Source organism: Lactuca sativa, chromosome 7 (assembly GCF_002870075.4).
Source record: "Lactuca sativa cultivar Salinas chromosome 7, Lsat_Salinas_v11, whole genome shotgun sequence".
NCBI lineage: Eukaryota > Viridiplantae > Streptophyta > Magnoliopsida > Asterales > Asteraceae > Lactuca > Lactuca sativa.
The window spans coordinates 172,781,785-172,853,873 of NC_056629.2; the positions used below are offsets into that span (position 1 = coordinate 172,781,785).

Below are 72,089 nucleotides of genomic sequence, written 5' to 3' on the forward strand. Positions count from 1 at the left end.
CGAGTATGTGTATGCTCGATCGAGTCTCTGATAATTTTTGTTGTATTTCAGAAGCATCATGGTTGGGACTCGACACACACCTGAGAGCAGCGGTGTCAGCGACGAGGAGATCCTTCGATTGATTCATGAGGAGGTTGTTGCTGCCATTCGGGCTGAGATTTCCGAGATGTTTCAGGACATCAAGACCACGTTGATTGAGACTTTTGATGAGCGGTACGCAGCATTGACTGAGGCTGCTGCAGTTGCAGCTACTGCTGCTGTTGTTGCTGCCAGACCTCAGAGAGGTGACTCGTTGTTGTTCCGGGAGTTCAGAAACACGAAGCTACCAGAGTTCGACGGGACGCAGGACCTGATTGCCGCTATGAGGTGGATCTCTGACATCGAGGGATGTTTCTATACGTGCTCTTGTCCAGAGCACTTGAGGGTTCGGTTTGCTTTGAACCAACTCCGCCTGGGAACGAAGGATTGGTGGAAGTTCGTGACGACAAACTTCACTTTGGCTGAGATTTCTGAGGTGACCTGGGAGAGGTTCACCGCTATGTTTAGAGAGGAGTATGTTCCCCAGGTGGAGAGGGAACGATTGATTCAGGAGTTCTTGACCCTCAAGCAGGGTACTGATTCTATGGCAGCCATCACCAGGAAGTTTCATGAGAGGGCGATGTTTTGCCCTGAGCAGGTGTCGTCTGAGCAGGCTCGTATGAGCCGTTATCTGAGTGTGCTGAGGAGAGATATTCAGGAGTTCGTGGCGAACTAGACTTATGGACATTTGTTGAGCTCCAGGCAAATGCCCGGAAGAGGGAGATCGAGTTGGAGACTCAGGCCAGGGAGGAGGCCAAGTCTCAGAGGATGGATCGGCGGCCGACTCAATCTTAGCCGGCAGCCAAGCGGGCTAAACCCGTTGATTCGAGGTCTCGAGGTGCGAAGGGCTGCACTTGTGGGAAGTGCGGTAAGAGTCACGAAGGGTCGTGTAGGGCTGGGGTATGCTACAAGTGTGGGAAGGAGGGGCATATCATGAGGGATTGCCCCAAGGGATTATCGGTTTGCTTTCATTGCAACCAGACCGGCCATCGGAAGGCCGAATGTCCGCAGCTTCTTCAGGGATCTGTGTCTACTGCTAGGACTACTGAGGTTCGGCCGGTCAAGGTCGAGGCCACGAAGGCTCGTGGGAGGGCATTTCAGTTGACTGCAGAGGAGGTCCGTGCGGCGCCCGACGTTGTGGCTGGTATGTATTCTCTTTTCATCTTTTATTTGAGTTGAGTTTTTATGCTTATATGATGATATGCGTAGGTACTTTTCTTGTGAGTTATGTGCCTGCGTTGGTATTATTTGACTCGGGTGCGAGTCGGTCATTTGTTTCCATAGCATTTAGTCAGCATATTAGTGTCCGTCGAGAGGCGTTGGATTAGCCTCTGCGAGTTTCCATAGCGGATGAGCGAGCGGTGTATGCTTCGGATGTGATTCGAGGATGTGTCCTTGAGATCTTTGGTGTGGAGTTCCCGATAGATCTTGTCCCGATCGCGATGGGGGACATGTGTGTTACAGTGGGTATGGATTGGTTGAGCTGATACGGAGCTGTGATAGACTGCGAGCGTCAGTTAGTGACGATTCGAGACCCTAGTGGGGGAGTTCTTACAGTGCACGGTGAGGGTACACGTGCGGGGTCAACTTTTTGTTCGGCCGCCAGAGCGAGGCAGAATCTACAGCAGGGCTGTAGAGGATTTGTGGCATATGTGATGGATGCGAGGGTTGTTTCAGAGAGACCAAAGTCAGTGGATGAGGTTCTGATAGTGCGTGGGTTTCCGGATGTGTTTCCAGAGGAATTGTCGGGTGTGCCTCCGGAGAGGCAGGTAGAGTTCGGTATTGAGTTGGTACCAGGAGCTGCGCTTATTGCTAAGGCGCCGTATCGCCTTGCGCCTTCGGAGATGCAGGAGTTATCCTCACAGCTTCAGGAGCTGCTGGGGAAGGGGTTTATCAGGACGAGCAGTTCTCCATGGGGAGCGCCTATCCTTTTTGTCAAGAAGAAGGATGGCTCGCTCCGGATTTGCATTGATTATCGTGAGCTGAATAAGCTAACGGTCAAGAACCATTACCCATTGCCGAGTATCGATGATTTGTTTGATCAGTTGCAGGGAGCATCTTGGTTCTCCAAGATCAATTTGAGGTCTGGGTATCATCAAGTGAGGGTGCGGGAGGAGGACGTCCAAAAGAAAGCATTACGGACTCGTTATGGGCATTACGAGTTCGTGGTGATGCCTTTCGGACTCACCAACGCACCGGCGGTGTTCATGGATCTCATGAACAGGGTGTGCAGAACGATGTTGGATCGCTCAGTGATTGTGTTCATCGACGACATTTTGATGTATTCGAGATCCAGAGAGCAGCATGAGGAGCATTTGAGGGAGATCCACAGAGTCCTGAGATCGGAGAGGCTTTATGCCAAGTTCTCCAAACATTAGTTTTGGCTACGAGAGGTTCAGTTTCTGGGACACCTCGTTAACTAGAATGGGATATTGGTCGATTCGGCCAAGATTGAGGCGGTCATGAGATGGGAGGTGCCGAGGTCACCCACCGAGATCAGGAGTTATCTGGGTTTGGCCGGCTATTATCGGAGATTTATTAAGGATTTCTCCAAGATCGCCGTGCCACTCACCAATGTAACAACCCGGATTCCCAGGTATTATTTATTCTTCTTAATTTTGGTGTTTTGTGAGGAGACTTGGCGAGTTGGAGCTCAAACTCGCCGAGTATGATCGCGGTTTGGGAAAGGGTTCGCGTCCGGACTCGGCGAGTCCAAAAGGTGGACTCGGCGAGTCCACGCTGTTTAATGAAAGCCTAAATTTCAGGGTATGAGACCTATTTAAAGGGGCCGATGGCCATCATTTGCGGCCACCAACCCCAGAGAGAACCCTAAAAGAGTCCTTGAGCGTTTTGTGAGAGAAAAGAGGAAGATCCTTGATTATTTGTGGGTGATTTTGCATATAAAAGAGGATTAAGGCAAGAGGAGACCAAAGGAGGTGCTAATCCAGTGATTCATGAGTCCAGAGACTTCATTTGAGGTAACCATTCGTTCCTTTCTCAGCCCTTGGTGTAAATCTTAGAGTTAGGGCTTCTTTGTGGAATGATTCATGGAGTAATTAGCCTCTTTTTTTTGTGTTGATGCTTTAGATCTGGACCCAAAGAGGTCCAGAGACTCTTTTCCCTCAAGCTTTATGAGTTTTAATGGAGGCCATGAGCTTAGAATAGCATTCTAGAGACCATATCATCAAATAAGGCCTTTGGACCTTTGCATGAGCACCAAGATTGTAACTTTACGTGATAAATGTGCTTGGAAGGATTGGATCTATGAGTTACTGGAACGGATCTGACCTCAGGAGTGAGTTTGAGTTCATGCATGGCTTAGACTCGCCGAGTCCGAAGAACAGACTCGGCGAGTAGCATAAAGATTGTCCATAACCACTCAGCGAGTGGTCTTACCGAGTTAAGGGTTGACTCAGTGATTCAGGGAGAGTCAGAGAGGGTTGACAGGTGGACTGAGTCAAGCTGGAACTCGCCGAGTTGCTCTTGAGACTCGGCGAGTTGAGTCGTGGTGGCCCCGCGATTCATGCCAGGTGGAACTCGTCGAGTCAGGGAAGTACTCGACGTGTCAAGAGAGGATTCTAGGGAGTCAGTGAACACGTATAGACTCGCCGAGTCGCTCTAGTGCACTCGTCGAGTCCGGTCAAAGTTGACCGTTGACCAGTGTTGACTTGATAGGGGTAGTCAACCTTAGTTGTGAAAGTGTTAATTAGAGATATATTGTGTTATAGGAGGATTATAGCTCGGAGGATCGAGCGCGAGTGATTTCCGGGATTTGCGAGTTATCGAGATACGCAAGGTGAGTCTTCTCACTATACTTTACCTTGAGTAGGTAACCAGAGTTATGTGACAGAGTATTTGTATGCTATGTGTTGTACTGCATTATTTATATGTGATTTATGCTATGTATGTTTACAGAGTTAGAACCGGAAGGTTCACAGAGCTAGAACCAGAGGGTTCATAGAGTAGGGTCCACGGACCCACAGAGTTATAGCCTCGAGTGGCTAATATATGTTATGTGTGGTATTTTGGGGAACTCACTAAGCTTCGTGCTTACAGTGTTTTGTGTTATGTGTTTCAGGTTTCTCTCAGGATCACGGGTCGACACCGCCTCGATTGTACACACCAGAGAAAGAGTCATGTTTTGAGGATCCTGGTTTATTATGCAAGTGAAAATGGAGTTATGTTTTGTAATTCGATTGTGAATGAGATTTTAAGCAAAGTGTTTTTAAGAATTAAACGATTATTTTTAAATGAAAAATTGTTTTGAAATTTTCGGTGTTATAACCAAGTTGACCCGGAAGGGTGTTGCGTTTTCTTGGGGTCCAGAGCAGCAAACCTCGTTCGAGACAATTCGCCAGAAATTATGCGAAGCACTAGTGTTAGCTCTTCCGGAAGGGATGGAAGATTTTGTGGTTTATTTTGATGCATCGATATCCGGATTGGGAGCGGTGCTTATGCAGAGGGGGCATGTGATTGCTTATGTATCGAGGCAGCTTAAGCCTCATGAGTCGAGATATCCCACTCATGATTTGGAGTTGGGAGCGGTAGTGTTCGCTCTCAAGATCTGGCGACATTATCTGTATGGGGTTCGGTGTATGATATACATGGACCACAAGAGCTTGAAGTATTTGATGGATCAGCCCAACCTGAATATGCGCCAGCGGAGGTGGTTGGACGTGGTCAAAGACTATGATTGTGAGATCCTGTACCACCCGGGAAAGGCTAATGTAGTAGCCGCGATGCATTGAGCCGTAGGGCGGAGGGCGCCCCAATTCGAGATGTTTGTTTGAGATTTTCAGTGATGACCCCGGTGCTAGATGCTATTCGTGGGTCCCAGGCTGAGACTGTGAAGCTAGAGAGCCAGAAGAGGGAGCGAGTTGTCAGGCTGGTATCGGAATTTGTTACCGATAGCAGGGGACTTATGACATTTCAAGGCCGGATTTAGGTACCGTCTGTGGGCGGAACGCGTACCATTTTGATGGAAGAGGCTCATCGATCGAAATTCTCGATCCATCCCGGGGCCACTAAGATGTTTTTGGACCTGAAGAAGGATTATTGGTGGCCTTGTTTGAAGAGGGATGTCGCATGGTTTGTAGAGAGGTGCTTGACCTGTCTCAGGGTGAAGGCCGAGCACCAGCGTCCACATGGTAAGCTGCAGCCATTGGAGATTCCCGAATGGAAATGGGAACAGATTACCATGGATTTCATTACCAAGTTGCCAAGAACCGCGAGGGGTGTCGATGCAATTTGGGTGATTGTGGACAGATTGACGAAGAGTGCTCACTTCCTGGCCATCAATGAGAGCTCTTCCGCGGAGAAGTTGGCAGAGATGTACGTGAGAGAGGCGGTATCGCGGCATGGAGTGCCGATCTCGATTGTCTCAGATCGAGATATACGTTTGACTTCCAGATTCTGGAAGAAGTTTCACGAGGAGTTGGATACGAGACTGCATTTCAGTACCGCATACCACCCACAGACGGACGGGCAGAGTGAGCGGATGATTCAGACGCTCGAGGATATGCTTTGGGCATGTGTATTGGATTTCGGAGGCGGTTGGGACATGTATTTTCCCTTGGCGGAGTTTTCTTACAACAATAACCATCATTCGAGCATTGTCATACCGCCCTTTGAGCTGTTGTATAGGAGGAGGTGTCGAACCCCCATTTGCTAGGGAGAAGTAGGGCAGCGTGTGATGGGAAGCATCGAGATTGTGCTTCAGATGACAGAGCAGATCCAGCAGGTCAGACAGAGGTTGCTGACCGCTCAGAGTCGGCAGAAGAGTTATGTGGACAGACGCCGGTCCGAGCTCGAGTTTCAGGTCGGCGACTTTGTGCATCAGGAATAGGGACAAGTTGGGGCCCCGATATATTGGACCTTTCAGGGTGATCGCGAGAGTAGGCAGAGTAGCCTATCGTTTGGAGTTGCCAGCAGAGTTGGGTCAGATTCATGACACTTTCCACGTGTCACAATTGCGAAAGTGTATAGCCGATGAGTCGGCAGTGGTGCCATTAGAAGATATTCAGGTGGATGCGAGCCTGAATTATGCCAAGAGACCGGTGGCGATCAGGGATCGGAAGATCAAGGTATTGAGAAACAAGGAAGTGTCGCTGGTGCAGGTCCAGTGGCAGCATCGGAAAGGGTCAGAGTTGACTTGGGAACCGGAGCGTGAGATGCGGGAGCAACATCCAGAGTTGTTTGCAGAGTGAGACTTCGAGGGCGAAGTCTGATTCTAGTGGGGGAGAATTGTAACACCCGGATTCCCAGGTATGACATTTTGTTCCTTTATTTTTGGGTTTTGTGGGGGAACTCGGCGAGTTGGCGTCTAGACTCGCCGAGTATGGTCGCAGATTTGTACGCGAGTTCACAGCTGGACTCGGCGAGTTCATGAGTGAACTCGACGAGTCCATGCTGTTTAATGAAACCCTAATTTCCAGGGTTTAAGACCTGTTTAAAGGCCCTTATGGCCGTCCATTGCAGATACCACACCCCAGAGAGAGTCCTAGATCGCTTGTGAGGAGAAGAGAGGCCATTGTTGATCTTTTGTTGGAGAAATTCGAAGGAGAAGGTGTCCAAGGCAAAAGAAGGCTGAAGGAAGTGCAAATCTATTGTCTTCAGAGATCAAAGGCTTCATATTAAGGTATTCCTTCAGACCTTCTCCAGTTTTGGGTATTGATTCATAGAGTTAGGGTTTTAAACCCTTTAGAAGAAGAACATGTAGAGCATTTAGTCCCCTCTCGAGTTTGTGCTTTGGATCTAGACTCAAAGAGGTCCAGAGACTTTAACCCATGGAGCTTTATGAGTCATTTTGGGGTTATTGGACTTAGGATGCCATTTTTGGGACTAAATCACCATTTGATGCCATTATGTTAATATATAAGCATCAAGTTTTGAGCTTTACGTAACTTTCGTGCTTGGGAAGGCCAGATCTGTGGATTAGGGGCACAGATCTGACCTTAGGAGGTCAATAGAGTTGGTGCATGGCTTGAACTCATCGAGTTGTTCTTGAGACTCGGCGAGTAGGGTGAGGATTTCACGCGAATAGCTCTGTGAGTAGATTTGCCGAGTTGGGGGATAACTCAGTGAGTCAAAAAGGGATTAGAGAACTGAGGTTCGAGGCGGTACTCGCCGAGTTGTTCTTGAGACTCGGCGAGTTAAGTCGGGGTGGCCCTGTGATTCATGCCAGGTGGAACTCGTCGAGTCCAGGGTAGTGCTCGACGTGCCAAGAGAGGGTCTAAGAGAACCAGTGGACACGTGTAGACTCGTCGAGTCGCCCTTGTGCACTCGCCGAGTCGGGTCAAGATGACCGTTGACCTTGTTGACTTTAGGGTTGAGTACATTTGTATTTATGAGAGTATTACTTTGAGTGATTAGGCGGAGGCTAGATCATACTTCTTTCGAGTCAGATATTTCCGAGACATCGAGGTGAGTCTTCTCACTATACGTTACCTAGAGTGGTACTATGTGATGACCAGAGGGTTTTATGTGTTATGTATGAGATTATGTGCTATGTGATATTTTTATGTTGTATGATGATGTAGACCGGACCGGAGGGTCCAACGGGCTATGACCGGACCTAAGGGTCTAACGAGCTATGGGACTGGAGGGTCCCGTTGAGACACATTGACCAGAGGGTCGTATTATAGCCTTGGGTGGCGTATGTGCTTTATGTGGTATTTTGGGGAACTCACTAAGCATTTATGCTTACAGTTGTTGTGTTATGTGTTTCAGGTACTAGTGATGAGCGCGGGAAGGCGCCGGCGTGATTCGTACACACACGCATTGGAGTTTTTGTAAAGATTATGGGGAAAAGTTTTGTGATAATAACTTTTGATACACTATGTTTGACATTATTTATGAATGAATGAATGTTTTAAAATGAAAAATTATTTTGAAAATTTTACGTTGTTACAAGTTGGTATCAGAGTCTTGGTTTGAGGGATTCGGATGCATCTTCGGGCGTATCTGAACTCAAACTGAGGAATTGAGGAAAAATTTTGTTAATGAAGTAAAAATTTCTAAAGGAATAAAAAGAGTTTTGAGACAAACAGAGCAGAGCCGTGTGTACGATCAGCCAGCGCCCGAACGGTGAATCCCCAAAAGTACCCTTACATTATGTGTTATGCGATATGTTATGTTATGCATGCTAGAGTAGGCTAGGTAAATATATTAAGACTAGAGTGGCCTGATCTGTGATGCCTTAGCCTAGGAGATTTCTGCTGCTGAGATGCTTTGAGAGTAGAGTACTTGTAATCCAAGATCCAAGGAGGGAGACTTGGAGTGAATATTGATGCGGTGTGGTCAGTAGTATTGGGCCCGTACTACTGAAGACACCGGATCAATGGGCATTCCAAGTAAGAATCTTTTGGACAACGGAGGACAAGTAGGGTTGCGTCATCGAGTATGTGTATGCTCGATCGAGTCTCTGATAATTTTTGTTGTATTTCAGAAGCATCATGGTTAGGACTCGACACACACCTGAGAGCAGCGGTGTCAGCGACAAGGAGATCCTTCGATTGATTCATGAGGAGGTTGCTGCTGCTATGTTGATGTGATTATGGAATTAGGGTTATGGAACCCTTTTTGTGAATAGATTGAATGTTACCCTAGTCCCCTAATCGATTGTAACCCTGTATTGGGACCTTTGGAGGTCCAGAATGTCCCATGTCTGTGCATTTCGGGAAGTGATGAAGGTTTTGGATTGGAATCCTTATGCCTTAGGTCAAAATGTAAATTATGAATCATATGGTGTATCATGAGCACTGAAATGAGGACTTTACGTGATGGATCAGCCTAGGAAGGCCAGACCTAGGAATGGTCGAAGCAGTTCTGACCTTAGGATGCAGTTTGAGCGGTTGCATGGCATGGACTCGCCGAGTTCGATGAATAGACTCGGCGAGTAGCTTGAAGATTTACTGGGACTCGTCGAGCTGTTCTTCAGACTCGGCGAGTTGAGTCGGGGTGGCCCCGCGATTCTTCCAGGAGTAACTCGTCGGGTCAAGGAGGATACTCGACGAGTAGATAGGGAATCTCAGAGAGTTGGAGGACGTCTAGACTCGCCGAGTCGCCATGGCACTCGCCGAGTCCGGACGAGTTGACCGTTGACCGTTGACCGTTGACCAGAGTTGACCTAAGTCTGACTTCTTAGGGATGGTCACACTTAGAAGATATAAGTGTTAATGAGAGATTTGTGATGTTATAGGGAGGTTGTAGCTCGTCGGATTGTGCACGAGTGATTTCAGGATTTGCTAGCTTTCAGCATTCACGAGGTGAGTCTTCTCACTATACTGTACCCGGAAGGGTTTGACTGTGTGACCGGAAGGTCAGATATGATATGTGATATGTATGCTATATGTGGTAAGCTGTTTGTTATATGTGCTATGTATGTTATGGGCCGGAAGGCGATTATATTATGGGCCGGAAGGCAATATGTTATGGGCCGGAAGGCAATATGTTGTGTGATGGACCGGAAGGTCGGCGTGGGTAGGACCGGAAGGTTTACCCAGCAGGGACGGAAGTCCCCCGAGACACATGGACCGGAAGTTCAGGGCCTGGAAAGGCGTATGTGCGTAAGTAGTATGTTGGGGAACTCACTAAGCATTTATGCTTACAGTTGTTATGTATGTGTTTCAGGTACTGGCGAGGACCGTGGGAAGGCGCCGACGTGATCAATACACACTGGGGGATGTTTTTATGATCTTGGGATTTAGACAATTTGTATTTGACATGACACTTAAATTATTTATGCCTTGTTTTGAATGGAAATACTTTATTTTTAAAATGAAAAATTTGTTTGAAAAATTTGCGTTGTTACAATTGGTATCAGAGCCTTGGTTTGAGGGATTCGGGTGCACCTTCGGGAGTAACTGAACTAAAACCGAGGATTTGAGGAAATTTTTTTAAAATAAAGGCAAAAACTTTTGTAAATGGTTTTGTGGTAAGCATGAAAGAAGCAGTGTGTACGATCAGTCAGCGCCCGAATGGTAAAGATCCCCAAAACACCTTACAATATTATATGATATGAATTGTTATGCATGCTAGAAGACTAGGTACTCATGATAGGACTAGAGTGGCCTGATTTGTGATGCCTTAGTCTAGGGAAGTTTGCCGATATGAGATGCTTTGCTAGGGTGCGGGTAGATAGTGCATAACAGGAGTAGAGTACTCACTATCCGGGGTTTGGGGAGGAAGATTTGGGATGAATGTTGATGCGGTGTGGTCGGTAGTATTGGGCCCGTACTACCGAAGACACCGGGTCAGTGGGAGACCCAAGTAAGAATTCCCTGGATATCGGAGATTGAGTAGGGTTGCGTTATCGAGTGAGATTACATTCGATGGAGTCTCTGATAGTTTTATGTTGTATTTCAGAGACATCATGGTTAGACCACGCCACGGAGCGAGTTCGAGCGGTGTGAGTGACGAGGAGATTCGTCAGATGATTCACGAGGAGGTAGCGGCGGCGATCCGGGCTGAGATCCCGGAGATGTTTGGGTCTATTAAGACCACCCTGATGGAGACGTTTGAGGAGCGGTACGCCGCATTGACTGAAGCTGCAGCCGCTGCAGCTACCGCAGCCGTGGCCGCTGCCAGGCCACAGGGGGGTGACTCGTTGCTGTTCCGAGAGTTCAGCAACACGAAGCCACCTGAGTTCGATGGGACGCAGGATCCGATTGCTGCGATGAGGTGGATCGCGGATATAGAGGGGTGCTTCTACACTTGTTCATGCCCGGAGCACCTGAGGGTACGGTTCGCTTTGAACTAGCTCCGTCTGGGAGCGAAGGATTGGTGGAAGTTCGTGACGGCGAACTTCACTCTGGCAGAGATTACAGCAGTGACATGGGAGGGGTTTACTGCTATGTTCAGGGACGAGTACGTTCCCCCGGTGGAGAGGGAACGATTGGTTCAGGAGTTCTTAACCCTCAAGCAGGGTACTGATTCGGTTGCGGCGATCACGCGGAAGTTTCATGAGAGGGCGATGTTCTGCCCCGAGCTGGTGTCCACTGATCAGGCTCGGATGAGCCGGTACTTGGGAGTGTTGAGGAGGGATATCCGGGAGTTTGTGTCAAACTCCACCTACCATACTTTTGTTGAGCTTCAGGCGAACGCCAGGAAGCGCGAGATCGAGTTGGAGACCCAGGCCAGGGAGGAGGCCGAGTCTCAGCGGGTGGACCGGCGACCGGCTCAGTCCTAGCCGGCAGCCAAGCGGATAAAGTCCGCCGATTCGAGGACAGGAGGTTCGAAGGGCCACACTTGCGGAAAGTGCGGCAAGGGTCATGATGGGGCATGTCGATCTGGTTCTTGCTACAAGTGTGGCAAGGAGGGGCATATTGCTAGGGAGTGCCCCAAGGGGTTTACGGTTTGCTTTCATTGCAACCAGACAGGCCATAGGAAGGCCGAGTGCCCTCAGCTTCTTCAGGGATCTGCACCTGCTGCCAGAGCTACTGCGACTCGACCGGTGAAGGCCGAGGCCCCGAAGGCTCGGGGGAGAGCCTTTCAGCTGACTGCGGAGGAGGTCCGCGCTGCGCCCGATGTTGTGGCAGGTATGCTGTAATTCATGTATTTATTTTTAATGTCGAGACGTTATGCTTATGTTATTATATGCGTAGGTACTTTCCTTGTGAACTCTATGCCTGCCTTAGTGTTATTTGACTCGGGTGCGAGTAAATCCTTTGTATCTTTAGCCTTTAGTCAGCATATCAGCGTTAGTCGTGAGTTGTTGAGTCAGCCTCTGAGAGTTTCTATAGCTGACGAGAGAGTGATTTGTGCCACGGAGGTTCTCCGGGGATGCGTGTTAGAGATTTTCGGGGTCGAATTCCCGATTGACCTGATTCCTATTGCGATGGGTGATGTCTGTGTCATCGTGGGCATGGACTGGTTGAGCCGATTCGGTGCTGTCATCGACTGTGAGCGTCAGCTGGCGACTATACGAGACCATAGTTGGGGAGTTCTTTCGGTGTACGGCGAGGGTACCCGTTCGGGATCAGCTTTTTGTTCGGCCGCTAGGGCGAGGCAGTGTCTACAGCAGGGCTGTAAGGGTTTTGTGGCGTATGTGATGGATACGCGGGAGGTTTCCGAGAGACCGAAGTCAGTTGAGGAGGTCCCTGTGGTGCGTGAGTTTCCAGATGTTTTCCCCGAGGAGCTGCCGGGAGTACCTCCTGTGAGGCAAGTAGAGTTTGGTATCGATCTGGTTCCGGGGGCCGCGCCTATTGCTAAGGTGCCTTATCGTCTTGCACCTCCAGAGATGCAAGAGTTGTCCTCGAAGCTCCAGGAGTTGCTGGGGAAGGGATTCATTCGGCCGAGCAGCTCGCCGTGGGGAGCACCTATTCTGTTCGTCAAGAAGAAGGATGGTTCACACCGGATGTGCATTGATTACCGGGAGTTGAACAAGTTGACGGTCAAGAACCGTTACCCGTTACCGAGGATCGATGATTTATTCGATCAGTTGCAGGGAGCATATTGGTTTTCCAAGATCGATCTGAGGTCAGGGTACCATCAGGTGAGAGTGCGGGATGAGGATGTCCAGAAGACAGCGTTTAGGACGCGATATGGGCATTATGAGTTTGTGGTGATGCCTTTCGGGCTCACCAATGCCCCGGCTGTGTTCATGGATCTCATGAACAGGGTATGCAGGCCGATGTTGGATCGGTCAGTGATTGTATTTATCGACGACATACTGGTGTATTCGAGATCTAGAGAGCAGCATGAGGAGCATTTGAGGGAGGTCCTTGAGGTATTGAGGTCGGAGAAGCTTTATGCAAAGTTCTCCAAATGTGACTTCTGGTTGCGGGAGGTCCAATTTCTAGGACATGTTGTTAATCAGAAAGGGATATTGGTCGATCCGGCCAAGGTTGAGGCGGTGATGAGTTGGGAGGTGCCGAAGTCACCCTCTGAGATCAGGAGCTTCCTTGGGTTGGCAGGGTATTATCGGAGATTCATTAAGGATTTCTCCAAGATCGCAGTGCCGCTCACCAGATTGACCCGCAAGGGTGTTGCATTCTCACGGGGGCCCGAGCAGCAGACCTCCTTTGAGACACTTCGCCAGAGGTTGTGCGAAGCCCCGGTATTAGCTCTCCCGGAAGGGATGGAAGATTTTCTAGTATATTGCGACGCATCGATTTCGGGACTGGGTGCAGTGTTGATGTAGAGGGGTCATGTGATAGCGTATGCGTTGAGGCAGCTGAAGCCTCATGAGGCGAGATATCCCACGCATGATTTAGAGTTGGGGGCAGTGGTGTTCACTCTCAAGATTTGGCGTCACTACCTGTATGGGGTTCGATGTACGATATACACGGACCATAAGAGCTTGAAGTATTTGATGGATCAGCCCAACCTAAATATGCGTCAGAGGAGGTGGTTGGATGTGGTCAAGGATTATGACTGTGAGATCCTGTACCACCCAGGCAAGGCTAATGTGGTAGCCGATGCATTGAGCCGCAGGGCGGAGAGCACTCCATTGCGAGAGGTATGCTTGAGACTGACTGTGATGACTCCAGTATTGGATGCTATTCGTGGGGCACAGGCCGAGGCTGTGCGACCAGAGATGCAGAAGAAAGAGCGGGTTGTGGGGTTAATTTCAGATTTCATTAAGGATGGACGAGGGCTTATGACGTTTCAGGGTCGGATTTGGGTACCGTTCGTGGGCGGTACGCGTATTACTTTGAGGGAAGAGGCGCATAGATCGAAATTCTCGATCCATCCTGGTGCTACGAAGATGTATTTGGACTTGAGGAAAGAATATTGGTGGCCCTGTATGAAGAGGGACGTCACATGGTTCGTTGAGAGGTGCTTGACCTGCCGTAGGGTTAAGGCCGAGCACCAGAGACCGCATGGAAAATTACAGCCATTGGAGATCCCCGAGTGGAAATGGGAACAAATCACTATGGATTTCATCACCAAATTGCCAAAGACTGCCAAGGGAGTCGATGCAATTTGGGTGATTGTGGATAGGTTGACGAAAAGTGCACACTTCCTTGCCATCAGCGAGAGTTCTTCAGTGGAGAAGTTGGCGGAGATATATGTGAGAGAAGTGGTATCTCGGCATGGAGTGCCGATCTCGATTGTTTCAGACCGTGATGTACGTTTCACTTCCAGGTTTTGGAAGAAATTCCATGAGGAGCTGAGTACTAAATTGCATTTTAGTACCGCATATCATCCCCAGACAGACGGCCAGAGCGAGCGGACGATTCAGACGCTGGAGGACATGCTTCGAGCGTGTGTGTTGGACTTCGGGGGTAGCTGGGATGCATATTTACCCTTAGCAGAGTTTTCCTACAACAACAGCCATCATTCGAGCATTGGTATGCCACCTTTTAAGCTGTTGTATGGTAGGAGGTGTCGGACCCCCATTTGCTGGGGAGAGGTGGGACAGAGAGTGATGGGCAGCACAGAGATCGTGCTTCAGATGACAGAGCAGATTCAGCAAGTTAGACAGAGGTTGTTGACCGCCCAGAGCCGACAAAAGAGTTATGCAGACAGGCGCCGATCCAAGCTTGAGTTTCAAGTCGGCGACTTCGTTCTCCTGAAGGTCTCTCCTTGGAAAGGAGTGATTCGATTAAGGAAGAAGGGCAAGTTGGGGCCCCGATATATTGGGCCAATTCGTGTGATTGCAAGGATAGGCCGGGTAGCCTATCGGTTGGAGTTGCCAGCGGAGTTGGGACAGATCCACGACACCTTCCATGTGTCGCAATTGAGGAAGTGCATAGCCGATGAGTCGGCAGTGGTTCCATTAGAGGACATTCAGGTGGATGCGAGCCTGAATTATGCCGAGAGACCAGTGGCCATCAGGGATCGGAAGATCAAGGTTCTGAGGAACAAGGAGGTACCTCTGGTGTTGGTTCAGTGGCAACACCGTAAGAGATCGGAAATGACTTGGGAGCCGGAACGTGAGATGCGGGAGCAGCATCCGGAACTATTTTCAGAGTGAGACTTCGAGGGCAAAGTCTAATCCTAGTGGGGGAGAGTTGTAACAGCCCGAAATCTCAGGTATTGTTAAATTATGTTTTTGGGGTGATTTAAGAGGGGACTCGGCGAGTTGGAGCCTAGACTCGCCGAGTAGGATCGCAGACTTGGTCGCGGGATCGCGACTGGACTCGACGAGTCCAGATATGGACTCGGCGAGTCTACGCTGTTTAGCGAAAACCCTAACCGTTCAGGTTTGGGACGTATAAAAAGGACTCATTGGCCGTCATTGTTCATTTTAGCCTTCTGAGAAGAACCCTAAATTGATTGTGTGCATCTGGAGCAAGGATTATAGGCCATTGTTGATTATAGAAGAGTTGTTGTGCAAGGAAGAGAAGGGGTTGGCTAAAGGAACAGCAAGGGAGTCACATTCTGAGGATTGGGGACACAGAGAATACATCATCCAGGTAAGAATTCGAGTAAACTCTACTATGTTGACGTGATTATGGAATTAGGGTTATGGAACCCTTTTTGTGAATAGATTGAATGTTACCCTAGTCCCCTAATCGATTGTAACCCTGTATTGGGACCTTTGGAGGTCCAGAATGTCCCATGTCTGTGCATTTCGGGAAGTGATGAAGGTTTTGGATTGGAATCCTTATGCCTTAGGTCAAAATGTAAATTATGAATCATATGGTGTATCATGAGCACTGAAATGAGGACTTTACGTGATGGATCAGTCTAGGAAGGCCAGACCTAGGAATGGTCGAAGCAGTTCTGACCTTAGGATGCAGTTTGAGCGGTTGCATGGCATGGACTCGCCGAGTTCGATGAATAGACTCGGCGAGTAGCTTGAAGATTTACTGGGACTCGTCGAGCTGTTCTTCAGACTCGGCGAGTTGAGTCGGGGTGGCCCCGCGATTCTTCCAGGAGTAACTCGTCGGGTCAAGGAGGATACTCGACGAGTAGATAGGGAATCTCAGAGAGTTGGAGGACGTCTAGACTCGCCGAGTCGCCATGGCACTCGCCGAGTCCGGACGAGTTGACCGTTGACCGTTGGCCGTTGACCAGAGTTGACCTAAGTCTGACTTCTTAGGGATAGACACACTTAGAAGATATAAGTGTTAATGAGAGATTTGTGATGTTATAGGGAGGTTGTAGCTCGTCGGATTGTGCACGAGTGATTTCAGGATTTGCTAGCTTTCAGCATTCACGAGGTGAGTCTTCTCACTATACTGTACCCGGAAGGGTTTGACTGTGTGACCGGAAGGTCAGATATGATATGTGATATGTATGCTATATGTGGTAAGCTGTTTGTTATATGTGCTATGTATGTTATGGGCCGGAAGGCGATTATATTATGGGCCGGAAGGCAATATGTTATGGGCCGGAAGGCAATATGTTGTGTGATGGACCGGAAGGTCGGCGTGGGTAGGACCGGAAGGTTTACCCAGCAGGGACGGAAGTCCCCCGAGACACATGGACCGGAAGTTCAGGGCCTGGAAAGGCGTATGTGTGTAAGTAGTATGTTGGGGAACTCACTAAGCATTTATGCTTACAGTTGTTATGTATGTGTTTCAGGTACTGGCGAGGACCGTGGGAAGGCGCCGACGTGATCGATACACACTGGGGGATGTTTTTATGATCTTGGGATTTAGACAATTTGTATTTGACATGACACTTAAATTATTTATGCCTTGTTTTGAATGGAAATACTTTATTTTTAAAATGAAAAATTTGTTTGAAAAATTTGCGTTGTTACACTAGATCATACTTCTTTCGAGTCAGATATTTCCGAGACATCGAGGTGAGTCTTCTCACTATACGTTACCTAGAGTGGTACTATGTGATGACCAGAGGGTTTTATGTGTTATGTATGAGATTATGTGCTATGTGATATTTTTATGTTGTATGATGATGTAGACCGGACCGGAGGGTCCAACGGGCTATGACCGGACCTAAGGGTCTAACGAGCTATGAGACTGGAGGGTCCCGTTGAGACACATTGACCAAAGGGTCGTATTATAGCCTTGGGTGGCATATGTGCTGTATGTGGTATTTTGGGTAACTCACTAAGCATTTATGCTTACAGTTGTTATGTTATGTGTTTCAGGTACTAGTGATGAGCGCGGGAAGGCGCTGGCGTGATTCGTACACACACGCATTGAAGTTTTTGTAAATATTCTGGGAAAAAGTTTTGTGATAATAACTTTTGATACACTGTGTTTGACATTATTTATGAATGAATGAATGTTTTAAAATGAAAAATTATTTTGAAAATTTTACGTTGTTACAGAAAATTCACGCCGTGAATATTTTGGGGTGTATTAGCTGTGCCAAGATGTCGTTGTTAATAGATATTCATGAACAAATATCAACTCTCACTTAGTTGATTACCTTATCAAACGGCTAGGGTTATTACCACACAAAGCACATGGATTAGGGGAGGAAGGCAATAGCGGCAATGTAAAATACAACCAACATCGGCTAGGGTTATTATCACACACAACACATGTATTAGGGGAGGGATGCAATAGCGGCCATTTAAAACACATCCAACCTCATGTCGTTATATGTAGAAAGATTGTTTACTTTTTGTATTAAAAAAATAATAAATGTGTAATATAAAAGCAAAATTGTTTTCTTTATAATGACCTTAACTGAAAAATAAATAAACATGATGAAAGAGCCATTTCATAATAAATGAAAACCACGAAAAAACATATAATTAAAAAAAGGAAATTAAGTAATCCAATCATTTTCTAGTGCGTATTTGAAGAACATAATAAAAATTAGCAAAAATAGTTATTTAGTCCGGAATAGGCATTCCGGACTAAGAAAAAACACTTTTTTTGATTGATTGTGGACCTAAATTTCGTATACCGAAATGAAAAAAAAAATATATGTATTTTTGAAAAAAAATAGACTTTTTTAAAATTTTTAAAACACCGGAATATGAATAGTACTCTGAAATGAAGGCATTTCAAAAAATGTAACTATTTTTTAAAAACTAAAAAGAAAATTATTATTTTCTTTAAAAACCTCATTATAATAATTCCGCTAAAACAACTTGGAGTAAAAGTGAAACAAACATACAACCACATGGGTCATTTATGTAATTAAAACTCGATATATTAATTTGCAAATTGCAGCCACTCTTTTAAATAGTACACTTTCCACCTTTCCTCTTTTAAAATCCACTTTGGATAATGACAATTTTTATACTTGTACTTTTTAAAATTTCATTCTGACCCCTTATTTTTAAAATACTTTTTTAAAATATCATTTTCCACCCATCTACTTTGTAAAATTTGAGTTTTACCCATTCGATTTTGAACTTTGGGAAATATCACTCTCATGAATCCATTTTGTAAACTTTCCTATTTATCCTCCTACTATACATAGTCTATTTTTTCTTAATAAATTCCGTTCGTTAACTTAAAAAAACTAAATTTTTACGTTTTTATTTTTATGTATGAGTCGATATAAATTCAAGTTGGTCAAATTTTCAACGAAAATTTAGAACTTTCGTTAGTTAATTTAAAAATAATAATTGCTTTTTATTTTTTAGTACCTACGAGTATGAATTTGAGTTTGTCTATGTTTTGATATATTTTTTTTATGTTTTCATGCTTATTTTTATATAAGTTTCCTATGTATGATCCGGGTCACATATAATACATTTTTGATCATTTGATTAAAAAATTTATTTATTTATTTTTATGTACGTATCGGTAGAAATTTCAGTTTCTTTATGTTTTAGTGTTTATTTTTATGTACTCTTTTTTCCTTATGAATTTGATCATATATAATCGTTCGAATGTATATATTAGAGTTAGTGGGTAGTACTATAGTACCGATTTTATATATTATCTACCAATAAATACAATAATATTTAATTTTATAGATACAATTATCAAAATTCAATTTAAAAATCAGAATGAAAAAATAGACTCTATATTAAGATTCACATACCATACCATACCATCATGAGGTGTATGTCGGGCAAAGAGACAATTAACAAAGGTATGGATGATACTTTTATAACTAAAACCATGCCTGATGTTAAATGCAACCACATGGCCAGTTCCAGAGGATAAGTTTGAGCAATAATTAAATTTGGTTCAAAATTCAATGTACATTTCACATTCCAAAGAAAATCATAAAGAATGAAAATATATGACATCAACTGAAAAATACCAATCAAGTCTTAACGACGAAACGAAAAATTAGAAACTGATTTAGGTAGAAATAAATAGGTACAATAATAAAAAGAATAGAATGATTGATTGATTGTGGATTATATCGTAGAGAATGTTTAGGATAAGATCATAAGAATGGCCCCGAAATTGTATGTCAGGGCCAAAGAAAGATTGGTCCCATGCGGCCATGCCCAAGCTCCTCACCAACCAACAACATTGGTTCTTCATCATGCATCTACATAAATCGTTTATAAATACACAAATTTACCACACCGATTCTTCATCCTTCTACTATCTTTTTTAGTATTTTTCTCAAAGGAACCATTCGAAATGGCTTCAAAGACATTCCTTCTTCTTACCCTTGCTTTGGCCACTGTTCTTCTCATTACCTCGGAAATGGCTGCAGCTAGGGACTTGGCGTCCAACCATGACAGTGAGTAAAATTTCATCGTCTTGGATAGTTTTCTCTTTACATTATGTTTTCGTATTAAAAAAATCCCAGAATGCTTCTTCACGTATTAGAATAAAATGTACGTTGCATGAAATGATGTTACAGGCGAGTTAGAAGATGGAAAGTATGGTCGTGATGACCGTGGATACTACAATGGTGGACATGGAGGTTACAACAACGGTGGCGGCCATGGACGTGGACGTTGCAGGTATGGCTGCTGTGGTGGTGGACGTTATTACAATGGAGGTTGCAGGTGTTGCAGCACTTCTACAGAGGCAACCGTATATAAACAAGCTCATGAGGTCCAAACCCACAATTGATCTACGCAACGTGATCGAGCCATATATGTACTTGCAAACTGTTTCAGTGTATTTGTAATAAAGGCCTTAGGGCTTTAATTATTAGTTTAAAAGTTTGGTAGCATGGCTTTTTAAATGATGCACTTTTATCGTTCTATAATAAAAAGTTACACCTCCCATGTATATGTGAGTGTGCTCGGTTATTTTAATAAAAACATTGCAAAAACATATGTTCTCGATCGATTTTAATGTGTGTTTTATGTTACAATACAAAGGAGAACCTTTTATAAGCGAGTGATAATGTTCACATAATAAAATTAGGATAGGAAAACTAAAATGAAAGGATTGTTGGAATAATCGAGAGGTTTAGAAGAATTTATCTAGTTTATTTTTTGAATTTTCTGTCATTATCCTTTCTTCCTGCATTTTAGAGATAAACCCATCTAGTTAGTTTGATTTGTTTCTTTCAAGTATAAGTAGGAACGTTATTTATGATGTTCCTGTGAGTTTTTTGGTTAATAAAATCCCAGCAGAAAGTTGGACGAAAATACCCTTCAATTGCTTCTTCTTGTTCTCTGTTCCCCTGTTCTTACTTCTTGCTGTTAGGGTTAAGCAGACTCTGTTTTGTTACAAGCAGGTCCTGACTTCATTTGGTATCAGCTAACAATGGCTCGTTTTTCACTCCATTACCCACTGTTGACCATAAGCAATTATGCTGACCGGGTATCAAGATGAAGCTATTCATGTAAGCTCAATGGGAAGCTATTGAGCCTAAGAACCCTCAGAATCCTGTTAGTGGCAAGAAAGATAAGATGACAATGGCTGTCATCTACCAAGCCATTCCTGAAGATATTTTGTTGTCTATGGCGGAGAAGCAGACAACAAAGGAAGCTTGGGAAACGCTGGGTGCCGATCGTGTACGGACGGAAAAGGTAAAAACTCTAAAAGCGGAGTTCGAGGTTTTGAATATGAAGGAGTCGAAGAATGTGGATGAATTTGCAGCAAAGGTGAGAAATATTGTAAGCAATATTCGAGCTTTAGGGGACAAGATTGAGGAAGCGTATGTGGTTAAGAAACTACCACAAGCAGTGCCATCAAAATTCTTGCAAATTGCATCAACCATCCAGCAGTTTGTAGACCTCGACCAAATGACTGTGGAGGAGGTGGTTTGAAGGTTAAAAGCTCATGAAGAAAAGAATTAAAGGCCATAGTGAAATAGATGAGAAAAAGGTCCCATTGACTCGATAAGAATGGCTGGAAAAATCCAAGAAGCAAGGAGAAGATGAGTCAAGATCTTCGAAATGTTCAAACCGGTCCAAATCAAGAAATAATCAAGGTCAAGGAAGAGGACTTTGCAGAAGTTCTAATAACCACAGAGGAGGTCGTCGAGGAGGCAACTCCTTCCAGCATCGTGAGAGTGGTCGTGGGTCATCTGGTGTCCGGGATAAAAGTAAGGTAAGGTGTTACAATTGTCAAGACCTTGGTCAATATGCCTCTAATTGTAAGAATCCACGACGAGAAAGGAACCTAGAAGCAAATTTAACCCAAGGAAATCTTGATGATGGACCGGCCTTATTATTGACTGCCTGTAAAGAAGCCTATGATGTTCAAGAAGTTTTCTTGAATGTGGAAAAAGCGAAGCCAACGTTAAGATCAGTAGGAGATGAACCCACTAACACAAACATTTGGTACTTGGATAATGGTGCCAGTAACCATACGACGGGTCAAAAGGACAAGTTCCGTGAATTAAACCAATCCATTCAAGTCTTTGTGAAATTTGATGATGGCTCAAAAGTACATATAGAAGGAAATGCTCAATTATGTTGAAGTGCAAGAATGGGAATATCGTGTACTGAAGGAGGTTTATTACATCCCAAGTTTATGTAGTAATATAATTAACATAGGTCAATTGGCTGAAAGTGGTGACCGGATTCTGATGCTTGGCTCGTTTCTGTAGATACATGATGTACAAGGAAGACTCCTTATGAAGGTAAAAAGATCGCCCAATCGTTTATATAAAATTGTTTTGGACGATGTCGGATCAAAATGTTTACTTGGGGAGATTAGTGAACCAACTAAATTGTGGCATGCCTGGATGGGACACTAGTTTAAAATGACACTACACGGCTTAGAAATAGCGAGATGCACACTTAAAAGCATGCAAGTACCTAAAACGCTATGGGGTGAAGCAGTATGCAATGCGATATATATATTCTAAATAGAGTGACGACAACGACACTCGATGAGGTAACTCCTTATCAGATGTTGACCAGTAGAAAACCCAACATTGAGCATCTACGGGTGTTTGGTTGTGTAGCGCATATGCGAGTGATTGCCGGTCATCTTAAGAAACTTGACAACCGGAGCAAGGCAATGGTTCACCTAGGAACCGAAACAGGGACGAAAGCCTATAGATTGCTTGATCCGGAGACAGGGGACATTCGGGTGAGTAGAGTTGTTGGTTTTGAAGAAGAGAAAATGTGGTCATGGGGTAAATTGGAAAAATTCAAAGTTACTCTAGGGATGACTTTTACAATTGAAGATTTTATGCCACTGAATGAAGGAAATGAAGTAGAAACGGAACTTTACATGCCTAAACTTTATGATAGTGGGTATGCACATGAAAATGAAAACACTATAGAGGACATTCCATCAGAAACACCTGTACCATCCAGTCCACAACCTGCCATTCCAACACCCCTAACTCCGGTGAGCTCAATCGGATCCGCTAGCACCACCTCAAGTTCCACAGGTGGAGGAGCTCCTAAAAGATTTCGCACTCTGAGCTCAATTGAATTTTCTGTCATCATCCTTTCTTCCTGCATTTTAGAGATAAACCCATCTAGTTAGTTTAATTTGTTTCTTTCAAGTATAAGTAGGAGCGTTATTTATAATGTTACTGTGAGTTTTTCAGTTCAATAAAATCCCAGCAGAAAGTTGGACAAAAATACCCTTCAATTGCTTTTTCTTGTTCTCTGTTCCCCTGTTGTTACTTCTTGCTGTTAGAGTTAAGCAGACTCTGTTTTGTTACAAGCTGACTTCAAGGATATAATAGAATCCTATGTATACGTCCAGCATCCCCTCAAACTTAAGATAATAAATGGGAAATCAACTTGAGTTGGGAATGAAGACAGAAGGTGGAGAGTTAAATGTAGGGTAGTTTGTACTTTGTAAGAATAATTAGTTTATTTGCAAATAGTCGAACTGTCGAAGATCGTTGATGACATGCTTCAATGTCAAGATTGAGTGGGAATGTTAAAAGGTGGAAGTTCTCTCGTTATTTAAATCTTGATATTGGTTTATTATATATTTAATGTTGAGTACTAGTGTTCATAATTGTTTTGTCGGTAAATTTAAAACTACAATTTAAATTTAATGGACAGGAGCATTAACTAGTACATATTCTAGAGTTATGTATAAATATTATTGAAAAATATAGGGACTAGGTATGTAATATATGTATATGTATATGAAATCCAAGGTTAGAACCACACTTTGTCGGCAACTTCAAGCCTGCAACTTTTATGAGTCTTGGTGAGCCATGTCATTTGTAAAACGTGACTTAAGGCGATTATTTTGTATATAATTAATACTTTTTATTTATTTTCATATATATATATATATATATATATATATATATATATATATATATATATATATATATATATATATATATATATATATATATATATATATATAAGTTAAGCGACGTTACGATAAAATTTGACGGCAATACAAACCTTGAAGTTATGATGTGTGATTGCAAAGCTACGACCAACTTCTTAGAATCTATGATAGTTCTCTTGTTAATAAAAATGATCCTCCTGTTTTCATCTTCTCTCTTATTCTTCCATATTCACATATTTCATTTGTATTTCAAATTTGTTTGTGTTGTTTTTTATGTGTTGATTGTATATAATAGATTCAGGTCTGGTAAGAATTTTTATCATTTCATTTTCTTGTATTTTTTATTTTAGTTTATATTTTATCTTATAAATCCTTGTTTTATTCTCCTGTCTTGTAAACTAAAAACTCATATTCATATATAGAACATAGTCTCTGCTATGTTTTAATAGAAACAAAGGAGTACACTCCAACATACATGGGTGTTTAAATATTTCCATTATAGAACAATTAAGTTCATACTTCAACAGAAAACCATACAACCACATTTATTAAACATAAGGACTAAGGCCTGTATATACTACACAAAGTGAAATAGAGCGTAAATGCTTAATTATATCAGTTGTGAGTTTGGGCCTCATGAGCTTGTTTGTATGCAGTTGCCTCTGCATAAGTGCTGCAACACCTGCACCCTCCGTTGTAGTAACGTCCACCACCACAGCAACCATATCTACAATAGCCTCCTCCACGGCCGCCGCCACCGTTGTATCGTCCACCACCGTTATTGTATCTTCCACCACCGTTGTTGTATCTTCCACCACCATTGTTGTAACCTCCACCACCGTTGTTGTATCCTCCACCACCATTGTTGTATCCTCCACCACCGTTGTTGTATCCACGGTCATTACCACCATACTTTGCATCTTCTACCTCACCTGCATATATCAATCATTTTTTCAGTAATGTACATTTAATTGCATGAATCCTGTATAGAATTCTGGGAATTTTAAAGGAAACATCCTGTACAAAAAGCCAATTTCATCTAAGAACATTAAATTTACTCACTGTGATTGTTGGACTCCAGGTTCTTAGCTGCAGCCATTTCGGAGCTAATGAAAAGAATAGTTGCTAGAGCAAGTGCAAGAAGAAGGAAAGTCTTCGAAGACATTTTGACGTGTTTCAGAAAGAAACTATATGGAAGAAGGATGAAGAAGCATTGTGGTAATATTCCTCTATTTATGGAAGGATTTATGCAGATGAAGATTTATTGCAGATTGGTTGGGTGGTTAGGAGCTGGGACCAAGCTTTCATTGGCTTTGACATTTTGAAACCTATTCTTATCCTCAACATCTTGTGCCGCATTCATTTGTTTTGTTTTATATTCTAAGATGTCATATAAGATGTCTCGTTCAGTGAACATCTGGTTTCTTATTCATTCTTTAATCAGGTTCAACCAGGTGGTTCAAGAGAAAATCAAGTTCAACATGATTGGTTCCTTATTCACGTATAAAAACTGCATAAAAACTGACAGTGAGAAGACGGAACACAAATTGGTCATTTCTTAATTTATGGAGACCATGGAGGGGTAAAATGGTGTTTTACCCATTCCAAGAGTTAGAGCAAGAGGTTGACTAAATTTATTTAGAGTTCAGGTTATAAGTGTTAATTATAGATGATTATCACATGTAGGCGGAGATTATAGACCGTTTGAGGGGTACGAGGTTTACTTCCTTGCTTACGAGGTGGGTCTTCACCCTATTACTTACCATGAGTGGTAACTTGTGTGATCGGAGGGCTTGTATGCTATTATTGAGTATTGTGATATCTTGCATTATGTCTTTGTGATTTATATTGTGCATTATTCCGAGCTTTATTGAGTTAGGACCGGAGGGTCCAACTCGAGTTGTGGGACCGGAGGGTCTCCACTGAGACATATCGATCGGAAGGTCTTTATTGAGAGATAGCCATGAGTGGCTAATGAGATGTGTGCGGTATTTTGGGGAACTCACCAAGCTTTGTGCTTACCGTGTTATGTGATGTGTTTTAGGTATTTCTCAGGATCGCGGGAAGGTGCCGACTTAATTGTACACACGAGATGGTGTTATGTTTTGAGGATCCCGGGTTTTTATTCAAATAATTATGGATTTGTGTTTTTGAAAATTTAACTCTTTGAGGTTTTTGAGAAATGTGTTAATGAGAATTATGTGATTTAAAAATAAAAATTTTGTTTGAAAATTTACGGTGTTACACTCAACATGCCGGTCACTGAGCTGCCAGTGGCAACACTATAGTGCATAATGCACGTCTATGACACACGATTAACAAACCCACATTTGGGTCTCTACTAAAATACTATCTCACCCTCTAAAAAGTGAAATCCACAATGGCTCACAACACTTCGTGACACCATTCAACCATTGGGATGAGAAGCTCACTGATTCTCACTGTTCTTTCCATCATCCAACCAGAAGCATGATGACTGCCAACCAACATCTAAGAGCCTAAAACATACTGCTATCGCACCACTAACTGCTAGGAACCCAATCAACATCCCACTACGCACTTGTCATAAAATACATGAGCCATACCATTCTAAAGCACACACTCTGCCACAATTCACTGCCACCAACACATCGTCAAATGAAACATGACCACGCATAACCAGTGTTAGATAGACAACTAAACTCTTGTTCTAACTTATAATCACAACTTTTTACACCTTCCAGGAAGATAAACAATGCCCCCCCCCCCCCCCCCCCCCAAGTCAACTGTGTTCCTTCTGAACCGTAACGTAACCCAAAAAGTTGACGTAACAACGAGTCAGACAATGTGACAAACCTTGTTTATTAACACACGAAAGTGTATATCATAAAAAACATGTCATATATTCTAAAATTTAAAGGCTTTACAATATGCAGTTCTAACATGTCAAAAGCCTGATTGTGACAACCCAAATTTTCTATCTAGTACAATTATTCAAATCAATCAAGTTCAGACTCGTTTTACCACCTTCTAGCACTGTTTTAAGGAAATTAGAGAGTTCTAAGCTTAATACCTTGAAGTTAGAGTGTTGAAATGGGTTACACAAGTTCAAACACATCATAAAATGGCCATACACTCCATCATGAGGATTGTACGGTCGTACACTCTAGTCTATAAATGGGGGACTTAGCCTCCATTCAACTCTTTTCTCCTCCCTTAGCCAAGAACTCGTGTATGCTCTCAACTATCATCCAATTCAGCACCTATATCTCCAAAATTGTAAGTATTTCTTCCCTTGATTGGTTGATTCTTCCTCTTTCTTGTACGAATCACTAATTTCATCCATGAAATCACTTCATTTTGGTAGATCTTCAAGTGTTCTTCAGTTTCACCAAGAACACCAAGAACACCTACTAAGTTCTTGGACCTCAAACACCCCTAAAGGCTTCTATATCGTAAGTACTCCTTCCAATACTTGAAACTTACTAGTTATGACATTAAAAATCATCCAAAATCATGAACATCAAGGAGTATACGGCCGTACACCCTCATGTGGCCGTGCACCCCTTTGTTTGGTGCATATTAGCCTCAAAACTCACATTCTATGAAAAAGCATTTTCAAGAACACTTAGGGGATGCAAGTTAGGGCCTTAAAGAACACTTTTGACCATCTTTACAAGATCATTAAGGGTGTACGGCCATACACCCCCTTTGTGTGGCCGTACACACCCTTTTGGGGCTCAAAATGATAAGAAACACCCCCTTTAAGTTAAGCTACGACTAAGGCACACTTCCTAGATGATTCCCAAGGCCTTAAGACACACTTTAGCATGTTCCATAGGGAGTGTGTAGCCACACACCCACTTGGGCCGCACACCCTGGCCGCACACATACAAAACTGATGCATTCTGGACTTACACTCCAATTGTGAGGCTATATCCCCCTTATATGCAATCATATGTGATTGTAACACTTCAAAACAAGTGTTTCCTAGTCCTTAAAGTGATTCCCATCATGATTAGTTGTATAAACACTAATTATATACATATATGTACTATTATATGATTATTAGGGTCTGCTCGTGCCCGAGATTTCACTTAGCAGTCAACATCCTTCACGATCTTGCAGTCGAACAACTCACTATAGGTGAGTTCGTACCCCTGAAATCAACCTTTTAAACTGTTTTAAATGCTTTTAAGGGGGTGGTGGGGAATACAAGTAAATACAATTGAAATCGTGCTGGTATAAACATTTATATACTTGCTAAACATCTTGTTTCAAACCATTTTCCAACTGCTTTTCAAACATTGTTAGATTCCTTTATAAAACCCTTTCTAAACTATTTTAAACTCTTGTCAAATCCTTTTACTTTCAAAAACCATATTCATTTATGTATTAGTGCATAAGTATGCTTTAATGGATTTAGGACTATTGTGGATAACCTTATTTCCTGATCCTTGTTTGGTTGTGGGCTTAGGGTAGGATACACTAGTCCGACTGTCGATTAACTCATAGTTATACATGTTAAATACGTAATAGAATATAATATTTTGTCTTTAAAAGCTTTACTTAACTCAACTGTTCAAGCTGAGTAATTGAGCCTCGCCTACAAATCAAGATCACACAAACGTGTAGTAAGCTATAATAGGTATAGTTTAGCAAACATATATGAACAACAGAAGCGAACATATCCACATACATTTACATATACAAAGAATGGAAAAGGACATATACTTATACAAGAACAGGAACGGACATATACATATACATATACATAAGTACAGTAAGAATACAATAACTAGAATGTGAAATACAACTACATGATACAACAATACATTGTTGTATCACCTTTGTAACCAGAGTCTCCTAGAGGGAGAGCGGGCATCATGTGTATAGATCTATACGCGACGGACACTCCCACACCCCGACTGTTAGCTATAGTCCCAACCGGTAAGGCTAAGGGGTGACAAAATGTCACCTCACTATTTTATGACGCAAGAGGGTCGTCATGTATTCAGCCGTCAATCAGTATGGTTACAACTAATTCACATCTAGTCCTTTAAATTAACCGAACCGGAATTAAAGGCAATAAGACTCTCTAAGGAGTATTGTACATTTAATACATCTATGAGTCTTCAGTTTTATCATTTCATATTCGGTAGTGTCATTACTAAGATAAAGCATTTCTTTTCTTCAAGCAAATGATAGTAATAAATGGAAGAAAACATACTGTTATACATATATAAAGTTCTACTACATTTTTATATATACTATTTCAAGTATATATTCAACCAGTACATTTTTATACGAGAACAAACACGTAAAACAGTCGGGCCTCGAGTAGAAGGCTACATTCATTTTAAGCAGGAAATATAGGATTTTCTGAGAAAAAACTTTACAAACTTTTCAAGGTTTTAATACAAATATTTCGAGGTTTAAATTACTAAATGACACTAAGACACTTATGAACTCACCAACATTTATGTTGATACTCTCTTTCAAGATAACTTGTATTCTCAGAGAACCAATAAGACATGTACATCCATGCAACTTTTGAAGGACATAGTGGATCCACGACTCGTCTTTATGTTGATTGTACATTTTTGGTGTCATCTAAACCTTACAAAGGAACACACACACACACACACACACACACATATATATATATATATATATATATATATATATATATATATATATATAGAATTATTCTATTAATGAAATAGATGTTGTTGCCTGTTTTTACTATTATGCATTGTTATGATATTGTACATGACGTCCTCCGCCCCCGAATGTTTCCGCCAATTCGGTTTGGGGGTGCGACACTGATGTCACAATTAAAGAAAAATGGAGTATACCCGCGTAAAATTGTGCGTGTCATCTACAAAGGCAGTGATCCTATAATTTTGTAAGCCCAATGACCCTTTTACAAACTAGGGCTTTTTATCGGAGACCTCACAATATCACGCTTGCTCCTGGCATAAGTAACTATGACTCTGACTCCTCACGTCACTGTGTTCGCGACTTCATGTCCTCACGCTCACCGCACTGACAATTGCGGTTCTCCAATACACTTCACTTACTACAATTGGGGTTCAATTAAACTGGTATGTTTTGCTTCTTGTATCAAAGAATTATGTACTTTCTTTTTCTCTTTCTTCTTCATGAATCATCTTCCTTTCCTTTTTTGACATTTCTTCACATAAACTATGGTGTGAATCAATGTAATTTTCTTTTACGGTTTCGTAATTAATTTTATATATTTTCCTATGTATGAGTATGCCATACATGATACATTTTTGATTAGTTGCACTCTCGTTTTTATCTCCCGTAGTAATCTGATTTTTCATAATAACTTTCATTTGTTAACTTAAAATAAAATTATATTTTACGAGCTTATTTTTATGTATGTGTTGGTATAACTTTAGAGCGGTCGATGTTTCAACGAAAATTTAGAAATTTTGGTTTTTACTTTTTAAAAAAAATATATTTGGTTTTCTTATGTACATATTGGTATAATTTCGAGTTTTTCTACATGTTGACGTAATTTGTTTACATATTCTTGCTTAATTTTATGTATATTTACTACATATGAGTTTGGGTTACATATAATACACTTTTTGATTATTTGAACTTTCATGTTTATCTCTCATAGTATCTATATAATTTGATTTTCCTTAATAACTTTCGTTCATTAACTTAAAAAAACAAGTTTTTTAGTGCAAATTTTTATGTATGTGTGAGTATAAATTCAAATTGGTTAACGTTTCCATGTAAATTTAAAACTTTCATTCTTTAATTAAAAGATCTTAGTTACTTTTTTATGCACGTAACGATATAAGTTCTAGTTTGTCTATGTTTCGACATAAATTTTGTTTCTTCATTTTCATGTACATGCTTGTTTTTTTTTTTTGGTTCGTGCTTATTTTGTTACGTTTTGATGTATTATCTATCAATATAATCGTCAAAATTCAACTTAAAAAATTCAGTACTTTTAATCACACTTTTGTTTGTTTTCACCCGTGCTTATTTTGTTACGTTTTGATGTACCATCTATCAATATAATCATCCAAATTTAACTAAAAAAATTCAATACTTTTAATCACACTTTTACCGATTGTAGTGATAAAAGTTGAATTTAGACGATTGTATTGACAAAAGTTAGATATCATTGCATTTGTTGCTAAGAAAATATATAGAGTTGATACCACTAACTAACTCCAATTCATAACGTCGAATAAAAATGTATTATATGTGATCAAACTTATTCGGGAAAATGTCATATTAGCCTATCAAACTTATCGTGTTTTTTTTTCTAAAAGGTCACCCAACTTTTTTTTTGTACATTAAGGGAATGAACTCTCATTTTCCTGTTTTAAAACATCCTTATGTGACGTGATACCGAATAAGCCTGTAAAATCTATTCCCCTGACCATTGTTTGACCATAACCTGCGCCTCCATTGAAATATCCTAATTGTACTTCACTAACAACAACTTTGAAACCGAGCAACTCATATGAAGTTCATTTTACAAATTCGTTTCACATAAATGTCTCTTTTAAGCATTTCGTCAAACACCTTTCGTGCAACTCAAGTAGACTCCGTTTTTCCAGTACCAATAATGAAATTATGTCTAGAATACCATGTATATATAGTTAATACAACTTCACAAATTGTGTACAACAGTACAGTCAATACATATAGAAGAGACCTGAGAAAAAGGAGAGAATCAAGAGTAGAAAGATATCTGAGAACAAAGATATCCGAGAAGAGGGGTAGATTCAAAATGCAATGTTGTAATGTGAATAAAAAACCAAACAAAACCTATAAAGGTTCTGGTGTGTATTCTCATGGTCGAAAGAAGAATGTTTGTTGGGGGTACATGAAGAATTAGAGAAGGATTCGATTATCATTGACGATTTTGAAGCTTTAAGGGCATTTCAGGTTAGAGTTTAGAAGTTTGTTTTTGTATGTGTATGTGCTCTTTAATCAATTTGTAGGATGTCGATTATGGCAGTGTGGTGTTGGATTTTTTCCAAAGATGGTTCGATCGAGTAGTATCACCACCGTTTCAAGAGGTTGGAGGACTGTAGGTGCGTTACAGGGATGCGAAGTAGATACTGGTGGTGGTTGGTTGTCGATGGACGTTTCCGACAAGAGAAGACGGAGGTGGAATAGATGAGGGTGTCTCCGACGGGCTTTGAGGCGATGCTGTGTGGATTCGTTGTTTAGAGTAAAGACGAAGACGAAGGGATGAAGATGGGTTAATGCCTTATGATCACGTTTATGTTTTCTTTTTTCTTTTTTTAATTTGTTTTAATTTATAAAAAAATTAGTGAAACTTACATAAAAAAAAATCAAAAACGTATTATATGTTCCTTGACTCATACGTAATAAATACATAAAATTAAACATAATAAATTATGTAGAAACATACACAAATTCGAATTTATACTGAAATGTACATAAAAAAAACAAGTGAACTTAAAAACAAAAAAATTAACGAACGGAAATGTTAAATTTACTTAGAAAAGTTGACGAACATTAATTTATACAGACACATAAATAATAATGGGCACACAAAAAATTAACTTTTATTAAGTTAGCGAATGAAAGTTATCAAGAAAAGTCAAATTATATGTACCACGGAAGATAAAAACAAAATTTTAGAAAATAAAGTGATGAAAATAACATTTTATAAAGTTCAAAGTGGATGGTCAAAATAACTAAGTAAAACCATGGAAAAATTTGAAACTCATAAAAATAAACTGTAGACAAAATTACATACATCTCCATATGGTTTACTCATGGTCACAAAATTAGTTCATGCTAAACATGAAAAATACCAAACTACCATCTCATTAACAGACGAAAAGTAACGGTGTGAGCAAAATGGACCGTTAGTTCAAGTTTTGGAAACCGTAGCGACCTTCTTCATCAAAACAAATTAGTAACGATTGAGTTTGTGACCTTATGTCAAACCACACAAACCATTTATGTAATTTTGTAAGTAAAAATTTTTAAAAGAAATCATAGAAACTGTGAAATTGAATCAACTAATCAAGTTTACCAAAATCCTGCCTGTTTGACAATATTAATTTATTTGGAAGGAGTCGAAGATCGTTGATATCATGTTTCAATGTCAAGATTGAGTGGGAATGTTAAAAAGTGGAAGTTCTCTCGTTATTTAAATCTTGGGAATGTTAAAAAGTGGAAGTTCTCTCGTTATTTAAATCTTGGGAATGTTCAAAAGTGGAAGTTCTTGGTTTAATATTTAATGTTGAGTACTTATGCTCATAATTGTTTTGCCGGTAAATTTAATACAAATTAAATTTAATGGAAAGGAGCATTGTTAACTTTTTTTTTTTTTTTTTTTGAAACAGCCGAAATTTTATAGAGCACCCCAAATAACGAGAAGCTAAATGGGGGCAGGATAAAAGAAACAGTACAATAACAAAGTACAATAACAAAATACAGATTAAAGAGATGGAGAAATATCCCAGTCTTCCCACCTCTCATAATTGCCACTCCCTCTACATTTCACCCATAAGAATACAAGGGATTTAATGTTCTCCACTACTCGATTAGGCGCAATAAACATTCCTTTAAAAATTCGTTCATTTCTGGCTCTCCATAGGCACCATATGAGACAATAGCATATAGCTGTGAGCCTTACCTTACTCTTCCCATTACCTCTCCCGTTCGCTGCAAATTGTATCAAGTCTCCGACTGTTTCCATCTGAGGGCTGATGATGTTGCACCATTGAAAAATCAAATTCCTCACCATAGTTGCGTAAGGACACTTAACTAGCAGGTGGTCACAACACTCGTCTCCGCTAATACACGAGCTACAATAAGTAGAGCCTAACTTCAAGCCCCTGCGATTGAGTTCTATGGCCGAAGGAATCCTCCCCATGTTGGCTCTCCAAATAAAAGCAGATACCTTTATCGGAACAGTTTTCCCCCAACTAATTCTCAGTTCACTTGCATTTGTGATTGATTTGTTTTCAATTCTGCTTCTCATTAAACCAACACAATAGTCCCCATCAGGTGCAAGGGTACACCGAAACTGGTCCTCTCCATTACTAGGGGTCGTATTAGCGATATCCCTCAGTAGAAGGTTGTATTGTACTGACAAGCCAGCCGAACTAGGGCATACATACCACCTACCTGTAAACCCGTTTTCCCCAATTGGCTCAGCCACCGAACACGATTTTTTCCTCTCCAGCTCGTATAGACCCGGGTATTTTTCTTTGAGAGTGGTGTTTCCCACCCAATAATCTCTCCAAAATTGTGTTTCCGTCCCAGACTTGACAGATTTTTTAAAAATATTGTTGTACCCGATCCCCAATTATTCAATATCATTTTTAATGTTTGCAATGTTTCCCCATACTCCAACAATTTTCTTTTTATGTAAATATGCCATTGGTTTGTTTATGAGATTATGAATCCCACTAATGACCCTAGCCCAAAGTGATTTCGGCTCTTTATTCAGACGCCACCACCACTTAATCAACAAAGCGATATTTAGAGATCTGATGGACCCAATCCCCAGTCCCCCATGCTCCTTTAAACGGCATAGTTCCCTCCTCATAGCCCAAGATATTCGCCCATTGAGATGTTTCAGTCGCCGAAGCACCAGTACCAAATACTTTTGATTTAATGAAGTTGACTCGTAAACCCGACGACACATGGAAGCACTTGAGGATCCGTGCAAGGTTCTTGATGTTGACTTTTGACCACTCTCCCATAAATAATGCATCATCTGCATAGAATAGATGGGACAATACTGGACCATTCCTATGTATTTGGATGCCCTGAAAAATTCCTTTTTCAACCGCCGGTTTAAGTGCTACATTCAATCCCTCCATAGCTATGATGAATAGCACTGGTGAGAGTGGGTCTCCTTGCCTAACCCCTTTCGTTATTCGGAATTCTGCAGTAGGTGATCCGTTAACCAGTACCGATGCCCGAGCCGAAGAGAGACAACCTCGTATCCACGATCTCCATTTATTCCCGAATCCCATTTGAGACATTACCGAATCCAAGTACTCCCAATTAATAGAGTCGAACGCCTTGTCAAAATCTAACTAGTACATATTATAAAGTTATGTAATGTATTGCAAAATATAGGTACTAGATATGTAATATATGTATATGTACATGAACTCTGTATATGACATATAGTTCTCTTGGTAATAAATATGTTTGTATTTCAAATATGTTTGTATTGTTTTTTAAGTATTGCTTGGATATAAGAAATCTATGTCTGTTTCTTGTATTTTTTATTTTAGTTTATATTTTATCTTATAAATCCTTGCTTTATTCTCCTTTGTCTTGTAACCTAAAACTCATATTCATGTAACAGTAACCTAAAACTCACATTTATATATAGAACATAGTCTCTGCTACGTTTTAATAGAAACAAAGGAGTAAACTCCCACATACAAAGGTGTTTAAATATTTCCATTATAGAACTATTAAGTTCATACTTCAACAGAAAACCATACAACCACAGTTATTAAACATAAGCACTAAGGCCGGTATATATATATATATATATATATATATATATATATATATATATATATATATATATATATATATATATATATATATATATATATATATATATATATATATATATATATACTACACATAGTGAAATAGAGCTTAAATGCTTATATCAGTTGTGAGTTTGGGCCTCATGAGCTTGTTTGTATGCAGTTGCCTCTGCATAAGTGCTGCAACACCTGCACCCTCCGTTGTAGTAACGTCCACCACCACAGCAACCATATCTACAATAGCCTCCTCCACGGCCGCCGCCACCGTTGTATCGTCCACCACCGTTATTGTATCTTCCACCACCGTTGTTGTATCTTCCACCACCATTGTTGTAACCTCCACCACCGTTGTTGTAACCTCCACCACCATTGTTGTATCCACGGTCATTACCACCATACTTTGCATCTTCTACCTCACCTGCATATATCAATCATTTTTTCAGTAATGTACATTTAATTGCATGAATCCTGTATAGAATTCTGGGAATTTTAAAGGAAACATCCTGTAAAAAAAGCCAATTTCATGATTTCATCTAAGAACATTAAATTTACTCACTGTGATTGTTGGACTCCAGGTTCTTAGCTGCAGCCATTTCGGAGCTAATGAAAAGAATAGTTGCTAGAGCAAGTGCAAGAAGAAGGAAAGTCTTCGAAGACATTTTGACGTGTTTCAGAAAGAAAATATATTCAGAAAGAAAATATATGGAAGAAGGATGAAGAACCATTGTGGTAATATTCCTCTATTTATGAGGAAGGATTTATGCAGGTGAAGATTTATTGCAGATTGGTTTGGTGGCTAGGAGCTGGTGGGACCAAGCTTTGATTGGCTTTGACATTTTGAAACCTATTCTTATCCTCAACATCTTGTGCCGCAATTCATTTGTTTTGTTTTATATTCTAAGATGTCATATAAGATGTCTCGTTCAGTATAAAAACCAAGTTCAACCTTAATTATTATTATTTTTTAACTAAAACCAACTCAACAAACTTTGTGGTATAGAAGTGTGAACGGGTCAACATTTATTTATGAACCATCCACCATTATCGTCTTGGAGCCCGATGTGAGACTAATAATGTAATATGTTTTCCTTTGTCTACAGTTATATACCTCTCATTTTTTTAAGTCCTTCAAATTTTTTAGTTAGGGTACGTCTTCAGCTTTTGGTATATATAATTTCTAAAATTTTTTAATTTTTTAGCTAAAAGTTTTAAATAAAGATCTTAATAAAAGTTTTATGTAGACATAGCAGGTAAACGGGTTAAAAGTTGCACTGCAATCCTTTTTTGAATAGTAAAACAAATCTTTTTGAAAATCACATCCTAGATCTAGGGTCAGAACATTACTATGCATGACCTATTGGACTCCAATCAGGAGCTCCACAGCATCTGGCGCAAAGAAACCAAAATTTTCAAACATGAAATGTATAAACATGTGTTGAATTGTCATGCATGTTTTCTCTTGTTTTGACACTTTGTATGAGGCATCTTCTAAAGCGGTATGCCCTACAGTGAAAACGTCATTCCCCATGCCTATAAGAGGGGAAACCTTTGTTAGATCAACACATGCGTGTTTCCATCCTATCCATCCAAGAATCAAAACATCAGTTGGTTTAAGCATTGATCTACCATCCAAAGGGTCAGTCATAAAGTTCACAGGTGCCCCTTTCTTGGCTGAAACATTGACATGCCAAAAAATTCAACGTCCCTAACCAAATTCTGTCTGTACTTGAAACCCGAGAGCTCTCTACAATATATTACGTGCTCTCCAAAAGAGTCCAATCATGCCTTGCGATAGATAAGATGTAACTTGTTAACCAGAAATAACATGATCATAAGGTGATACTTAAGGATAACATTATACTCCAAAGGTAACATATGTTAGCCAAGGCCATCAATAAGACTGTCATAAGAAATATGAAGCATGTGGTGTTTGGAGATACTTAAAAATTGTTTCTTTCTAACTTTCAGGTTGAAATGTACTTCCATGTCTTTGGCAATTTTATTAAAAAAGGCACTCGCCAACGCATGTTGGGATTTAGGAGTGGTAATGTCATTATTAGTAAAACTACTAAAGCCAATGCTGAAATCGTATTCCGAAGAAAAGTCGAAGCACAAACATAATAAAAAATCATAGTACATATGTTATTATCCCATAAGATGTGCTCTTACAACACGGGTGATTAAGCCCATGAGGTCACAAAAGCATATGAGGAAGCCTCTACCAATGAGTATAACCCTAGAGCATCAAACCTAATATTAATGAAGCAAGTTGCTATTGGATGTCGCCAAAGAAAAGAACTCCACAAACAACCATATCCACAATCGACACATGACATCTTTTATCAAAGAACATTGTTGCTTCCTACATGTGAACGAGTTGGTACACACTCAAGCCAATGAATAGTTTGGCAATGCCCATGCGAGATCAAAGCAAAAGGAAATCACCCCATAACACCAAACCTATTTGGAGAACGGGCATATAAACAACAATGTTGGCAAGTTTATTCATAGCTAAGCCACTAATAAACCACACGTCCTTACTAATAGCTCCCCCAAAAACTTCACCCCTAATAATGGCCTCCTAATGTTGACATGCAATACCCCTCACGAAACTTCCTACCATCACATAAATGCCAAAATAGTTTAGTTTTCTTGATATTCAGTTTAAATATAACGTCACATTTTTCGCAACCAAAAATTTTCATTTTTAATTAAGGTAAGGCTGCTCCTTCTCATAATACAAGTTAAGAAAAGCAATAGTTCCAAAGTAAATTTTTGCAAATCTAAGTATTATAGTAAACACAGAATCTTCATTGTTACTCCTGAATGCAGTCACGCCTTCGTCTTTCCATGATCACTGATGATACCCGATAACAATAACACTTGGGTGAGCATGAAGCTTAGTGAGTTCCCCCAAAATACCTTACACAACAAATACATATATACAACCTGCATACTAGGTTTGTTGGCTTGCTGCCTCAACCTAACCATTCTTTCGGTTTGTTGGCATGCTGCCTCAACCCAACTGCTTTTTGGGTTTGTTGGCCTGCTACCTCAACCTAACTGCTACAATATGTCGACATATAAACAATTAACAGATCGAGTAGGCACATAAATATAGGAAACTACCAATAATACAACTCACTATCGTGTACTAGACCACTAACATCACACTACTCTACAAACAACAAATCTCCATGGAATGCACAACCATAAGTAACCAGAGGTGGGATAGCCACCCGAATAGATGATCATACTCTAGAGCCACATCTAGACGTTAACCAGCCAACTGATACTCTAACCAACATACCACTACTACTGCATCATACCACATAAGGATATAAATTTATCAAACAGCTCACTACAACGTAGTAATATCCTATACAAAATGATACGTAACCAAATCTAGTGGGTCGACATTGGTACCTTTGACCCACGGGTATAGTGAGGAAAACTCACCTGAATCGAAAAACCGAGAAACACTACGATACTCTCCCTTTTCTACATTGCTTGCTCCCACAAACCTTCTAACACAAAAAACATGGAAGAACATTAATAAAATAGGCCAACTACCTCTCACGGCGTGAAAATCTATTGGTCACGTCGTAAGCCGCTAAAAGACCAAATAGTAACAATCCTTCGATCCTCACAACATGACAGGCATAGCATCACGTCGTGAGAACTGTCTAAATGACATTTAGATGAGTAAAACCCCTTAATCCATTATGCCACAAATCCACATCCTCTAGAAGGCTTCCTAACACCCCAAAAGTCATAAAAATCGATGCTTTAAGGTCTTGTATGTCCAATGCAAGAATTGAGTTCAGATTAGGTAATTTATGAAGAAAAGGAGGTCAAAACCTCTTGTATGAGCTCAAACGTCACATAAATTTCAGATCCACCACATATAAGCAGCAAGGGACTCCAAGGACCTATAAAGTTGCTAACTTTATGGTGTCCCAACACTCTAACTCATCTAACCATGGATAATCATGAATAAAACCCTAGATCTAGCAACAAGAAATCATAAAGATTGAATCTTGGTTACTCACAAAGGTCCATAAATGTTGATAGAAGATGAAAATGATGCTTGCAAGTTGGATCTATCCTCCAAAGATGATCCGTTCTTCTTCAAGTCACCAAAACACCACCAAATGCTCAAGAACTCAATTATGGGGCTAGCGTCTTGTTTGGAATGAAAGGATGCTGAAGAAGATACCCTAGGTTATGAGATAAGTTCCTTACATATGGAAAAAACCCTAAAATTCATGGGCTTGGCTGCAACCAGCCTCACAATGTTAGGACCATAATGTCACACCATGACTCTCATTTCCACGTGTCATGTCACAACCTCCTCATGGTCAAGCGTGACACCTATTTTTCCTAAAAGTCATGCCTTGACTCCTTGATGCTCCAAGCCAATTTGTTTTCCTAAAAGCGTAACCTAGAAACCCTGAACTCGAAACTCTAAACACTAAACCCTAAATCTACATCTTATATATACAAGAACCATTAGTATAATATCTGAATACACATTGATGGCTTCTTACCATGCGACTTGGGCTGAATGAAATTGGAAGTCTCATGTTGTATCCATTCAATTTAAAGTCTTGCATTATTGATCCGACAAATAAAAAAGGTGAGAATCAGCATCAAGTATGATTCCTGCTGATAGAGCATATATTTCACTGGGCACTTGAAAACCCAACCCCACCCTACCCTCTAGAATATCTACACTGTTACATGTATATATTATTGATGTAACTCTAACTTTAAGACCACAACTTTATGCAAAGCGTTAGCTCACTAGTTGGAAAAAGGGCTTAATACACCAGTAATATGGAAAGGGTAGTGTATAATTCTCCCCCGATTAAATTAGATTTCCCCCTCGAAATATGACGTGGTTAGAATTTTAACTGCGATAACACAATTCATATTCTACCTCCAACCACTTCACATAATCAATACATCCATATCGAACTCGAGAGGCCATCTATAACCCAACGGATGCCAATAAACCACCCAAACATTTGGAACACTCAATTTCAATAACTACTTCTTTCTCCCAAAGCTAAGAACCAACTCATACCGAAGCCACTTAACTGGGATCGAACTTCCATAACTGTATCTTCTAACCATGTCCATCAATGTAGTTTACAAAATTAGGAGTCCAACAGTCCAACTCTAGAGACATACATAATGGATGACAATCATCCACTCGTTATTCTTACCCCAAGCCCCTGATCAGGAACACCACTAAACTGTATATCAACACTCAAAACATTTCGATCAAGAATTCCAACCCAACCTAAATTTGGAAACCTCATAAATGTTCTCAAATATACACTTGACTTCCTGGCAAGTCGTGAGTAACCAACGTTTACCACAAGCATAACCATGGTTAGTACAAAACCCTATGCGACACTCAAACTCCCACAACAGCTCAGGTGCACAACCATCTACCAAAACATCCCAGAGACTTATCACCACCTGCATCACTGATCTCTTGGCATTCCAACCAGCATACCCATACCCCTATGTGATTTCAAAAAACTATGGGTCATCAGCGACCCATGGGTTATCATTGGTCCTGAAAATACTCATGACATCTATCAGCTACTAAGACTCAGCTAGTCTAGTATGCACACCACTATGACATAGGAAATATAGGGGAGAGATCACATGAAACCTCATCATAAAACAAACATAGGTCCGCTAATAAGAAACCCAATAATGAGTTTTTAATATACCACCATGACTTCTGTGAACACCCTATAACTGTCAAACACAACATGCCGGTTACTGAGCTGTCAGCGACAACATTATACTGCACATTGTATGCCTATGCCACACAATTAATAAACCCACACTTGGGTCTCCACTACAAAACTGTCGGCCGCCACTAAAAAATGAAATCCACGATGGCTCACAGCACTTCGTAACACCATTCAACCATTAGGATGAGAAGCTCACTAATTGTTACTGTTGTTTTCATCATCCGACCACAAGCATGATAAGTCCCAACCAACATCCAACATGAAACATCCCAAAAATACGGTCCATATATTCCATTTTTAATTATTTATAAAACCATAAATACCATCCATCATCCCATAAGAACATAAGTAATGTATCTCGAATCATCATCATAATATATTGTATCAAAATCATGTGCCAAAATATCAGAGTCTAAAACATCCTAGGATGAACAAATGGTGTGTGCACTGCAATCATCCCGAGCTCTTGCCTTTGCTACCGGAAGTACTTGAAACCAAAACTGAAAACTGTAAGCACGAAGCTTTTTGAGTCTTCCCAAACTACCCTTTCCATACACATAACATATAACATGAAACTAGGAGATACGGGCCTCGCCCGAACTCGATGAGATACGGGCCCCTGCCCACACTTGGCTAACTATGAGATACAAGCCTCGCCCACACTCAGTTAACTATGAGATACAGGCCTCGCCCACACTATGCTAACTAGGAGATACGGGCCTCACCCACACTCAGCTAGCTAGGAGGTACGAGCCTCGTCCACTCTTCGCTAGCCGGGAGATACGGGTCCCCGCCCACACTCCGCTAACTAAACATACATACAACTATCACGCAGACAACATGTATAACATAATCTACCAGTTCATAAACATACTTAGGTAATACTAAGATACGGGCTCTACCCACACTTAGCTATTAATCATAAACAAGTCTAAGATACGGGCCCAACCCACACTTATCTATTAAACATAAACAATTCTAAGATACGGGCCCAGCCAAAACTTAGCTACTAAACATAAACAATTCTAAGAGATGGGCCCAGCCTACACTTAGCTACTCCATACGGGCCAACATTGGTGTCTTCGACCCATTCATACTGACGGAAACTCACCTCTTAACTTGGCTGATGAAATCTCGTGTAAGGAATCTCCGACTACTGCTCCAACGACTCCCTGACTATCATTCACATTAATAACTTAGTCAAAAACGGAGAATCCTTCTAAGGGTGAAATGACCTTTTTACCCCTGGTCAAACTCAACATTCTAAGTTGACCTAACTCACCGGGTTGACCTATCAACTCGCCAAGTTCTATAACTTAAAAATCCTGAAATCGCGATCCATCTCGCCAAGTCACCCCTTGACTCGCCGATTTCCCTGTCTGCTTATAGTCGCGATTTGGCGAATCAACTAGTCGAGTCCCTTCACAAACTCGTCGAGTTCTACCTTAAGCTGAAACGAGACAACACGACCCGACTTGTCGAGTTCCTCTATGGACTTGATGAGTTCCTCTGTTTGTTTCAGTCATCTTAACAAATTAAGCCTCTGCTCTCCAGATCCAAAGTCCATACTTCATCTACATATTGGGAATGGCCTCTTAAGGGTAAAGTTTCGAACTTTACCCGTCAATAGTCCTTCTTAATGGGTTTAGCTAAAATCCTATCTCTTTAGGGCATAGATCTTTGTCCAAAAACCATACGACTCCAAACCAAAGCATGAAAATGTAGATATAGGTCCTAGACAACAAATGGACACGTAAAGTCTCAGACTTTCCTTCCTTGTATGGCATTTTGGGCTTAAAAGGCCAAACCAACACCTTAGGGCTTGCTTGGGGGCTTTAATTGCATAAAGTTTGCACCTTTATGCCTTAACAACCCTTAATGATCCCAAATCTGAAGGGATCCTTGCTTGGGACGTCCATATCCCAAGGGTCAAGCTTCTTGGACCCAAAACCCAATAAAATGGACTTAAGGAGGTATAATAAACTAATAAACAAGGTAGAAGCTTGATTACCAGAAAATGAAGGGAATAAGATGTTCTTCCGGATCTACTATCTTCTCCTTGAATCTTCTAGCTCCTTCTTCTTCCACAAGCTTCAACAACACACAAAATTCACTCAAAATGGCTCAGTAACTCTCATAAAGCTCTAGGGTTTCGTGGATTACGGTTTGGGACTTGGAGGATGGAAATGAGGCCATAAGGTGGGGATTAAGATGGTTAAATAAGGTGTAAAACCCCGAAATTAGGGTTTCATTCTGGCATACCTACTCGCCGAGTTGAGGGCTCTCAAGTCGTCGAGTAGATTGCTTAAAACCCCACGGCTAATCTCATTCTACTCAACGAGACTGGAGCTTCTAACTCGTCGAGTAGCTCTATAAAAATGAATCAGTTATAATTAAATCTGTACCAGGAATCAGGCGTTACACAACGACCTATAACACACTGCCATCATTCCACTAACTGGTAGGAACCCAATCAACATCCCACTCCGCACTTGTCATAAAATCTAGGAGCCATACCATTCTAAAGCACACACTCTGCTACAATCTAGTGCCATCGACACATCGCCAAATGAAACATGACCACGCATAACCAGGGTTAGATAGATAACCGAACTCTTGTTCTAACTTAGAATCACAACTTTTCACACCTTCCAGGAAGAAACACAACCCCCCCCCCCCCTAGAAAATTGTGTTCCTTCTGAATTGTAACCTAACCCAAAAAAATTGACATACCAGCGAGTCGGACGATCCGACAAACTTTGTTTATGAACACATGAAAGTGTATATCATAAAAAACATGTCATATATCCTAAAATTTAAAGTCTTTACAATATGTAATTCTGCATGTCAAAAGATTGATGTCACAATTAATGAAACATGGAGTATACCCCCGTCAAAATGTGTGTGTCAACTACAAAGGCTGTGATCTTATAATTTTGCAAACCCAACGATCCTTTTACAAAATCGATTACAAAGTAGAGAGACCTAACAAAATCATGCTCGCTCCTAGCATAAGCAACTATGACTCTAACTCCTCACGTCACTATGTCAGCGACTTCAACTCCTCACGCTCACCGCACCAACAATTGCGTTTCACCACTACACCTCATTCATGACGATTGGGGTTCAATTAAACTGGTATGTTTTCCTTCATGTATCAAAGAAGTATGTACTTTCTTTTTCTCTTTCTTCTTCATGAATCATCTTCCCTTCCTTTTTTGACATTTCTTCACATAAACTATGGTGTGAATCACTGTAATTTTTTTTTTACGTTTTCATGTTTAATATTATATATTTTTCCTATGTATGAGTATGCCATATATGATACATTTTTGATTAGTTGCACTTTCGTTTTTATCTCCTGTAGTAATATATTTCCTTAATAACTTTCATTCGTTAAGTTAAATATAAACTATTTTTTACGAGTTTATTTTTATGTATGTGTTGGTATAACTTTAAAGCGGTCGATGTTTCGACGAAAATATAGAAATTTTGGTTTTAACTTTTTTTTTTAAAAAAATTATTTGGTTTTTGTGTGTACGCATCGGTATATATTTGTGTTTTCTACGTGTCGACGTAATTTGTTTACATATTCTTACTAAATTTTATGTACATGTACTACATATGAGTCGAGTCATATATAATACGCTTTTGATTATTTGAAATTTCATGTTTATCTCTCATAGTATCTATATAATTTGATTTTCCTTTATAAATTCCGTTCATTAACTTAAAAGAACATGTTTTCTGGTGCTAATTTTTATGTATGTGTGAGTATAAATTTAAAGTGGTCAACGTTTCGATGTAAATTTAAAACTTTCATTCTTTAATTAGTAAATCTTACTTGCTTTTTTATATACGTAACGATATAAATTGTAGTTTGTCTATGTTTCCACATTTTTTTTCTTGATTTTATGCTTATTTTTATGTACACGCTTGTTTTTTCTATTCGTGCTTATTTTGTAACGTTTTGATGTATTATCTATCAATATAATCATCAAAATTCAACTTAAAATATTCAGTACTTTTAATCACACTTTTGTTTTTTTTCGTTCGTGCATATTTTGTTATGTTTTGATGTATCATCTATCAATATAATCATCAAAATTCAACTTAAAAAATTCAGTACTTTTAATCACACTTTTACCGATTGTAGTGATAAAAGTTGAATTTATACGATTGTATTGATAAAAGTTAGATATCATTGTATATGTTGGTAAAAAACATATAAAGTTGATACCACTGACTAACTCCGTTTTATACCGTCAAATAAAAACATATTATATGTGATCAAACTTATTCGTAGGAAACATACATAAACGTACATGAAAACAAACGTAAAGAAAACTCGAATTTATACCGACATCTATATAAAAATAAGCAAGTAAGATTATATTTTTTAAAAGTTAACGAACAAAAGTTCAAATAATCAAAAACGTATTATATGTGACTTCGCTCATACATAATAACATACATAAAATTAAACATAATAAATTACGTAGAAACATACACAAATTCAAATTTATACTGAAACGTACATAAAAAAGCAAGTGAACTTTAAAAAAAAATTAACGAACGAAAATTCTAAATTTACTTAGAAAAGATGACGAACATGAATTTATACCGACACATAAATAATAATAGGCACTCAAAAAATTAACTTTTATTAAGTTAACGAATGAAAGTTATCAAGAATAGTCAGATTATATGTACCATGGAGGATAAAAACCAAATTTTAGAAAAATAAGATGATGAAAGTAACATTTTATAAAGTTGAAAGTGGATAGTCAAAATGACTAAGTAAAGTGATGGAAAAGTTTCAAACTCATAAACAGAAAATATAGACAAAATTATATACATTTTCCATATGGTTTACTATGGTCACAAAATTAGTCCATGCTAAACGTGAAAAGACCAAACTGTCATCTTATTAACGGACGAAGAGTAACGGTGTGAGCAAAATGGACAGTTCGTTAAAGTTTAGGAAATCATAGGAACCATCTTCGTCAAAATAAATTAGTAACGACTGAGTTTGAGTTTGTAACCTTATGATAAACAACAGAAACCATTTATGTAATTTTTTAAGAAAAAATTCTCAAAAGAAATCATAGAAACTGTGAAATTGAATCAACTAATCAAGTTGTAGATATATTTACCAAAATCCTGCCTGTTTGACAATATTAGTTTATTTGCAAGGAGTCGTAGATCGTTGATATCATGATTCAATGTCATGATTGAGTGGGAATGTTAAAAAGTGGAAGTTCTCTCGTTATTTAAATCTTGGGAATGTTAAAAAGTGGAAGTTAGATTTTGATATTGGTTTAATATTTAATGTTGAGTGCATATGTTCATAATTGTTTTGCCGGTAAATTTAAAACAAATTAAATTTAATGGAAAGGAGCATTACCTAGTACATATTATATAGTTATGTATAAATATTATTGCAAAATACAGGTACTAGATATGTAATATATGTATATGTATATGAACTCTATGACATATAGTTTTCTTGGTAATAAAAATGCTCCTCCAGTAGTTTTTCATCTTCTCTCTCTTGTTCTTCTATATTCACATTTTGTATTTCAAATATGTTTGTATTGTTTTTTATGTATTGCTTGGATATAAGAAATCTATGTCTGTTTCTTGAATTTTTTATTTTAGTTTATATTTTATCTTATAAATCCTTGCTTTGTCTCATATTCAAACCTAAAACTCACATTTATATAGAGAACATAGTCTCTGCTATGTTACGATAGAAACAAAGGACTGAAGGTGTACACTCCCACATACAAAGGTATTTTAATATTTTCATTATAGAATTATTAAGTTCACACATCATCAGAAAACCATACAACGACACTTATAAAACATAAGCACTAAGGCCGGTATATACTACACATAGTGAAATAGAGCTTAAATGCTTATATCAGTTGTGAGTTTGGGCCTCATGAGCTTGTTTGTATGCAGTTGCCTCTGCATAAGTGCTGCAACACCTGCACCCTCCATTGTAGTAACGTCCACCACCACAGCAACCATATCTACAATATCCTCCTCCACGGCCGCCGCCACCGTTGTATCGTCCACCACCGTTATTGTATCTTCCACCACCGTTGTTGTATCTTCCACCACCATTGTTGTAACCTCCACCACCGTTGTTGTATCCTCGGTCATCACCACCATACTTTGCATCTTCTACCTCACCTGCATCAATCATCATTTCAGTAATGTACATTTTATTGCATGAATCCTGTATAGAATTCCGGGAATTGTAAAGGAAACATCCTGTACAAAAACCCAATTTCATCTATAGATGAACATTAAATTTACTCACTGTGATTGTTGGACTCCAGGTTCTTAGCTGCAGCCATTTCGGAGCTAATGAAAAGAATAGTGGCCAGAACAAGTGCAAGAAGAAGGAAAGTCTTGGAAGACATTTTGACGTGTTTCAGAAAAAAAATATATTCAGAAAGAAACTATATGGAAGAAGGATGAAGAAGCATTGTGGTAATATTCCTCTATTTATGGAAGGATTTATGCAGATGAAGATTTATTGCAGATTGGTTGGGTGGTTAGGAGCTGGTGGGACCAAGCTTTGATTGGCTTTGACATTTTGAAACCTAATTCTTATCCTCAACATCTTGTGCCGCTTTCAATTCATTTGTTTAATTCGTTTTATATTCAAAGATTTCTCGTTCAGTGAATATCTGGTTGCTTATTCTTTAACCAGATTCAACCGGGTTGGTTCATGAGAAAATCAAGTTCAACCTGACTGGTTCCTTATTCTTCTTGGAGCGGATGTGAGACTAATGTACTATGTTTTCCTTTGTCTATAGTTATACCTCTCATTTTTTTTGTCTAACCCTATTAAGTAAGTCCTTCAAAATTTGTAGTTAGAGTAGGTCCTAAGCTTTTGGTATATAAGTTCTAATTTTTTTAGTTAAAAGTTTTAAATAAATATCTTAATAAAAGTTTTATATAGACATAACAGGTAAACGAGTTAGAAGTTGCACGGCAACCCTTTTTCGAATAGTAAAACTAATTTTTTTAGAAAATCACATCCTAGATCTAGGGTCACAACATTACTATGTATGACCCGTTGGACTCCAATCACGAGCTCTACAACATCTGGCGCAAAAAAACTAAATTAATCTAATGTGAAAGGTATAAACATGTGTTGAATTGTCATGTACGTTTTCTCTTGGTTTGACACTTTATATGAGGCAAATTTTAAAGTGTGCCCTACAGTGAAAACTTCACTGCCAAAGGCCGTAAGAGGGAAACTTTTGTTAGATCCACACATGCATGTTTCAATCCTACCCATCCAAAAATCAAAACATCAGTCGGTTTAAACATTGATCTACCATCCAAAGGGTCAATCATGAAGTTAACAGGTGCCACTTTCTTGGCTGAAACATTGACATACCAAAAAATTGAAAAATAACGTCCCTAACCAAATTGTGTTTGTACTTGAAACCCGAGAGCTCTCTACAATGTATTGTGGTCTCTCCAAATAATAAATAAGATATATCCTGTCAACCAGAAATAATGTGATCTTAAGGTTATACTTGAGGATAGCATGATACTCCAACGGTAACATATGTTAGCCAAGGCCATCAATAGGAATGTCACAAGAAAATATTAAGAATGTGGTGTTTGGAGACACTTAAAAATCATGTCTTTGGCAATTTTATTAAAAAAGGCACTCGCCAAAACATGTTAGGATTTAGGAGGGTTAATGTCATTATTAGTGAAACTACTAAAGTCAAAGCTGAAATTGTATCACGAAGAAAAGCCAAAGCATAAACATAATAAAAAAATCATAACACATATGTCATTATCCTATAAGATGTGCTCTTATAACAAAGGTGATTAAGCCTATGAGGTCACAAAAGCAAATGAGGAAGCCTCTACCATTGAGTATAACCCTAGAGCATCAAACCTAATATTAATGAAGCAAGTTGCTAGTGGATGTCCCCAAAGAAAAGAACTCCACAAACAACCATATCCACAATCGACACATGACATATTTTATCAAAGAACATTGTTGCTTCCTACATGTGAACGAGTTGGCACACACTCAAGCCAACGAATAGTTTGGCAATGCCTATGCGAGATCAAAGCAAAAGGAACTCATCCCATAACATCAAACCTATCTAGAGAAGGGGCATAGAAACAACAATGATGGCAAGTCTCTTCATAGCTAAGCCACTAAAAACAATACATCATAACTAATAGCCCCCCCAAGAATCTTCACCCCTAATAATGGCCTCCGAATGTTGAGATGCAATACCCCTCACGAAACTTCCTAGCATTACATAAAGGCCAAAATAGTTTAATTTTCTTGATATTCGGTTTTAGTTAAGAAAACTAATTGTTCCAAAGTAAATTAATTAAAATCGGAGTATTATAGTAAACTAAAATCTTCATTGCTACTCCTGAATGTGTACAGTCACACCTTCGTCTTTTCATGATCACTGATGATACCTGAAAACAATAACAATTGGGTAAGCATGAAGCTTCGTGAGTTCCTCCAAAATACCATATACAATAAATACATATATACAACATGCATACTAGGTTTGTTGCCCTGCTGCCTCAACCCAACCAATCATTAGGTTTGTTGGCATGCTGCTTCAACCCTACCGCTCTTCGGGTTTGTTGGCCTGCTACCTCAACCTAACTGCTACAATATGTCGACATATAAACAATCAACAGATCGAGTAGGAACATAAATACAGGAAACTACCAATCATACAACTCACTACCGCCTACTAGACCCCTCACAACACACTACTCTGCTACCATCAAATGTCCATGGAATACACAGCCATAAGTAACTAGAGGTGGGATAGCTACTCGAATAGATGATCCCACTCTAGTGCCACAGCCAGACGATAATCAGCCTACTGATACTCTAACCAATATACCACTACTACTACATCCTACCACATAAGGATATAAATATATCGAACAACTCACTATAGCATAGTAGTATCATATATAAAAGGATACATAACCAAATCCAGTGGGCCGACATTGGTGCCTTTGACCCACGGGTATAGTGAGGAAAACTCACCTAAATCGTACAATCTATAAACACTGCGACACTCTCCCTTTTCTACACTACTTGCTCCAACAAACCTTCTAACACAAAAAACATGGCAAAACATCAATCAACAACCCAACTCCCTCAAGTTTGACTCAAAGCCAAACATGCCAAAAGTGAACGGTCAACAGGTTAACTACCTCTTACGACGTGAAAATCTATTGGTCACGTCGTAAGCCGCTAAAAGACAAAAGAGTAAATTAAATGAGCGATCCCTATGGCTTAGGGTAATTTACGTGTTTGGTCCCTAACTTATTTTTTTTACTCGGAAAATCCCTATTGTTTGTTTTTGTTACACGCTTGGTCCCTGTCTTACCTAAAACAAAAAAAAAAATACTATTTTGCCCTTGATTTTTTTTTTTAATTTATTTAAATAAAGACACCCCAATCCTATCCCCTCACATTACCTTACCTACACCACCATTTTTCCCTATTTAAATAATAGTTTTTTATGTAAGGCAGGATCAATGGCATAACAAAAACAAACACTAGGGACCAAGTGTGTAACAAAAACAAACAGTAGGGACCTTCCGAGTTAAAAAAATAAGTTAGGGACCAAGCGCGCAAATTACCCAAACCATAGGGACCATTTGTGTGATTTACTCAAGACAAAATAATCACGGTCCTTCGATCGTCACGACATAACATCATGTCGTGAGAACTGTCTAAATGACATTTACATGACTAAAACCTCTTAATCCATTATTCCACTAATCCACATCCTCCAGAAGGCATCCTAACACCCCATAAATGTTGCTAGAAGATGCAAATGAAGCTTGCAAGTTGGATCTATGCTCCAAAGATGATCCATGTTTTCTTCAAGTCACCAAAACACCACCAAATGCTCAAGAACTCAAGGATAGGGCTACGGTTTCGTTTGGAATGAAGGGAGGCTCAAGAAGACACCTAAGGTTATGAGAGAAGTTCCTTAAATATGGAGAAAACCCTAAAATTCATGGGCTTGGCTGCAACCAGGCTCACTACGTGAGGTTCACAATGTCACAACGTGACTCTCATTTCCTCGTGTCATGTTACAACCTTCTAATGGTCATGCGTGCACCCATTTTTCCTAAAAGTCATGCCATTGACTCCTTAACGCCGTGAGCTGATTTGTTTTGGAAACTGGGTGTTATAATTCTCCCCCAATTAAATTAGATTTCGCCCTCAAAATATTACATGGTTAGAATTTTAACTGCACTAACACAATCCATATGCTACCTCCAACCGCTTAACATAATCAATACATCCATATCAAACTTGAGAGGCCATCCGTAACCCAACGGATGCGAACAAACCACCCAGACATTTGGAACACTCAATTAACGTCGTGAGCTTATTTGTTTTGGAAACTGGGTGTTATAATTCTCCCCAAATTAAATTAGATTTCGCCCTCAAAATATTACGTGGTTAGAATTTTAACTGCACTAACACAATCCATATGCTACCTCCAACCACTTAACATAATCAATACATCCATATCAAACTTGAGAGGCCATCCGTAACTCAACGGATGCGAACAAACCACCCAGACATTTGGAACACTCAATTGCAATAACTACCTCTTTCTCCACACGATAAGAACCAACTCATACCGAAGCCACTTAAACGGGAACTTCCATAACTATATCTTCTAACCATGTAGGAGTCCAACAGTCCAACTCTAAAGACATCCATAACAGATGAGGATCATCCACTCTTCATTCTTACCCCAAGTCCCAGATTAGGAATACCCTTAAAAACATATCAACACTCAAAACATTTCGATAAAGAATTCCAACCAAACCTAAAATAGGAAACCACATAAATGTTCTCAAATATACACATGACATCCTGGAAAGTCGTGACTAACCAACGTTTACCACGAGCATAACCATGGTCACTACAAAACCCTATGCGACACTTAAACTCCCACAACAGCTCAGGTGCATAACCATCTGTCAAAACATCCTAAAGACTTATCACCATCCGCATAACTAATCTCTTGGCATTCCAACTAACATACCCATACCCCTATGTCAATCCAAAAAACTATGGGTCATCAGCAACCCAAGTATTATCGTTAGTCCTGAAATATTCATGCCATCTATCAGCTACCAACACAGCTAGTCTAGTATGCACACCGCTATGACATAGGCAATATAGAGGGAGAGATCACATGAAACCTCATCCTAAAACGAACATAAGTCCGCTAATAAGAAACCCAATAATGAGATGTTAATATACCACCATGACTTCTCTCATAAGTCAACACCCTACAATTGTCCGAATCAACCTGCCGGTCACTGAGCTGCCAATGACAACACTATACTGCACAATGCACGTGTATGGCACACGATTAACAAAACCACACATGGGTCTCCACTACAAAACTGTCGCCCCTCTAAAAAATGAAATCCACGATGTCTCACTACACTTCGTGACGCCATTCAGCCATTGGATGAGAAACTCACTAATTCTGACTGTTCTTTCCATCATCTAGCCACAAGTGTGATGACTCCCAACCAACATCCAACAACCTAAAACACACTGCCATCATTCCACTAACTGGTAGGAACTCAATCAACATCCCACTCAACACTTGTCATAAAATACAAGAGTCATACCATTCCAAAGCACACACTCTGCCACAATCCACTGCCACTTCCAACAGATCGCCAAATGAAACATGACCAAGCATAACTAGTTTTAGATAGACGATTCAACTCTTGTTCCAACCGTAACCAAACCCAAAAAGTTGACGTACCAGCGAGTCAGACGATTTTACGAACCTTGTTTATTAACATAAGAAAGTGTATATCATAAAAAAGATGTCATGTATCCTAAAATTTAAAGGCTTTACGATATGCAGTTCTGCATGTCAAAAGCTTGATGTCACAATTAAAAAAACATGGGGTATACCCCTGTCAAAATGTGTGTGTCAACTACAAAGCCTATGATCTTATAATTTTACAAACCCAACAACCCTTTCAAAAAATCGATTACAAACTTTGGCTTTTACCGAAGACCTCACAAAATCATGCTCACTCTTGGTATCAGCCACTATGACTCTGACTCCTCACGTCACTGTGTCGATGGCTTCGACTCCTCACCCTCACCACATCAACAATTGTGGTTCCCCACTGCATTTCATTCACAACGATTGGAGTTCAATTAAACAGGTATATTTTCCTTCTTGTATCAAAGAAGTATGTACTTTCTTTTTCTCCTTCTTCTTCATGAATCATCTTCCCTTCCTTTTTTGACATTTCTTCACATAAACTATGATGTGAATCACTTTAATTTTTTTTTTTTTAACGCTTTTGCATTTAATTTTATATGTTTTTCCTATGTATGAGTATGCCATATATAATACAATTTTGATTAGTTGCACTCTCGTTTTTATCTCCCGTAGTAATATGATTTTCCTTAATAACTTTAATTCGTTAACTTAAAAAAATCATTTTTTACGAGCTTATTTTATAACTTTAGAGCGGTCGATGTTTCGACGAAAATTTAGAAAGTTTGGTTTTTACTTTTTTATATTTAAAAAAAACTTATTTGGTTTTTGTATGTACGTATCGGTACAAAATCGAGTTTTTCTACGTGTCGACGTAATTTGTTTACATATTCTTGCTTAATTTTATGTACGTTTGCTATGTATGAGTCGGGTCATATTAATACGATTTTGATTATTTGAACTTTCGTGTTTATCTATTATAGTATCTATATAATTTGATTTTTCTTAATAACTTTGGTTAATCAACTTAAAAAAACAAGTTTTTAGTGCTTATTTTTATGTTTGTGTGAATATAAATTCAAAGTGGTCAACGTTTCGATGTAATTTTAAAACTTTCATTCATTAATTAAAAAATATTACTTGCTTTTTTATATATGCACGTAACGATATAAATTCTAGTTTGTCTATGTTTCGACATAAGTTTTTTTATTTTTCGTTTTTATGTTTATTTTTTGTACATGCTTGGTTTTTTTTTTTTTTTTTTTTTTTTTTTTTTTTGTGCTTGTTGTTACGTTTTGATGTATCATCCATCAATATCATCATCACAAATCGACTTAAAAAATTTTGTACTTTTAATCACACTTTTGTTTTTTCGTTCGTGCTTATTTTGTTATGTTTTGATGTATCATTATCAATATAATTATCAAAATTCAACTTAAAAATCCAGTACTTTTAATCACACTTTTACTGATTGTAGTAATAAAAGTTGAATTTAGACGATTGTACTGATAAAAGTTAGATATCATTGGATTTCTTGGTAATAAAATATATAAAGTTGATACCACTAACTAACTCTAGTTTATACCGTCGAATGAAAACGTATTATATGTGATCAAACTTATTCGTAGGAAACATACATAAATGTACAGGAAAACGTAAATAAAACTCGAATTTATACCGACACCTATATAAAAATAAATATGTATGATTATATATATTTTTTAAGTTAACAGACAAAAGTTTAAATAATAAAAAACGTATTATATGTGACTTGACTCATAAGTAATAACATACATAAAATTAAACATAATAAATTATATAGAAACAAACACAAATTTGAATTTATACTGAAATGTACGTAAAAAAAAATGAACTTTTAAAAAAAGGTTACCGAAACAAAAATTTTAAATTTACTAACTATAAATAAATAATAATAGGCACACAAAAAATTAACTATTATTAAGTTGAGGAAGGAAACTTATCAAGAAAAGTCAGATTATATGTATTTGATTTCAAATATGTTTGTATTGTTTTTTATGTATTGATTGGATATAATTAATCTATGTCTGTTAAAAAATTTTATCCTTCGATTTTCTGGTATTTTTTATTTTAGTTTATATATTATCTTATAAATCCTTGCTTTATTCTCCTTTGTCTTGTACACTAAAACTCATATTCAAATAACATAAACCTAAAACTCACATTTATATATAGAACATAGTCTCTGCTACGTTTTAATAGAAACAAAGGAGTACACTCCTACATACAAAGGTGTTTAAATATTTCCATTATAGAACTATTAAGTTCATACTTCAACAGAAAACCATACAACCACAGTTATTAAACATAAGCACTAAGGCCGGTATATATATATACTACACATAGTAAAATAGAGCTTAAATGCTTATATCAGTTGTGAGTTTGGGCCTCATGAGCTTGTTTGTATGCAGTTGCCTCTGCATAAGTGCTGCAACACCTGCAACCTCCATTGTAGTAACGTCCTCCACCACAGCAACCATATCTACAATATCCTCCTCCACGGCCACCGTTGTATCGTCCACCACCATTGTTGTATCTTCCACCACCGTTGTTGTATCTTCCACCACCATTGTTGTAACCTCCACCACCGTTGTTGTAACCTCCACCACCATTGTTGTATCCTCCACCACCATTGTTGTATCCACGGTCATCACCACCATACTTTGCATCTTCTACCTCACCTGCATCATTGATCATTTCAGTAATGTATATTTTATTGCATGAATCCATGTATAGAATTCTGGGAATTGTAAAGGAAACATCCTGTACAAATAGCCAATTTCATCTATATATGAACATTAAATTTACTCACTGTGATTGTTGGGCTCCAGGTTCTTAGCTGCAGCCATTTCGGAGCTAATGAAAAGAATAGTGGCCAGAACAAGTGCAAGAAGAAGGAAAGTCTTGGAAGACATTTTGACGTGTTTCAGAAAGAAAATATATTCAGAAAGAAACTATATGGAAGAAGGATGAAGAAGCATTGTGGTAATATTCCTCTATTTATGGAAGGATTTATGCAGATGAAGATTTATTGCAGATTGGTTGGGTGGTTAGGAGCTGGTGGGACCAAGCTTTGATTGGCTTTGACATTTTGAAACCTAATTCTTATCCTCAACATCTTGTGCCGCTTTCAATTCATATTTGCGGTTTACGTGCGCTAAACGGTGGGTTACGACGGCGGCGCCTGGAGAGTGCCGGGTGATAAAAAGTTTATTTTTCATTAAATAGTTTTTTTAGGCGATTAATTTTCTCTTTTGGACGGATAGATGTTTTAAAAAAAGATAGTTAAATTTTGCATTTTAATCCGTATTTAATGAATCAAAATTTTTGTATACAAATTTGGTATAATCGAATATCAAATTTTTTTATTAAGTATTATTTGTAACCATTCAATATCAACCAATAATGAAACCACAAAATGTTAAATAGCAAAATAACAATTAACAATGAAACCGTTAACCATCAAACGAATTTACTAAAAAGGAATTCCAATTTCCATATTATGTATCACAGATTTACAAATAAAATCAATATTAATTATTTCTCCACCCTATAAAATGTATGTGTCAATAAATAATTAATTTATTGACCACATCTAATTAACAAAAACACATTCACTTGCTCAAATGAAAATCCAGTAATTTTCATTTTTATGATTTAAGTTTTACATGTTGAGTAATTCATTTCCGGCGGTAATTAATTCATTTCGGTTAATAGTATCCTTGTGACTATTAAATCAAACCATAAAAATCATTAAGTATTACCAAGTTACAAAATATTGATAATATTTTAGTTCTTATAATCCTCAAATGTTGATAAATCAATTCCTACGTATGACATAAGTGCAGAAACATAAATGAAAAACCCCATGAAATCAACAAATAAAAACTGAATAGAATACATATTTTTTTCTAAACTTAATTATAATAGCCTAAAATTTATACAAACAAATTCAGTCAAATAAATAACATTTTGAGCTAACTTTAACATTTTGTTTAGTCGCTCTAGAATATCATCTCAGGTCTAGCTTTTTGAAATTCACACAGTTAAAAAGATTGTCTAATATGGTTTAAAAACGACAGAAGTAGAGTACAAAAAAATTGTGTCCTAATGTGCAACTCTCTTGATCATCAATTAAGGAACCTTGCAATGGATACAGAAAGAAGAAAAGACACTAAGCCAAATTATGCCATCGAATTACTATGACTGTTGTGATTTGGTAACTTTTGCAAAGGTAACGAATCCAAGGCTTTTTGACCGGCTAGAAAAGCAATTAATCATAGCAAGAAATACCATTATGTTTTAATAGGTGTCATATTTTTTTTCTTCTACTTCGAATCCAGGACTCCACTATATTCTTATCATTCCACTTCAATAGCTACCATGTCCCTTTAGCTCTTTAAACACACAAAAAAAAAAAAAAAAAACCCTACACTAAATATAGGATACTAAAGAAAACATGCCTAATTGGAGATATAAAACAAATTACATGTGTTTACCGATTGAAAATGATATTTTATATTAGAAAGTATATGCCAGTCAACTTAGTCGAGATACAGTAAACGATACTTACCCAAAAATATATTCATTATCTTCATCATTTCATTATGTTCATCAACGAAACATAATTTCAAAAGAGGATAAGCAAATATCCCACCTTTGCATATGATCACCAAAGATCAAAATTAACTCCATGATTGTTGTAAACATTCTAAAAATATCACCAATCTTGAAAGTTTAGGCTTTAAGCAGATCAAATGTTGTTGCTCCAATAATAAGCGGTAAGAAACATCAATGTTGTAACTAAGATTAAAGATGCAATCCCTATAGCCATGTAAGGGTATTATTCTAAAGTTGTAATTACCTTGTTGTTTTACCATTCATAGGAAATCAACTCCCTCATGTTATATTAAGGAACACCTTCAGCTATAATGGCCACAACTCTGATGGCATGTTTTTTAACAACAAGATTGAATGAAGCTGCAACACTGCATATAATAATAGTTCATTACCATAATAAGGAAAAAAAAAAGCTCAATAACCACTAATTACGTAAGATGCAACTAACCTTCTGAGCTATCTCCTTGTTGTTCTTCTAAATAAATGGAATATTTCATATTTCAAACCACCACAAGCTTCTTTTATAGTGGCATCATGGAGCAGCTCAATGTCATCTTCTTTTGGTGATAGCTTCACATGTATCACCAGTAATCCTTGGATGAAACATTACCACAATTAAAATCAAGTTTTGTTTTATGGTTATACTTCTTCTTTTTCTTCTCATTATCAACATCCTGTTGTAAAAGAAAGTATCATCTAGTTAGCCAACAATAGACAATGCGAACTTTTTATATTTCTCGGATTCAAAAAGAGACAATAGGAACATACTTATATGTATGAATTTTTACATTTGTAAACCTGATCTGAACTAAAGGCCCGAATCAAATCATAGGCTACAAAGAGTGGTGTGTTTATAGGCGACGATGAGGTGGCTAACAGTAAGGAGGTAAGGAAGAAGAGAAATCGATTGACTGGACCTGTTGGCCTTTAAGCCTATAACAAATCCACTGTTTTAATGCATTGACGCCTCTTCAATTGCCAATATTGTTTGATATGATTGTTACACATCCATCAACATTCTAATAAAAAACAAAAAAGAAACCAGCATGCCCATTTCGAATATGATGGAAAAATAAGGAAAAAAACTGAAAATCAAACCTTTAATCACAAACACATCTTGTTAGAGGAGAGGACGATAGGAGCTGTTAGAGGAGACGATGATATATGTCATGTCTATGATTTTCAAAGAGGGTTGAGTGGTGTTGGAGGCGGTGGTCTCTAGGGTTTTTATAGGGGCGATGGTTCACTGGTGGTGTAATGGTGGTGAAGTAGAGAGGAGAAGGGAACACTAGATGAGCGATAATATATACATGAAATTAGGGTTTTCTACGTTTAGATATAGGGAGAAGGTACTACCGTCAGTTACAATCAAAGGAGCATGTGTAGACATTTTCATTATGCTTAATATGATTGTACATGATGTTACAATAGATATACCTCTTAATTTTCAAGAAATGGCCAATATGCTTAATAATATTGTAAAGATGATGTCATATAAGATGTCTCGTTTATTAACCATCTGGTTCTCTATTCTTTAATCAGGTTCAACTGGGTTGGCTAACAGAAAATCAAGTTCAATCAACCAATTCAAATAGAAAAATAACTAGTTCAATATCTATAAAAGTTGATGGTGAGAAGACCGAGCTCAAATTGGTCATTCCTTATTCCTTATTTATTTATTATTATTATTTGAAAAAAAGCAACTTAAACTTAGAGTAAATTCAACCACACTTCATCAAACTTTGTGGTGTAGAAGTGTCAAAGAGACAACATCTATTTATAGATCATCCACAATTTTCCATAGTCTATAGTTTATATCTATTGTTTTTACAACACTATAGAGTAAGTCATTCAAAAAATTTAATTAAGGTAGGTACAAAATTTTTTGGTAAATAATTTCTAATGTTTTAATTTTGAAGTTAAAAGTTGTAAATAAAGATCTTAATAACAGATTTGCATATATATAGCTGGTAAACGAGCTATAAGCTATAGTGCAACCCTTTTTAAATAGTGTGACATTCCCATTTTCACAGCCAGAAAAGACCGATTTGGTTTATGCTTTATAAAAATCAAAGTACCTCTTGTAATAAAAATGTTGCGAAATTTATTCCCAGTAAAACATGATAAATACGTTATCAAAGCATTTCCGAATAAAAGTATTTTTATTCATTTTAAAACATTTGAGATGTCATCGTCAATACAGAAAAATAAGCATAAACAGAACTTACATTCATTATCACTAGTGATTTATATCTCCTTAATCTTTCAGTGTAATGTGACTTCATATCAACACATGTGATATAAATAAACTGAGTGGGTCAGGTTGGGAAACCTGGTGAGTACATAAGGTTTTCAACCCACAATAATATAATTATTATGTTTAAACATCAAACAATCAACCCAATTACCCATCCACATTATCTTTTTTACTCTTAAGGATCTACCCTAAGAATCAGCTATTCCTCGTTCATTTATTCATAAGGATCATCCTAAGGAATCGGCATGACGTCCATCGTTGCCACGGTTTACACAATAGGCACTAAGTCTGCATAGTCGCTAGGGATTAGGCACCAAGTCTGCATGGTCACCAGGGTTTAAGCATCAAGTCTGCATGATCGCCAAGGTTTAGGCACTAAGTCTGCATAGTCACAAGGGTTTAGCCATCAAGTCTGCATGATCGCCAAGGTTTAGTGTCACACCCCCAAACCTGAACGACGGAAACGTTCGGGGGCGGATGACTTCATGTGGTAACATAACAAATGAATACATAGTAAAGAAAGCAATACAACCATCATATATATAATTGAAAGTTTACATTTGTCAAAAGTTACATGTTCAAAACCAATTACAATATGATGTCAAAAATACGAGATTAAACTGGCGCCGCAGCATCCCTTCATCAAAAGCGTAATGAATACCTGAAATTACTGATTTCCTGGGACATACAAGTAATTTTGAAAGAGTAGATCAGCATTTAAGCTGGTGAGTTTCATAAGTATTTAAGTGACAATGTTTGTATGAAATGAAATGTTTTGTCTTTGTTTGTTTGTATTCAGAAAATCCTATATTTTCTACTAGTATAAAAGTAGCCTTCTCTCAAGACCAATGTTTGTTTCTAAAATGTATGTAAGTGTAAAATAACCAATGTGTTTTGAAAACCTTGTAAATCAATGCATTTTTAATACCCCATGTGAGTTTTATAACCATACTATTGACTCGGAATGCCTATACACAACGTTCTTCAGGCGTTGGAATGTTATGACGTTTGTCACCCCAAACGGTGGACTGCAGCTAACAGTCAGGGCGCGGGTTGTCAAGCCCGTATAGATCTATACACAAACACCATGCTCCCCCTCCAAGGGATTCTGGTATATAATACAGGACTTGAAATGTGTACTCGAACGTACATGAAGTTAGTGTCTCACAAAACCGTGGTATAAAAACAGATCTACTTGTTAAAATGTTACGTTTGTTCTAGTATACGAAAGTAAACTTCTTGAAATTCATGGTTCTAGTACATAAGAGTTAGAAATTTGTTCGTAAAACTATACCTATTATAGTTTTCTAAAAGTGTGTCTCGTTTGTTTAGAAATACCTAGAAAAGGAATCATTTGTTTATGAAAGCATAGATTTTTGGTGTAGAGTCTAAGATAGACAAGAATAATCTAAGAAAAGTTTAGTTTATACATGCATTACAACAAATTTATATTTCAAAAGATAGAATGCTATTTTAACATATGTTATATATATGAAAGTTCCTTAAAAGTTTGTAAATCGCATGTGATTTGGATATATAACAGCATATAAAAGAGTTCTTTATGTAACACATGATAATACTCGTGTGTTTTACTTGTAACCCCCCCCCCCCCCCCCCCCTTAAAGCATATAAAAGAATTTATAGAATATTTAAAAGGTAAATTAAGGGGTATGAACTCACTTGAAAGTTTGAAGATAGCGAGATGGAAAACCGGGCAGAGTTTCGTCTCGCGAAACGGATTTTCCTCGGGATTCTCGGGAATCTCGGGAGTAAAATCGACCCTTGGGACTTGAGCAAAAAGACCAGAGCTTCGGGTTTGAACGGGCACGGAAAACGAGGCAAGATTGTGAGAGAAAGGAGAGAAATGAGCATTTTTCTCGGAAGCCCTCGCATTCTATTTATAGGAAGGCTGAACCGCCTCGGTACGCGGGGCGTACGCTCGTACGCAGCGCGTATGCGTACGTCATGCATGACCGAAGCCTCGACTACCTCGGCTTCGGATGGGACGGATCGGTGGGGAGGCGGGTCGGATGGGACGGCGGGTCGGATGGGACAGCGGGTCGGACGGGTCGGAAGCCTCGGATAGGGCGACGTGGATGATCAGAGGCCAAGTCTCTCGGGTACGCAGGGCGTACAGGGGTACGCAGCGCGTACCTCGGATGAGGACGCTGACTCCTCTTCGGATAAGGTCCGAATTTTGAATTAAATAAATATATAATTTATTTAATAAACTTCAAAAATTCATATCTTCTTCATACGAACTCCGTTTTCGATGGTCTTTATATCCACGCGTAGGTGAGACTACGCTCTACAACTTTCGTTTAGACTCCGTCGGCAAATTCCGAAATTATTTTTTTATTATATATATTAAACTCATCGTGTTTAAGGAATTTCTTTGAAAATTCATAACTTCTTTATTTGATGTCGGTTTTTGCCAGACTTTTTACCGCTGAAATACCATTGTCGAGACCTTCGATTCTCATTTAGGTCATTCCGGCCAAAAGTCGCTCGATCTCCGATTCGAGTTTTTAGTTGTCTGTTGCTAAGCTGAACTTGGAAAAATCATAACTTCGATATATGAAGTCGGATTTGGGCGTTCTTTTTACGTACGATCATGGTTTAAAGACATTTAAACATAGAAGGAATTTAAATAGAACTATTTGTACATTTTATTATGAAAGTAAATTTTATTACTCAAAAGTGGTTACAATACTTGACCCATTTAGGTCATTTCAAAGAGTTGAAATATCGGGTTGTCACATCATCCCCCCGTTAGAGAGAATTTCGTCCTGAAATTTAAAGTAGTAAAGATACTAGTGAACATGAAAGAGATGAGGGTACTTTTGTTTCATCTGATCTTCGCATTCCCATGTGAATTCAGGTCCCCGCTTGGCGTTCCAGCGAACCTTCACGATGGGTATGCGACTTTGTTTTGTCTGTTTGACCTCTCGGTCCATGATTTCTACTGGTTCTTCCACAAAGTTGAGGTTCTCGTTGATCTCGATCTCGTCGAGTGGAATAACAAGAGTCTCGTCGGACAGACACTTTTTCAAGTTTGAGACGTGGAAGGCTGGATGGATGTTACTAAGTTCGTGCGGTAGGTTAAGCTTGTAAGCCACAGGGCCGATTCTGGCAAGAATCTCGAAAGGCCCTATGTATCTTGGATTTAGTTTCCCACGCTTTCCAAATCGTATTAAACCCTTCCACGGTGAGACCTTTAATAAGACGTGGTCTCTTACCTGGAATTCCAAAGGTTTCCTCCTTTGGTCAGCGTAGCTTTTCTGTCGGTCTCTAGAGGCTTTCAATCGTTCACGAATCTGAACGATCTTCTCTATCGTTTCTCGTATGATTTCCGGACCGGTGAGAGTGCTTTCAGGAACTCTTCCTCTAGCTAATTGGGTATCGCCAACTTCAGTCCAGCACAGAGGGGATCTGCACTTTCGACCATAGAGGGCTTCAAACGGAGCAACCTTTATGCTTGTATGATAACTATTGTTGTATGAAAATTCGACAAGGGGTAAATGGATATCCCATGCCTTTCCAAAGTCAATCACACAGGATCTCAGCATATCTTCTAAAGTTTGTATTGTTCTCTCACTTTGTCCGTCTGTTTGTGGGTGGTAGGCTGTACTCATGTCTAGCCTAGTTCCCAGGGAACTTTGTAGTGACTGCCAGAATCTTGAAGTGAATCTACTATCTCGATCGGAGATAATGGATATCGGAACACCATGCAGTCGCACTACTTCCCTTAAGTAAGTTCTTGTAAGCTTCTCCATTTTGTCAGTCTCCTTGATGGGTAGGAAATGCGCAGATTTGGTCAATCTGTCGAGAATGACCCATATGGTATCGAGTCCTCTTGTCGTCTTGGGTAACTTGGTTATGAAGTCGATAGTAATCCGCTCCCATTTCCATTCTGGTAACTCTGGTTGTTGTAGTAATCCTGACGGTTTCTGATACTCGACCTTAAACTTAGCGCAAGTAAGACATTTACTCACGAAGGTAGCAATTTCTGCTTTCTTGTTAGGCCACCAGTACAGTTTCTTAAGATCCAGATACATTTTATCTGAACCCGGGTGAACGGAATATCTTGAGTTGTGAGCTTCGGTCATGACTACGTCTCTGAAACCACCATGTTTCGGGGTCCAGATTCAGTCCATGAGATAGTAGGCTCCGCCACCCTTGACTTCAAGATTCTTTTCCATTCCTCACAGGGATTCACCCGCCACATTTTCAGGTTGCAAAGCTTCCATTTGTGCCTCCTTAATTTGTGTGGATAAGTGGGAATGGATGGTCATAGTTAGAGATTTGACCCTCCGACCAGTGTATTCTTTTCGACTGAGGGTGTCAGCTACTACGTTGGCCTTGCCAGGATGATAACGAATTTCACATTCGTAGTCATTTAGTAACTCAACCCATCGTCGTTGTCGCATGTTGAGTTCCTTTTGATCGAAAATGTGTTGAAGGCTCTTGTGATCGGTGAAAATAGTACTCTTTGTTCCGTATAAGTAGTGCCTCCAGATCTTCAGAGCAAATACCACTGCTCCTAACTCAAGATCGTGTGTCGTATAGTTTACTTCGTGTGTCTTAAGCTGTCGGGAGGCATAAGCGATAACCTTCCCTCTCTGCATAAGAACACTACCAAGTCCTTGATTTGACGCATCGCAATACACTACGAAGTCTTCTATCCCTTCGGGGAGGGATAGTATCGGTGCGGTGCACAAGGCCTGCTTTAGTGTCTGGAATGCCTTCTCTTGTTTCGCTTCCCAGTCAAAGGCCACGCCTTTCTGGGTTAATGAAGTAAGAGGTTTCGCAATGCTCGAAAAGTTCTTTATGAATCTGCGATAGTAGCCAGCTAGACCTAGAAATTGATGAATTTCTGTAGGTGTCTTTGGTGCCGACTAGTTCTCAATGGCCTTAATTTTGGAGGGGTCCACGTGTATACCTTTCTCGCTAACAACGTGGCCTAAAAATTCAAATCTTCGAATCCAAAATTCGCATTTAGAGAACTTTGCATAGAGTTTCTCCGTTCGCAGTGTTTCTAGGACTTTTCGTAGGTGCTGACTATGCTCTTCCTCACCTCGAGAGTAGATAAGTATATCATCGATAATGACGATGACGAACTGATCCAAGTAAGGGCGGCATACCCTATTCATTAGGTCCATAAATACTGGTGGTGCATTGGTTAATCCGAACGGCATCACTACAAATTCGTAGTGTCCATAACGAGTTCGGAAAGCTGTCTTTGGAATGTCCCCCTCTAGAACTCGTAATTGGTGATATCTGGATCGTAGGTCTATTTTTGAGAAGTAGTTCGCCCCTTGAAGTTGATCGAATAGGTCATCGATACGGGGTAGAGGATAGCGGTTCTTGACAGTAAGTTTGTTCAGTTCTCTGTAGTCGATGCACATACGGAACGATCCGTCTTTCTTCTTTACAAACAAGATCGGTGCTCCCCAAGGTGAGAAACTTGGTCTTATGAATCCTTTTCGGAGGAGTTCATTAAGTTGACTGGAAAGTTCCTGCATCTCTGCTGGTGCGAGACGATAAGGCGACTTCGCTACTGGGGTAGCTCCTGGAACTAAGTTGATTCTGAACTCGACTTGGCGTTGCGGTGGTAATCCTGGTAGTTCTTCTGGAAAAATATCAGGAAAGTCGCGTACTACCGAGATGCTCTTGATGTCCTTCAGTTCTTGACTTGTATCAACGATGTGCGCTAGGAATGCTCGACAATCCTTCCGCAAGCACTTGCGAGCTTGGATGCACGAAATGATGCGAAGGTTTGTACTAGATTTGTCGCCGTAGATAACTAATGTTTCGTTGTTAGGGAGATTAAGACGGACTGCTTTCTCAAAGCACATGATGTCGGCGCGAAGAAGACTCAACCAATCCATGCCGACTATGACGTCGAAACTTTTAATTTGGACCGACATGAGATTGATTGGGAAAGAATGGCCGTCTAAAGTTAACGTACATCCCCTGTATATGCAGTTAGTGTTTTCGGTTTTTCCATTAGCCATCTCTACAGTGAATGATTTTTCTAACATGCTAGGTTTAGGTTTAAGTAAATGAATAAAGTTTTGACTCACGAAGCTTCTCTCCGCTCCACTATCGAATAATATGCATGCATATGAATTATCGAGAAGGAACGTACCAGCAACTATAGTTGGGTCAGCTACAGCTTCGTCGTGGCCTATTGCCAAAACTCATCCCACACCTCCGGTGCCTGCTGCCTTAGGACAGTTCCTCTTGTAGTGGCCCACCTTTCCATAACCGTAGCAAGTCTGTCCTACACCCGCACCGGGAACTTGAGTGATCGGCTTTGCGGGGTCCTTGCAGAAACGGGCTATGTGTCCTTTCCTGTTGCAGTTGGCGCACTGCATTTCCCGACAAGGTCCATGGTGGTGGTAGTTTCATTTGGTGCACTTCAGGAGGTTACCTACATAAGGCTTTGTTGGGTAGGTATTTGTAGGAGCTGTAGTAGGTACAGTGGCAGCATTCACTGAAACCAGTTGTTTCTTTGCGGATTCCTAGGAAGACCCACCCTTCCCTTTATTCCACACTCTCTTCCTGCCATTGTTGTTGTTATTGTTGTTGTTGTTGTTGTTGTTTCCTTTCTGTGGTTCTGGTGCAGAAGTGGTTGAGTTCTGATGACCTCCGTAGTCAATCAGAGATTGTGCCAGTTCCTTAGCACTTTCAAAGGTGTCAGGTTTGGAAGCTAACACGCTTGATCGAATTTGGGGCGTCAGTCCCCAGATGTACCTTTCTATTTTCTTGCTCTCGGGAGCAATCATATCTGGACAAAGAATTGCCAGCTCGCAGAATCTGTTGGTATAAGTAGCGATGTCGGTACCAACCATTCCGAGAGTCCATAGCTCGTGTTCAAGCTTTTGAATCTCTCCCCGTGGGCAGTATTCTCTCATCATCATGGCTTTTAGGCTCTCCCAGCTTATGGAGTTTGCCACGATTAGGGTAAGTACTTTAACGTGGCCATTCCACCAAGTTAAAGCTTTATCAATAAGGGTGAAAGTTGCAAATTTGACTTTGCTGTGCTCGGGACAAGAGCAGATTTCAAAGACTGCCTCCGTCCTTTCAATCCACTGTCTCACGCCCATCACACCACCAGTTCCATAAAACATCCGGGGCTTGGCATTGGTGAAGTCCTTATAGGTACATTCTCGGGGTGGTCCATAACTCTCGCCATGGTTGGATGGGTGTGTGCCAGATCCCGAGCCATTAGTACTCGAGTTATTGATCTGTGACATGGCAGCTGCCACCGCTGCGGTGACTGCTGCTTGGAACATAACAGCATCAAATTGGGGTGGTGGAGGGGTGGTACAGGTGTTTCCCCACCATTGTTTCGCCTTGGATTTCTACGCGGAGGCATCCTTCAACTATAGGTTGAAAAGACAAGGATAAGAATTTCATAGAATAGAAAATGTATGTGTCTCATGAACTAAATCGCTATAGTTTAACAACAGATGATAGTATGAGTCTTAAAATAGAAGAATGAAAGTTATTTGTAAGACTGAAGGTATGAAACAAGTATTTGGTTTCACAAAGACCATTCAAGGTTCGAACGAAATACTTAACATAGTAGTAATAGTGTCACTTATATTAATATAAAAGTTGTTACAACGATCATGAAAATTTGACCCCTATAAGGGTCTCCGATTACAAAGTTCGAGAAATTTAAAGACTTTTAGCCGAGGTCCTAAGTTATAACAAAATTTGAGTCCTTGACAAGCACTACTTGCGTCGTAGGTTGCGCTTGGAGCTTGACTTCGCATCTGATTGCTTCGACTCCATTAGACGCCTATCAAAAATGGCTTGTTGTTCCCTCAGTTCGGCGAGGGCTGCAATCATTTGCGCTTGAAATGCTTCGGTTTGGAGTTGAGCATTGTCTTGTATCTTGTCCAGCCTACGGATGTCAGAAGTGTGAACCTGCACTTCCACGTTGACATCCCGGAGTCGACTAGCTTGAACTCCAGACTGATAGGACTGATTGGCTAACTTACCCACCATTACCGGGAGTGCTCGATCAGCCGAACCTCCGCTGCGGACATCATAGAAGTCCCCGCACATGCCGTAGGGAGGGCGTAGGTTTTGCTGTTGGCTCCAATGGTGGAGGTGACTTCCCCAGACGGGAGTCGGTCCTTGAAAGTTCCTTACGAAGACGGGAGGGTGAATGGGTGGTGGATCGATAACTTCCGGCTCTGAGTCGGTACCGGAGTCATCACCCACTTCTATGGGTTCCTCGTCCTCTTCGGGATCATCTTCGATCCATCCTCCGTTTCCTTGGTTGGGAAAGTAGGGGTCGCCAGGGTGGTGAAATCCAGCCATTTGACTGTACGAGAAATAGGGTTATAAGAATTGAATAAAGTCGAAACATGCAAAACATGTAAGTTAAACTAGTTTAGATAGCAAATACTCCTATAGTTTTTAAATTCTTGTGTTTGATTCTAGTAATGGTTTGGTAAGTTTTGACTTGTTGCTTGCTACGATCATTCCTCGATATACGTTGGTCCAATCTCGGGCAAATATAGTTGATCACGCTATATTTGTCCAAAATCTGATTACATATATCGAGTCTCAATCGTAGTGTCAACTTGTCTAAATACTTGTATAGTTGGATAACATGAAAATAATTTGTGGTATGCATGTAATTTACTTAAATGAACTATCAATTTAAGTTGAACGCAATGCTGCTTAAGCGTAAAAAGAAAATTTGTTTTGTCAGAGAGTATTAGTCCCTTAAGCATTTATAGTTTGTATATCTTATGTGGTTCGATATACTTAGTTCACTATAAACATTGCTCTGATACCAATCTGTCACACCCCCAAACCTGAACGGCGGAAACGTTCGGGGGCGGATGACTTCATGTGGTAACGTAACAAATGAATACATAGTAAAGAAAGCAATACAACCATCATATATATAATTGAAAGTTTACATTTGTCAAAAATTACATGTTCAAAACCAATTACAATATGATGTCAAAAATACGAGATTAAACTGGCGCCGCAGCATCCCTTAATCAAAAGCGTAATGAATACATGAAATTACTGATTTCCTGGGACATACAAGTAATTTTGAAAGAGTAGATCAGCATTTAAGCTGGTGAGTTTCATAAGTATTTAAGTGACAATGTTTGTATCAAATGAAATGGCCGTCTAAAATCGACCCTCGGGACTTGAACAAAAAGACCAGAGCTTCGGGTTTGAACGGGCACGGAAAACGAGGCAAGATTGTGAGAGAAAGGAGAGAAATGAGCATTTTTCTCGGAAGCCCTCGCATTCTATTTATAGGAAGGCTGAACCGCCTCGGTACGCGAGGCGTACGCTCGTACGCAGCGCGTACGCATACGTCATGCATGACCGAAGCCTCGACTGCCTCGGCTTCGGATGGGACGGATCGGTGGGGAGGCGGGTCGGATGGGACGGCGGGTCGGATGGGACAGCGGGTCGGACGGGTCGGTCGGACGGGCGGGTCGGACGGGTCGGAAGCCTCGGATAGGGCGACGTGGACGATCAGAGGCCAAGTCTCTCCGGTACGCAGGGCGTACAGGGGTACACAGCGCGTACCTCGGATGAGGACGCTGACTCCTCTTCGGATAAGGTCCGATTTTTATTAAATAAATATAGAATTTATTTAATAAACTTCAAAAATTCATATCCTCTTCATACGAACTCCGTTTTCGATGGTCTTTATATCCACGCGTAGGTGAGACTACGCTCTACAACTTTCGTTTAGACACCGTCGGCAAATTCCGAAATTATTTTTTTATTATATATATTAAACTCATCGTGTTTAAGGAATTTCTTTGAAAATTCATAACTTCTTTATCTGATGTCGGTTTTTGCCAGACTTTTTACCGCTGAAATACCATTGTCGAGACCTTCGATTCTCGTTTAGGTCATTCCGTCCAAAAGTCGCTCGATCTCCGATTCGAGTTTTTAGCTGTCTGTTGCTAAGCTGAACTTGGAAAAATCATAACTTCGATATATGAAGTCGGATTTGGGCGTTCTTTTTACGTACGATCATGGTTTAAAGACATTTAAACATAGAAGGAATTTAAATAGAACTATTTGTACATTTTATTATGAAAGTAAGTTTTATTACTCAAAAGTGGTTACAATACTTGACCCATTTAGGTCATTTCAAAGAGTTGAAATATCGGGTTGTCACATTTAGGCACTAAGTCTGCATAGTCACCAGGGTTTAGGCATCAAGTCTGCATGATCGCCAAGGTTTAGGAACTAAGTCTGCATAGTCACCAGGGTTTAGGCATCAAGTCTGCATGATCGCCAAGGTTTAGAGTACACCAGGTGAACACATTGTTCACAACACCTACAAGTTGCGAGTCTGCTAGTGTTCCACTGGACTGTCTAGAATAGTCAATGGTTGTCATCCATACTCTGCTAGATGACGGATCCATCATTTGCGTAAAAGGCTTCTCTCATTGTTCACCTCTCACCCTTATCTCATGGTCTATATCACCTCTCATCTCATCATCCGACTCATATTTCATCTACCCATGTTTTACCCAACATATTTTGTAGATATAAAAATATGTATACAGTTTAAATCATTTAAAACATGTATAAAATCGTTCATCCAGCATAGAAAGCAAGTAAATAGAAAAGATGCACACATAGCACGTAATTTATATTAAATACTTCATATCTATGTGCAAGATGAAAGTAACTATGCACTCATAGCACGTAATTTATATTAAATACTTCATATCTATGTGTAAGATGAAAGGGACCATGCACTCACAACACATAATTTATATTAAATACTTCATATCTATGTATAAGATGAAAGTAACTATGCACTCAAAGCACGTGATTTATATTAAATACTTCATATCTATGTGTAAGATGAAATGGACCATGTACTCACAACACATAATTTATATTAAATACTTCATATCTATGTGTAAGATGAAAGGGACCATGCACTCACTTGATAAGGTGGTGAATCAGTACTCGGACAACGCTTCGTTTACTTTAAAATAATTTCCTTCGACGAAACCTAGTATTATTACCACTAGATTTTAGTCTAATATTTACAGTGACTAATTATTAGTCTTATTATTATTATTATATAAGCGTTTAAACAATACTTTCCAACCAGTATGTACAGACAGGGGCCAGACATAAAACACCGGAGGGCAGGACCATTTTCGCATATAGCACTTCTAAAATCCAACTACCCTATACGACCCTTTAAACTAGATTCCTCATACCGTGAGTAGTTAAAAAGATATTATAACGACACTTATATAATAATAGCTCAAATATTTATTATAAGTTCATAATAACAATACTAATTTTAAATATAAGCAATATTAAAATAGGGTAATCATAACTAAGTTACAAGGGGGTTTTAGCTACGAGTCGAGCTCTACAGGGGCAGAACTTCGTCGCTGAATCTTTCTAAGAAAGATTTGTGCAGTGCTTCAACGCTCACCTTACTATACTAGAACTACAGAAAGAGAAATCGAATCACGAGGGACCGAAATGCTCGGGGGATAAGAAGAGAAAGACTCTTGAATCAAGAGAATGGTGCAAGAAATATGAGAGACCAAGCCTCTTTTTTATGGTAATTGAATTTACAAAAACTACCCTCCATAATTACTTAATGACCTTATAGTTATATAAACGACTAAACAACCCTTCATAATACTATTTTAAATAGATTTAAAGATATTTGTACTAAAATAATGTCGAAAGTACTCAACACTAGTCTTATAATAACCGCATCGTCAATACCTTTCTAATGATATATACATTTGTATATATATATATATATATATATATATATATATATATATATATATATATATATAGGTGTGTGTGTGTGTGTGTGTGTACGTATATATGATTTATACTTTATTTTAATACATAAATATGCTATTATAATTTGTAACTCGTTCATACAAACTCCATGTTTGACATTCTTTATATCCACGCATTGATATTTACGAGTACTATAACTTTCATTTAGACGTTGTCAGCTAATTCTCATTCTATCTCATATTTACAAAACTGTATCTACTTTATCGCGCTCTAAGAGTAGGGACCAAGTTTCATCCATATCTTGAACATACGAACTTTACTCTCGACATTCTTTATATCCGCGCATAGGTAAAAACAAGATCTAAAACTTTCGTTTAGGCTCTGTCGGCTAATTCTCGACCGATCTTAAATTTAACAGTAGGAGGAGATTATATTGTTAAATGTCCGCGTAAAATTCATAACTTCTACATATGGACTCCGTTTTCGTCTGTCTTTTAACCGTTGAGTTCCTATTAATGAGATTTTCAATTCTCATTTAGGTCATGTAGGCCAAAAATGGCTCGAACTAAAATTCGAGTTTCGGGCCGTGCACTGCTATGCCAAATGTTAGAAAATTCATGACTTCCACATACGAAGTCAGATTTTGGCGTGCTTTTTTTGGACGCTCTCCGTTT

General features: G+C 39.3%; 5 protein-coding genes across 5 annotated transcripts; 1 reads left to right on the top strand and 4 right to left on the bottom strand.

Moving 5' to 3' along the window:
* The first annotated feature begins 19,449 nt into the window (after positions 1-19,449).
* Positions 19,450-20,168, top strand: LOC111902825 (glycine-rich protein). Its single transcript, XM_023898640.3, has 2 exons — positions 19,450-19,608; positions 19,732-20,168. Exons 1-2 carry the CDS (start codon positions 19,506-19,508, stop codon positions 19,944-19,946), a joined length of 318 nt encoding a protein of 105 aa, XP_023754408.1. The 5' UTR covers positions 19,450-19,505; the 3' UTR covers positions 19,947-20,168.
* A 3,775-nt stretch (positions 20,169-23,943) lies between these two features.
* On the bottom strand, positions 23,944-24,772 carry LOC111902828 (glycine-rich protein 3-like). Its single transcript, XM_023898645.3, has 2 exons — positions 24,615-24,772; positions 23,944-24,484 (listed from the first exon to the last, which is right to left on the bottom strand). The coding sequence occupies exons 1-2, from the start codon at positions 24,715-24,717 to the stop codon at positions 24,168-24,170; spliced, it is 420 nt and encodes a 139-aa protein (XP_023754413.1). The 5' UTR covers positions 24,718-24,772; the 3' UTR covers positions 23,944-24,167.
* A 10,121-nt stretch (positions 24,773-34,893) lies between these two features.
* LOC122194910 (glycine-rich protein 3 short isoform-like) lies at positions 34,894-35,808 on the bottom strand. Its single transcript, XM_042896233.2, has 2 exons — positions 35,652-35,808; positions 34,894-35,513 (listed from the first exon to the last, which is right to left on the bottom strand). The coding sequence occupies exons 1-2, from the start codon at positions 35,752-35,754 to the stop codon at positions 35,218-35,220; spliced, it is 399 nt and encodes a 132-aa protein (XP_042752167.1). The 5' UTR covers positions 35,755-35,808; the 3' UTR covers positions 34,894-35,217.
* A 10,851-nt stretch (positions 35,809-46,659) lies between these two features.
* On the bottom strand, positions 46,660-47,367 carry LOC111902826 (glycine-rich protein 3 short isoform-like). The gene is made up of 2 exons (XM_023898644.3): positions 47,204-47,367; positions 46,660-47,073 (listed from the first exon to the last, which is right to left on the bottom strand). The coding sequence occupies exons 1-2, from the start codon at positions 47,304-47,306 to the stop codon at positions 46,799-46,801; spliced, it is 378 nt and encodes a 125-aa protein (XP_023754412.1). The 5' UTR covers positions 47,307-47,367; the 3' UTR covers positions 46,660-46,798.
* Positions 47,368-54,875: 7,508 nt separating this feature from the next.
* Positions 54,876-55,709, bottom strand: LOC122194445 (dormancy-associated protein 2-like). The gene is made up of 2 exons (XM_042896235.2): positions 55,546-55,709; positions 54,876-55,414 (listed from the first exon to the last, which is right to left on the bottom strand). Exons 1-2 carry the CDS (start codon positions 55,646-55,648, stop codon positions 55,104-55,106), a joined length of 414 nt encoding a protein of 137 aa, XP_042752169.1. The 5' UTR covers positions 55,649-55,709; the 3' UTR covers positions 54,876-55,103.
* Positions 55,710-72,089: the final 16,380 nt, after the last annotated feature.

What these genes read in the sequence shown, in the direction of transcription:
- LOC111902825 (XM_023898640.3), top strand. Translation starts at nt 19,506, where the DNA reads ATGGCTTCAAAGACATTCCTTCTTCTTACCCTTGCTTTGGCCACTGTT. An exon ending in CTTGGCGTCCAACCATGACA is followed by an intron (nt 19,609 to 19,731) that starts GTGAGTAAAATT and finishes ATGATGTTACAG; the next exon opens with GCGAGTTAGAAGATGGAAAG.
- LOC111902828 (XM_023898645.3), bottom strand. Translation starts at nt 24,717, where the DNA reads ATGTCTTCGAAGACTTTCCTTCTTCTTGCACTTGCTCTAGCAACTATT. An exon ending in CCTGGAGTCCAACAATCACA is followed by an intron (nt 24,485 to 24,614) that starts GTGAGTAAATTT and finishes TGATATATGCAG; the next exon opens with GTGAGGTAGAAGATGCAAAG.
- LOC122194910 (XM_042896233.2), bottom strand. Translation starts at nt 35,754, where the DNA reads ATGTCTTCGAAGACTTTCCTTCTTCTTGCACTTGCTCTAGCAACTATT. An exon ending in CCTGGAGTCCAACAATCACA is followed by an intron (nt 35,514 to 35,651) that starts GTGAGTAAATTT and finishes TGATATATGCAG; the next exon opens with GTGAGGTAGAAGATGCAAAG.
- LOC111902826 (XM_023898644.3), bottom strand. Translation starts at nt 47,306, where the DNA reads ATGTCTTCCAAGACTTTCCTTCTTCTTGCACTTGTTCTGGCCACTATT. An exon ending in CCTGGAGTCCAACAATCACA is followed by an intron (nt 47,074 to 47,203) that starts GTGAGTAAATTT and finishes TGATTGATGCAG; the next exon opens with GTGAGGTAGAAGATGCAAAG.
- LOC122194445 (XM_042896235.2), bottom strand. Translation starts at nt 55,648, where the DNA reads ATGTCTTCCAAGACTTTCCTTCTTCTTGCACTTGTTCTGGCCACTATT. An exon ending in CCTGGAGCCCAACAATCACA is followed by an intron (nt 55,415 to 55,545) that starts GTGAGTAAATTT and finishes TCAATGATGCAG; the next exon opens with GTGAGGTAGAAGATGCAAAG.